Source organism: Schistocerca piceifrons, chromosome 5 (genome assembly GCF_021461385.2).
Source record: "Schistocerca piceifrons isolate TAMUIC-IGC-003096 chromosome 5, iqSchPice1.1, whole genome shotgun sequence".
NCBI lineage: Eukaryota > Metazoa > Arthropoda > Insecta > Orthoptera > Acrididae > Schistocerca > Schistocerca piceifrons.
The window spans coordinates 70843226-70915314 of NC_060142.1; positions in this window are offsets into that span (position 1 = coordinate 70843226).

The window sequence follows — 72089 nt, forward strand, 5'->3', positions numbered from 1 at the left end:
GGAATTGCACCATATGCCTCCGCGATGTTTTCAGATCGCAAGAAGGGACAGAGGGTAGTGAATAAGGAAGCAAGGAATATTATAAAATCATGTGATTAAGAATCAAGGCAGGAAAGTAAAGCAAGGTTATCTTCTTGCTGCCTAGTAAGCTAGCGTATCTGTACGATCTGTTACAAAAATTTAGAAAGGGATAATCTCCACAGGTGTGATCCCTTTGTGCATCTGGTAAAAAGCGTCCAAGATCTGAAGTATAGAAGTTTCACAGTGATTACTCTGATATGGATGTAATAATGTAATACGACACACTGTGCTACATGCATGTGAAGATCACATGTCCACTGCAAGCTAGAAACAGTCGGAAAGCAGTCACAAATAACAATTGGTTCGCCGTGATGAGAAAAAGCATTTCAATTGTTGCATGGACATTATCAGCATTAATAAACTAACTATACAACAACAGGCTACACAAATGAAGAAAATGGTCGGTATTATTACGAAAGTAGGAACATCCTAAAAGAGTGTTATGATTAGATATATTTAGTTTGTTGAAATGTGCTGCTGACAAAGGCAGATCTACTTTCATGACAATGTTTTTCGAACTCCATTTCACAAGGCACACATGGCTAGCTTGTGCATTCCTGTCGCGCGCATTATCCTTCGCTGCTGACAATACACTGACCATTGTGTAGTGCGACAGATCAATTGTTTATTTTTCTCAATAACAACTATTTTATTCGCGATCACGTATTGTCAGTTTGGCCAGCCCTAGGTGAGTAAACAGTACTTGCCATGTGCCTATCATTCCGCCTGAAGAAACGCTCGTCATTATTTTAATACTGCTCAGATCAAGAGAAGGAATAAAATCCTTTGGTAAGTTTCCATTCCAGTCACTCAGTGTTAAAAATACGATGGGTTATGGGGATTCCACCAAAATTCCTACAGAATTGCCAATCTGTTTTTGTGTGAGTTGGTAACCTTTTCTCATTCGAAGAAGCATCACCATTTATGAGTAAAGGCCAGATTTCTCTTGGTGACTGGTTTAATTGTACTTCCTTTGTCACAATGTAATTTGTCAAACTCATCTCACACCAGCTATTGAGACAGAATTCCGAAACGGAGGGCCTCATTAAACAAGTAATTGTCAATCACAGAGCTGAATAGCTTACGAAAAACCTCGTAGTATCGGTTTGCAGTAACATAAAAGAAGAAATTTCATGTTTATTTTCATACTAGAAGCTCTTGTTTCGCTAGCTGTCGATAACTCTTAAAAAATTACAGTCACTAGAGTGAGATAAATAAAAAAAGAAGTATAAGTAGTGATAAATCGCCATAGATAAGAAAGTTCTGTGTGTTTAATTATTGGAAAAACACTCTCCTCCTTGTGTGCTATCATTCGCCAAACTTTCGTTTTGATGTCTCAAGCGGTTTAGGAGATACGAGAAATGTTGCGAGTATTTCATTCTCGGAGGCGTGAGATCAGAAGTGAGCGCGCTACATGGGATCAATTTTCTCGAGATCGGTGGCAGATAGAGATCTCCTCCCACGTCTAAACAAAAATTCAGCATGTTAGCTGAATTTCATACGCAGCAACATATGGTGTAACACGCACCAAACGCAAAATCATAGCGACCCCTAATTTTCGTTGCAAACTTTTTGAGTTTTGCGTAGTGTCTCACTAAAATGTGTACATCACAATAAGAATGGTCATTAGTGAGGTGATGGGCACTTCGTCACGAAGCTGACATGTAACGCTACAAGTAAGGCAAAAATCATATATTTTCAGAGAATAGCTTCTGTAAAATCGTTTGAGAAAGATAAGAGGTTGTGCGCGCTTCGGTTCAGTCAGCGCACAGCGTCGCCAGTCGGCGCGTGCGAAGTATGGTGTACATCGCAATATGCGCTGCACCCGCGTGACCTGTGCGGCACGTGCGTGTCGCGCTGTAGTGTCGTGTCAAGTTACACGTGCTATACACTTCTCAATTTGCGCCTAACCTAGTGTGTGCCTTTTCAGAGGCACAGGTAAAAAAAGAGGAGGGCCATTATCCTCGCTATTGACATTTCTTTGTAGAAAGCATCGCAAATACGACACACTCAAACTTGAAAACATATGATTACACTGTGGAGCTCTTCATTTATGATATTTACTGAAATGCCTAATGAAATGATGAGAAACATTTTACATTTATTGTCTTTCTAGTTGAGAGATTGTTTTGCCTTTGGAGAGGCCATTTGCCTAGTGAATGACGTTTCATGCATTGCTCTATATAGGCTATATATATTTGCTCATTTCGTTTAACATCTAGTTCCTAGCTGCACTGCAGCATTGGTTATTATAAAATTTAATATATGTGCTAATATCACTATTTTCTGTCTACAGACCCAGGAAAGAATACATTTATGATGTACTTTCTTAGAAAAGAGAGCACAAATAGACATTTCCCTTCTCAGGAACTGCATAAATAATTTTTTGTTACAATTTGGTAGCTCAACTGCTAGAGTAAGTTCTCGTGATGCATCACCCTAGTGCTAAGATGTGGCATAGGTATTAAACATGGCCATTTTTGCTGTAATATATTTTCTGATTGAGCTTTGTCATGTTTAGATATAAGTTATTGCATTTGCTGTTGCTGTTTGCCAGGCATAGTGCTACTAAATTTCACTTTGTAATACTCTGTTAAGCTAGTTTTACTACTGATATATTTTTCTTGTTGCTGGCCATTGGCTCATATTAGTGGTAATGTTGCATTGCTTGGTAATTTAGATTTATTGCAGCTTGCTTCGACAGTTTCCATTTTTTTCATTGCTGTTTGTATTAATTGTTTTATGCTGCTGCATTGCCTCGTCTCTTAGTTTAGCATCTGAGTTCAGTAGATTTAAGTTAGCTTAAGAGGGGGTAGACTATATAAGAGAATGAGTTGCGATGAATTAGAAGAAATGCATTGAGAAGTTTTACGAAAAAAGTACAGAAAGCAGGTATAGATAGCACTTTTTGAAATAATGAAGAACAAAGGGAGCTCTCCAAGAAGTAAAGGAAATTTTGTTTGCAAGATACTGCAGTAAAACAAACCATGTCCTTTCCGTTTCTGTTATTCCGCTATGTGTTTGTGTACTCTTGTATATTTGTGTTCTTCCTGTCTTTATGTGTTTATCTGATGAGAGTTACATTGTAGAATTTTTCTGATAATATGTTATTTACTTTGAAAAGATGTTTAGACATTATTTCTTCTGTTTTGTTGCTCATATGTGAAGGTGATGTTTCAAAAGTTATTCTGATCTTTATGTATTTACTTATGTCATAATTCCTGTAACACTGATGTATATGTTTATTTCTATTCTTTTGTAAAGCCCCTATTACTACAAATGTTATCTGTATTATTATGTTCCTTAATGATGTATTTTGTACCTTTGTTATTGTATTTTTATGTTACAAAATTATAATTGACACCAGTTCATCAAATTAAGTAACTTGTAAGTTACATTTCACTGCACACGTTTCTGTTGGTCATAGTATATGGACAATATGTGAGAAGTAGGGACTGATAGTGTTTGCATGTGTGTTAATAATTCAGCAAGGGACTGGATAACAGCATTGTTGGTTCTAAGGACAATTCCAAAAACTTAGTGAGTGCATAAGAAGTGGTTTATGGACTTGCTATATTGTCCGCAAGACACTTCGATGGTGATTGTGCAACTGCACAGTTGCAACAGATGGCTGCTGGCTGTCTCTACAAGGACTACAGTGGGTCTGCATCTTTGATGGCCCACCAATACCATTATCTCTACAAGAACTATAGTGGATCTGCATCTTTGATGGCCCACCAATACCGTAATCTCTACCAGGACTACAGTGGGTCTACTCTGTGATGACCTACCTACCAATATTCTTCAAAACTTCGACTGACTCTGCGGTGGGTTTGCTCTGTTGTGGCCCATTACCTGTCTGCATGTCAAGAGTCAGCACTGTCTTTCCGTTGGAAGGACAACACCACTTCTTCAAGACTGCATGGAAATCCACTACTTCCATGTGCATTTTCTTTTACTGCTCAGACATTGAGAAAAACACTGCTATTTTACTGTGATGAATGATCAGGACTGTCTTTATGGACTGTGAGAAAACTTTAGCTTTTGACCAACATTGTATCAATAAGTGTGTGCATTTGATATCTTTGTTATTGTAATTATGAAAAATTTCTTCAAATCTGTATTGGCCACTGCCCAAAACAATTTGTAAAATTTTTTGTGGGGAGCATTGGGGCTATGTAAGTAGACTGTTTAGTTTTTTATTGGTAACGCCACGTAGCGCTCTTTATGAAAATCACTGGCTGTGCTGTGTGCAGTCTGTGTCTGGTTTGCATTGTTGTAATATTCGCCATTGTAGTGTTGGACAGAGGGATGTGAACAGCGCGTAGCGTTGAGCAGTTGGCGGTGAGCCGCCAGCAGTGGTGGATGTGGGGAGAGAGATGGCGGAGTTTTGAAATTTGTAAGACTGGATGTCATGAACTGCTATATATATTATGACTTTTGATGATATTAAGGAAAATACATTGTTTGTTCTCTATTAAAATCTTTCATTTGCTAACTATCCCTATCAGTAGTTAGTGCCTTCCGTAGTTTGAATCTTTTATTTAGCTGGCAGTAGTGGCGCTCGCTGTATTGCAGTAGTTCGAGTAACCAAGATTTTTGTGAGGTAAGTGATTTGTGAAACGTATAGGTTAATTTTAGTCAGGGCCATTCTTTTGTAGGGATTTATGAATGCCAGATTGCGTTGCGCTAAAAATATTGTGTGTCAGTTTAAGCACAGTCTTGTATAATTGTTCAAAGGGGGACGTTTCATAAGCTACGGGAGAAAACGGGTAAAATGCAGTACGTATAAGAACCAAGATGGAAGAATAACAGTGGAAGATCAACAATGAAGTCCTCAGATGAAAAAGGGTGTAAGATATGTAGTCTTTCGCCGCTACTGTTCAGTCTACATATCGAAGAAGGAATGACGGATATGAAAGAAATGTTCAAGAGCTGTACTAAAATTTAACGTGAAAGAATATGAATAATAAGATTGCCTCAGGACATTGGTACCCTCAATGAAAGTGAAGAATAATTACGGGATCTGTTGAATGGATTGAACAGTCTAATGAGTACAGAATATAGACTGAGAGTGCAACGAAGAAAGGCGAAATTAAGAAGATCAGAAATGAGAAGAGCCAGAAACATAACAGCAGGATTCGTGATGATGAAGTAGATGAAGTTTAGGAATTCTCATACCTAGGCAGTAAAATGACCCATGACAGACGAAGCAAGGAGGACAGAAAAAGCAGACTAGCACTGGCGAAAAGTGCATTCTTGTCCAAGAGATGTCTACTACACTCAAATATAGACCTTAATTTGAGGAAAAAATTTATGGCAATGTCTGGAGCACGGCATTGTATGGTAGTGGAACAAAGACTATGAGAAAACAGGAAAAGAAGAGAATCGACGTATTTTAGATGTGGCGCTAGAGGCGAATTTTGAAACATAGGTGGACTTATAAGGTGAGGATTGAGAAGGTTCTCATGAGTATCGCCAGCCGGAGTGGCCGTGCGGTTCTAGGCGCTACAGTCTGGAATCGAGCGGCCGCTACGTTCACAGGTTCGAATCCTGCCTCAGGCATGGATGTGTGTGATGTCCTTAGGTTAGTTAGGTTTAATTAGTTCTAAGTTGTAGGCCAATGAGGACCTCAGAAGTTAAGTTGCCTAGTGCTCAGAGCCATTTGAATCATTTGAACTCACGAGTATCGACACGAAAAGGAATATATGGAAATCGCTGACAAAAAGAAGGAACAGGATCGTAGGACATCACGGAATAATTTCCTTGGTACTAGAAGGAGCTTTAAAAACTGTAAAGGAACACAGAGATTGAAATGCATCCAGCAAATAATTAATAATAATTGTAAGTGCTACTCTGATATAAAGAGGTTAGCACAGGAGAGGAATTCGTTGCAGGCCGCATGATACCAGTCACAAGACTGATGACAAAAGGAAAAAGAAAAATATTCTGGAAGGTGTAGCTAAATGGTACAAATAGACCATTTTTCGCTATGGTTTCCATTTCGCGACCGAGACTGAAAAATCAAATAGCCCACGTCCGTTGGTAACATAACGGCGCAGAATCGTTAGTACATATGTTAAGACGAGAACCGTCATTAATTAAATGGCGAATTGCCTGCCAAGCAGTACTGATAAAAAGATACAGTGATACAGGTATTCAGGAGCTATAATTACCGCTACGGACGTTTGCAGGCAGCGGAATACATTTTAAGACAAAAAGCGACGCACCACGGGGGAACTGTCCAAATGGAACGGAAATCGGTAGATGTGTTGTACACGTACAGACAAACAAATTATTACAGTTTCTGAAAAAGTTGATGGTTTATTCAGGAGAAAGAGCTTCACGAATTGAGCAAATCAGTAAAACGTTGGTCCAGCTCTGTCACTTATGCAAGCAGTTGTTCAGCTTCGCACTGATAACAGTTGCTAGATGCCCTCCCAAGGGAAATCGTGACAAATTCTGTCCAACTGGCGCGCTGGATCGTCAAAATCTAGAAATGATGGGAGGGCCCTGCCGATAACCTCCAAAATTTCTCAACTAGGGAGAGATCTGGAGATCTTGCTTGTTAAGGCAGTGTTTGGCAATCTCGAAGGCAAGCAGTAGAAACTCTGGCTCTGTGCTGTAGGGCATTATGTTGCTCAAATGTATGCCCAAGACAGCTTGCATGAACGGCAACAAAAAGGGGCGTAGAATACCGTCGATGCCGCACTATGATCTAAGATATCGCGGGTGACAACCAAATGAGTTCTGCTATGAAACGAAAAAGAATGCCGGATTATTAATCTTGGTTGTCATGCCGTAAGGCTCCCAGGGGGGGGGGGGGGGGGGGGGGGGGGCTCCGGACAAGTCTTCGTTGGTCATCGGGCTCAATTCGAAACGGCACTCATCAGGGAAGACAATTCTACTGCACCCAGTGAGATTCCAAATGAGCCGCCTGTTAGCGGTCACTAAAGCACCAGTTGGACGTAGGTTCGGTGACAATGATGAAGCTGGGCTCTGAGTGCCCCTTGACGACTGCTCGGTCCTCTCCATCCGTCGCCTCCTTACGTCGAACACATCTTCCTTGACGCTGTGTTCGGTCATAGTTCGCCAATTTCTGCCAACATCGTCGACTATAATTGCAGCCACGAACGATGGCGGTCGAGTTCAGTCTTGAACTGCGCACCTTCGTCACGCGTTCTCAGACAGCCAATGAGTGTTCAGTAGTGTTCTGAGCGCTGTACTGTGAATGGCGTGTGCAATGCGAGCATTATGCACGATCTCAGGGAGTTATTTAGTCAACTTTTATTCCACGCCTTTCGAGTTGTGATGCCTGATGGCGGCAGTGAGCGACAAATTCGAAACAGGCAAGTGAGAGACATAATTTACAGGTTACACACCTTCATCAACAGCAAAGCTCATGTACTAGGGCTCTCGCTTTGTACCAGCAACAATGCAATCCCCTAATATGTTTCCTTCAATTTACGCCTATGGTCACAAACTTTTTGTTAACAGATTACCGGTTTCGGTCTTTGATTACCATCATCAGATCTGTTTCATAAAAACAAAGTCCTAATGTCCTGCAGGCATAGTTATGGCTGCAGTACATTAGCACTTTGTTTTTATGAGACAGATCTGATGATGGTCATTAATGACCGAAACCGGTAATCTGTTAACAAAAAGTTTGTGACCATAGGCGTAAATTAAAGGAAACTTATTACATATACGGGTCACTGTTTTTTCGCGACAACGTCGCAGCTTGTGAAATGCAATCCCCATTCTTGTCTCGAGATGCGCGAACTGCCATTGTTCGTCGAGCGGACTATAGCGGCATTGCTCCTATGCAAATGTTGAGCATTTCGCCGGTTACTCCGACCGGCGACTCCTTTGAGCACAATTACACGTCCTCTCGTAAATGGTGACATCTGCGTATATTGTTTATGTGCTTGTCTGCGAGGCATAGTTACTGTCTAACTAAGTAAATGGAATGAAATTGGCTAAGACCAGCTGCAAAATATGGCAGGACTGGAATACATACTGCTTCATGACCAGGAACCAATTCTGTATGTCATACACAAACAGCATCAACATACTCCCACTCAGGTGACACCGCTTGCTGATTATTACATTATTGCTGGCAGTGTTTACGGAGCCTCTGACTTACGCCTGTGATAAATCCAAAACTGATGTCAACAATACATCATCTAGAATCTACATTTGAAGAATCAAACTCACAGTCTCGATACCATGCTTCTAAACAATACTCATGGGATCTAAAAGAAGTCAAACCATCAGAAAGGTCTGTGTCAAAAAAGGAGACTCAAAGGGAAAAGCCGAGCTCATTGCTCCAGAGACAAAGAGTGCTGTTGATATGTGCTCTGCATACCTTCCTTGCCGTGCACATTGCGAAATTGCACTACAGCTGCACAGACTCATCCATCGGGTGCCGAAGTTCACTGTCTGACTTTATTTTTCTTATAGTGTACCTTTCTCTTGAAAAAGTATTAAAGGAGCATTCAACAGGTAAGGCGGAGTCATTTGTTGTACATAAAAGTAAGCTGCACAGTATAAGATAATCGTTCTCGTACTCTCTCACTGGCTCGTATATTGATTACAGATGCTGAGTACTTCAGCCTATGGTGGCATGCTAGTGTTTGGTGACTGAAGAGTTCTCACACAGAATTGAGCGCCAACTTGAGGAAAATCCTGTGTGCGTTGTGCAGACATCAAAGGGACCGCCGGCCTCCTTGGGAGGCGTGACGTGTCGCGGCTGCTTCAAAGCGAGCCGCTCCGCCGGGTTTTCAGCAGGCAGGCGTTGCGCGGTGTGCCCAGGTCGGGTCCCCGTCGGAGGTCGGCGCTACGGCACGGTTTTAATTTCGGCCCGGACAAATATTCTGCGACACCGGCGTCAAAGCGGCCGTCGCCCGAGCGGTGCGTCCCGTTATTCGCTTGTTTCGCGAAACCACTTTGTCGGCCGTTGTTTGGAAATAGCCCCGCCCTGCGCGCGCCGGCCTTTCATAGCTGGCACGGCGCGCTGTCCCTCTCTTTGTGGCGACAGAAAGGCCCGTCACGGACACACGCGCGCGGCCAGGGTTTCCCCGCAGGAGTAGCGCTGCGCTGCGTGGGGGCGGCGGCGGCGGCAGCGGCGGCTGCGTGGGGCGGACTCAATATCGCCGCGTCGCTGCGGCGCCTAGCGCGCGCTTTAATGAACTCGTACACTGGCCGGCAGCTCCACTGCGCGCTCAATTATGCGCGTACTGCCGCTCACGTGTACGAAAGTAGAAACGAAACGAACGTCTCGGGGCGTCATTAACCAGCAATCATCTACAGCACACACATATTAATGTAAACACAGGAATGAGAACGAGACGAGACAAAATTCACAGCCAAACTCTTGCTGGTAGAAATCTCGACTTGTTTTTGTACAGCTGTGTTGCGGACGAAGCTGCAAGCGGGTCTCTACAAGCAGCAGAGTCTCATGCAAGTCAGCCGTTGCCGCATTTCTTCTGCCGGAAGCTGTTTATGCACTTTCCAACACAGTTAAAGGGTCACAGTCCCGTAATTGCCTCCCATTGCGACGCAGAAGCCTGAATTTTGGGTCAAAGACGTTTACAACCTTCTTCAGTAGTCAAAGGAAAGAGACGGTAGGAGTGGACGAGCGGTTCTAGGCGCTACAGTCTGGAACCGCACGACCGCTACAGTCGCAGGTTCGAATCCTGCCTCGGGCTTGGATATGTGTGTTGTCCTTAGGTTAATTAGGTTTAAGTAGTTCTAAGTCCTAGGGGACTGATGACCTCAGAAGTTAAGTCCCATAGTGCTCAGAGCCATTTGAACCATTTGAAGGGAAAGCGTGGTGCCCTGTGACATACCCTCGGGCTCGACGTCGCTTCAAACAGCAAGATGATGACATATGCGTAATGAAGGACACAGCTCCGAATTTCGTGCGAGGTGTAGTGTGTCCCAATAACGTCCCACTGACACCAAATTTCACCACAGTAAAGTCCAACACCACCGTGTTCGTGTTAAACGATTGCAAAGGCGTCACAGATCCTCTTACCTACATTTCATCCCTTCCTTTGAAGCCTCTGCGAGGGAGAACGGAAACAGTGCAGACAGATCTATCGCTACTCTAGTCTAGCTGAGAGGTCAGGGCGCCTGACTGCCTTGCAGCGGGCCCAAGTTCGATTCCCCGCCGGGTCGGAGATCTACTCGGCTCGGGGAATGGGTGTTGGATTGCCCTCATCGTCGTCATCGACACCAAAGTCGCCCATTGTGGCGTCAACTGAACAGACTTGCAACTCGGCTGTCGACGTTCCTCTGGAGGAGATCAATGCAATACGATCATTTTATTTTCACAGCACAACTTACGTCTTCCGACGTGAACGACACCGCTAATATGGAAGATATTAAAGACCGTTTCTGGAAACTGTTCAAAGAACAACCATCAGATCCTAGGAAGAGAACAAGGTTACTACAAAACTGCACGACTTCTCTCACCAACGGACATATCACTATGCTGATAAGAGTCCTTATCGGAAGAAGAAATTGGAGACGTTATAAACTCTTACCACGAAACAGAATCCGGGCATTGACGTCATACCGTGTGAAGTTTACAAAGTCTTCTGGTCACTTATGTAAAGTGGAATCCACGGAGCTCAGGAAGCAGAAACAAAGAGCGGGTCAAATATATTCAGAAAATGAACCTTGCACTCAATACTTCGAATAACTGATTATAAGCCAATAACGTTTTTATATGTCGACTCAAAAATAATGGCGTGCATAATAGCCATAAGACTAATAGAGACTTTCAGATATAATGGGGACTGGCCAAACGTGTAGCGTTCCCAACTGGAAGATCATTGATGACCTTCGCCCTCTGAGAGATACTACATTTATCTCTTGGACGTACCAAACCGGAACAGTAGGACTGTGAAACCTTCCTGTCTCCTCTATATCTCTTTTGTTGCGCAACCTTTCCTTCTACAATAACCTATGAAACCTTCCCTTAGGATTTCTGTCTCTTGCTTAATAATAACAAATAAAATCTACCCTTTGAAATTAATTCTCTTTCTCAATAATATTAAGTGCAATCTTCGCATACTATAAATGCTGCTTATTAAAAGTGATTTGCTGATTATTTCGACGAAACATAGAATATGTCGTCGTCGTGGCCCTCAGTCGTTACCTGCAATAACCCAAAACTGTTCCTTACCTTTTTTACTGTTACTGGATCGCCATCTGACTGCTACATCGAACTGCGACATTAATATACTTACTCTGCTGGTGGGCTGTCATGATAAGTGGCTGTAATCATTACCAAAGCTGACGTTATTCTTTAATTAATTTAACTGAAGTTACTTAATTCATAGTTAAACTTTTTGTTGGCAACTAGTTTTACGTTGACGGTTTTTGGGATGTATTATAGTAATGCAATATTGCTGGCAAAAATTAATTGTATTCTGAAAACGATTCTTCAGATATTTACTGTTGGTAATGAAATGATTTTACAAACCTTCGGTAGTGTTGAGTTTCTCAAAAAAAAAAAAAAAAAAAAAAAAGATTCAATAATATTAGTTCCTCTTATGATAATAGCTGATGTCTCTGTACATTCGTTTATACTCTCTTGTAAATCATAGCTGGTGGCTGGCAGGCACACCGCTCCTCTCAACCTCTCGCTTCAGACCTGCTACCGACTCGCTTCACTTCTCGCTTACTACTGACTTCCTACGAACGCGAAAGTGCGGTCTCTCCCGCCAACAATGCTTTCTGGTGCAGACAGTCCCTGCTACCATTACAAAATGTATCAATGGGTGGTCTTTCCCGCTCTTTTCTTAAAATGTATCCGTACGCGGTCTCTCCCGCCCTTTGTAAAATTATAACAAAGTGTGGTCTCACGCGTCAACAATATTTTGGTGCAGACATTCCCTGCTACCACAATTATTGCCAAAATGACAAATATTAGTTATTCTTACTTAATCCTATTAGTTAATCCTATTAGTAAAATACACTCCTGGAAATTGAAATAAGAACACCGTGAATTCATTGTCCCAGGAAGGGGAAACTTTATTGACACATTCCTGGGGTCAGATACATCACATGATCACACTGACAGAACCACAGGCACATAGACACAGGCAACAGAGCATGCACAATGTCGGCACTAGTACAGTGTATATCCACCTTTCGCAGCAATGCAGGCTGCTATTCTCCCATGGAGACGATCGTAGAGATGCTGGATGTAGTCCTGTGGAACGGCTTGCCATGCCATTTCCACCTGGCGCCTCAGTTGGACCAGCGTTCGTGCTGGACGTGCAGACCGCGTGAGACGACGCTTCATCCAGTCCCAAACATGCTCAATGGGGGACAGATCCGGAGATCTTGCTGGCCAGGGTAGTTGACTTACACCTTCTAGAGCACGTTGGGTGGCACGGGATACATGCGGACGTGCATTGTCCTGTTGGAACAGCAAGTTCCCTTGCCGGTCTAGGAATGGTAGAACGATGGGTTCGATGACGGTTTGGATGTACCGTGCACTATTCAGTGTCCCCTCGACGATCACCAGTGGTGTACGGCCAGTGTAGGAGATCGCTCCCCACACCATGATGCCGGGTGTTGGCCCTGTGTGCCTCGGTCGTATGCAGTCCTGATTGTGGCGCTCACCTGCACGGCGCCAAACACGCATGCGACCATCATTGGCACCAAGGCAGAAGCGACTCTCATCGCTGAAGACGACACGTCTCCATTCGTCCCTCCATTCATGCCTGTCGCGACACCACTGGAGGCGGGCTGCACGATGTTGGGGCGTGAGCGGAAGACGGCCTAACGGTGTGCGGGACCGTAGCCCAGCTTCATGGAGACGGTTGCGAATGGTCCTCACCGATACCCCAGGAGCAACAGTGTCCCTAATTTGCTGGGAAGTGGCGGTGCGGTCCCCTACGGCACTGCGTAGGATCCTACGGTCTAGGCGTGCATCCGTGCGTCGCTGCGGTCCGGTCCCAGGTCGACGGGCACGTGCACCTTCCGCCGACCACTGGCGACAACATCGATGTACTGTGGAGACCTCACGCCCCACGTGTTGAACAATTCGGCGGTACGTCCACCCGGCCTCCCGCATGCTCACTATACGCCCTCGCTCAAAGTCCGTCAACTGCACATACGGTTCACGTCCACGCTGTCGCGGCATGCTACCAGTGTTAAAGACTGCGATGGAGCTCCGTATGCCACGGCAAACTGGCTGACACTGACGGCGGCGGTGCACAAATGCTGCGCAGCTAGCGCCATTCAACGGCCAACACCGCGGTTCCTGGTGTGTCCGCTGTGCCGTGCGTGTGATGATTGCTTGTACAGCCCTCTCGCAGTGTCCGGAGCAAGTATGGTGGGTCTGACACACCGGTGTCAATGTGTTCTTTTTTCCATTTCCAGGAGTGTATAAACATCTTTCATAAATTGTGGTTTGACAATTGACAATATAAATATACACGTCTCACAACTGTTGAACACTGGCCGAGAAAATGCCTTTGTCAAATTCACTCACCCATGTCTGCACCGCTGAAACTTCCCACAGGCCACAATAGATCTGCTGGTACCAAACCTGAATACACTGGTCTCCAAATACACTCCTGGAAATGGAAAAAAGAACACATTGATGCCGGTGTGTCAGACGCACCATACTTGCTCCGGACACTGCGAGAGGGCTGTACAAGCAATGATCACACGCACGGCACAGCGGACACACCAGAAACCGCGGTGTTGGCCGTCGAATGGCGCTAGCTGCGCAGCATTTGTGCACCGCCGCCGTCAGTATCAGCCAGTTTGCCGTGGCATACGGAGCTCCATCGCAGTCTTTAACACTGGTAGCATGCCGCGACAGCGTGGACGTGAACCGTATGTGCAGTTGACGGACTTTGAGCGAGGGCGTATAGTGGGCATGCGGGAGGCCGGGTGGACGTACCGCCGAATTGCTCAACACGTGGGGCGTGAGTTCTCCACAGTACATCGATGTTGTCGCCAGTGGTCGGCGGAAGGTGCACTTGCCCGTCGACCTGGGACCGGACCGCAGCGACGCACGGATCCACGCCAAGACCGTAGGATCCTACGCAGTGCCGTAGGGGACCGCACCGCCACTTCCCAGCAAATTAGGGACACTGTTGCTCCTGGGGTATCGGCGAGGACCATTCGCAACCGTCTCCATGAAGCTGGGCTACGGTCCCGCACACCGTTAGGACGTCTTCCGCTCACGCCCCAACATCGTGCAGCCCGCCTCCAGTGGTGTCGCGACAGGCGTGAATGGAGGGACGAATGGAGACGTGTCGTCTTCAGCGATGAGAGTCGCTTCTGCCTTGGTGCCAATGATGGTCGTATGCGTGTTTGGCGCCGTGCAGGTGAGCGCCACAATCAGGACTGCATACGACCGAGGCACACAGGGCCAACACCCGGCATCATGGTGTGGGGAGCGATCTCCTACACTGGCCGTACACCACTGGTGATCGTCGAGGGGACACTGAATAGTGCTCGGTACATCCAAACCGTCATCGAACCCATCGTTCTACCATTCCTAGACCGGCTAGGGAACTTGCTGTTCCAACAGGACAATGCACGTCCGCATGTATCCCGTGCCACCCAACGTGCTCTAGAAGGTGTAAGTCAACTACCCTGGCCAGCAAGATCTCCGGATATGTCTCCCATTGAGTATGTTTGGGACTGGATGAAGCGTCGTCTCACGCGGTCTGCACGTCCAGCACGAACGCTGGTCCAACGGAGGCGCCAGGTGGAAATGGCATGGCAAGCCGTTCCGCAGGACTACATCCAGCATCTCTACGATCGTCTCCATGGGAGAATAGCAGGCTGCATTGCTGCGAAAGGTGGATATACACTGTACTAGTGCTGACATTGTGCATGCTCTGTTGCCTGTGTCTATGTGCCTGTGGTTCTGTCAGTGTGATCATGTGATGTATCTGACCCCAGGAATGTGTCAATAAAGTTTCCCCTTCCACGGACAATGAATTCACGGTGTTCTTATTTCAATTTCCAGGAGTGTACAAACAAACGGTAGCTTCACTGGAGAATTCTCAATTCAGCGCTCATTCCGGCGGGGATGCCCGTTATGATTCATATTATTTATAATTTCTTTCGAACCAGTGAGCCGCTCGATGACCAACCAAATCTCTGGAATGAATGTTGGTGCAAAAAAATCGCCATTATCGCTTATACCGATGATATGATAGTTATACTCACACAGCATCTAGACATTGGGAAGATACTAGGTGTAATGGATTCTTATAATGAAGCAGCAGGAGCAACAATAATCAACAACAAAACCCGGCTGCTATACGAGCAAAACTCCACGACTCGCGTCACATCCTTTCACAGAATGCGACGAGCCGGCCGCGGTGGTCTAGCGGTTCAGGCGCTCAGTCCGGAACCGCGCGACTGCTACGGTCGCAGGTTCGAATCCTGCCTCGGGCATGGATGTGTGTGATGTCCTTAGGTTAGTTAGGTTTAAGTAGTTCTAAGTTCTAGGGGACTGATGACCACAGATGTTAAGTCCCATAGTGCTCAGAACCATTTGAACCATTTTTTTGAATGCGACGAAATGAATGTGCTCCAAGTTAAGACGAAGAAGAACATGAATGAATTGGTTGAAGATAATTCCAAATGAGTGTTCGAAAGAGTCAGAGGCACCTTAATAGAGAACAGCACTAGGACCTCAAATTTTATTCAGAGCACACGATATGTCAATCTACTGGCTCTTTCAACAATGTGGTCTACAGTTCAGATAATACCCAGAGAACTACAATATGTTGCTCAATTAAAAGACGTATATCGAGTGGTTAACCCGGAAAGGATGCTATTCCTCGTAGCCAGAGACCCAGAAACCCCTACTGTGAACAGTTTGGCCTGACTGGCACAGCGCTACACCGAACACTAGGCTGTTCACGAATCCTTGACTTGTGGACGTGGATTAAATTTCAATGTGCAATGCTATTAACGAAAACAACGGCTAAAATTAACGCGAGGAAGATAATGCTCAAGTATTTCAAAACGTTACCGACTTCAAAGAGGAGAACAATCAAGTGGCTTATGTATTCCTATGCAAACTACTCGTCAGCGATGGGGGTAAATCTGTAACTGAATTCAAACTTAGTTACACCAAGACAGGGATAAAATTGTCAGAAACAAGGATGTCTGAAAAGGAAAACAGCAAACAAATTCTTTTCAGAGGAAGTCTAGAGTTCATGTAGAGGTATACCTTAGTTCAATTATTTCAAATATAGTCAGAAGATAATTTCAACTCTTCTAAAACGCCACGAATTAAATAATAATATACTCATCAGATAAAGGAGGTTTTGGCTTCGAGAGGAAACTGAAGTTTTTAGGAAAAAATAAAAAGAAAAGAATATAAAAATAAATATGAAGCAATGTGGTAGAATGATCGTCTACAACGTGTTTGGCACTAGTTCAGTTACTACCCCCAGAAAAAGAAAATTTCAACAAAGGTGCATGTCCCATGGAGAATATTCTGAAATGTACAACACACAGGGATTATAAAGAAATTGGATTCTTATTTTTTTATTTAAACATTCATGCATAAAAGATCAATAATTGACAACTCGTATTTGCTATGGATACTGGATTTTTGGGTTTGACATGTAATTAAAAATAAGAAGACGTGAAATTAGATATCTGTTAATTACTAGAGATGTGATGAACTTTATATTTAAATAACCTAGGTATTCGAAGTGTATGAGGAAAAAACGAAAACAGTAGTGAGCAAACGATTTTCGACGCTTACCAGTGTAGAGCGCTACTGATGTTTCTCCTCCAAATGTACTCGTATTTGAAGCCTCACAGAATTGCAAGTAGAGCATCCACCTGCGATTAAAAATTTGCGTCAGCTGGTAAATGAACCTAGTACCCCACATGATAGGCGAGCCTTTTCGCACACAGTCGTTCAGTCTGTTGAGAACTGACCTTCCCTTATCATACAAACGACGGTCGGAAAACTTCAAAGCCGATTTTTTCGATAATTTTTGAGAATTTCATTAAGCTATTTTGGGGGATTAATGTTTGACTTCTGAACTTCACGCGCCGTAGAAAGAAAAAATTACAAGAATCCAATCGCTGTGTGGTCGTCTTGTCAGTGGGCAAAATGATTCAGTATTCTGCGTCCTTCCATCGCAGTATCCAGCCCTGTAAACGTTCCACAGTATGTCTAGCCCACACAAGCCCTAACGGAGAAGCATTCTTTATTTCAAAATGGCGCTGAGCACTATGGGACCTAACATCTGAGGTCATCAGTCCCCAATAACTTAGAATCACTTAAACCTAACTTACCTAAGGACATCACACACAGCCATGCCCGAGGCAGGATTCGAACCTGCGACCGTAGCGGTCGCGCGGTTCCAGTCTGAAGTGCCTAGAACCACTCGGCCACATCGGCCGGCTAACATTCTCTAGTACTCGAAGCTACAAGTCGGCAAGCCGATAACCGATGCCAATGTTTGCAGGTTTTGAACAGCATGCACTGGGGTGGTGCCGATCAGTGGTCTAGTTCGCCCGACGCACCGGCCTTTCTCTGGGGGGGGGGGGAGCTGGCCTGATAACTGAGACGCCAGCCACGCAGCAAGGACGTCTGCGCCACCATCTGCTGTCGCGCAGCCTCAGCATTCCGCGTCATGGTTGCCACACACGGGAGCATCTGGGACACCGGCCCCAACACAAAAGCAGACACTGAGCTGATGTCATCGGTCAATAAATATACAAACTGCCCTTGCATTCGTAACTGCGCACTCGAAGAAGTACTGAAAATCTCATCCCATACGCTGCTCTTAAGTCACAATTGGTCATACTGTAAATGTTCTAACTAACTGTGCACCTGAATCAAGATCCCAATCGAACTTGGCTTGCGAAGGAAGGCAACCTGCCTGTGTTTAAAAGTCGAGCTAACGTGCCCCCGCTCCATATCATACCCCAAAGAACTTCCCATACTTTGATATCAACTTAAAAAGTATAGATGTGCAGTCAATAGGATGAAACGTAAGACAGTACATTGCTGCGTTGGAAATTATAATTACTTTTGAAGGAAATGAAACAAGTAGTCCGTCTGCACATTAATTGAAGGCAATACGTCAGACACCGTAATGCAGAGGAGCATGAGGCAAACAAATCTGTCTCCGCCCTTTGTAGGGAACAGCTTATGGTGTCGTGTCAAGCAAGGGATGACGTAGGAGGCTCGACTTTGGCCTAGGGCGGAAACAGACGAGTGATACTGAGTGCTGAGTGTCTACTTGGTAGCTGTGTGCAGGACACAGTTTTAGAACGTAGGCGTCGGTGGACATCCAGTTTCCGGAAAATACAAGACGCAACACATCCTTCAGCCTAGGCGATCGTCCCGTCTAAGTGAATTAAGTAGAGATGAAAGCATAATAGTGTCACACACAGGGTTTTACGCGTGTAAGTGAAGATATTTTTGTATGTTGTACCCTATGTACACACACACAGTCTTTTGGCTGCCCTTTTGTCTGCGTCGAATAGTCTTCCCAAAAACACGTCACAGACTCTACAGCATGTTTTCAACGTCGTACAACACCACTAAGTGGATTACATTTTTTACAGAAAAAGAATGTAATAACTAATTCAGCGACAGCTTCTTACAGTTTAATGTCAAACATAGATGTGAGTAATGCCTTATTTGCTTCATTACAGCTTGTGTAATGACGAAAGATTCCACAAGAGGTAAGAAAAACGGTTAGCAAACTCTTGTATGGTGTGTCTCTGGATCAGGCTTGCGAATGGCAGAGATAGGGTACGGGAAACAGCCAACGCTACTACCTAGATTGCCAGCCAGTCGCTGAAAATTCCATGTGAGCACCCATTACGATTTAAATATCGTTCAGAAGGCTACTTATTTTTGAAAGCACTCTGATTTGCTAATGTAAAATGCCACGTTTCCTCAGTTCAAGTAAGTACGTGTGACCCGTACGCACTGTTAACGTCTTTCTCGTTCTTTTGTGAGTCCCGTAGCCCCAATGACCACATGGTTGCTTTACAATGCGACTTGTAAGTACTTAACATTTTTGTAACTTTGTAAAAGGAAGGTTGTTATGGTGCAATGTTTTCAACTGTTTATACTTTTCCGAACACAAACTTCAATTCACGACTTCAGCATACTTTCCCAGAGAGCCTCTGTAACACTGGCGATTTAAGAAGGGGAAGATACACTGAAAGCGTTAATTGAAGTTTGTGTTAGTGAGAGCATTGGTCAAGAGTAGTCGATGCAGCTGTGTTACCTACTCTGTTATGGTGATCGTAGCGGCTAACACAACTGTCTAGTAAATTTATACTGTTATTTAACCCAATGACATCCTATTTGCTGTGAAATTAGATTTAATATACAGGGTGTAAATTTTAAGTTCACAAACCAGAATAACTCGAAAAATAAGCTTCACACTAAAAAATGTGTAGATTCCAAAGTTGATTATTTTCGAGGAGGACATCTGCTAGTGCTAAAATTAGCCCTCCACCCCAGCCCCGTGGGGATGGGGCGGGGGGCAACTTTTTAATTTCAAATGGAAACCCCCATTTTTAGTGCAGAATCAGATTCTACATAAAACTACTAACATTTTGTCTTAAATATTTGTTTTGATTCTTGGTAGTTGGCGCTGTAATTCAAGAAAATCCATGTTCTCATTTTTGGGTGGAAAATGGTTACGGATAAATAAAAAATACTTATTTACTTTGTAAATTTTGAGTCGCTAAAACTAAAACTCTCTCTCTCCCTTCCCATAGGGTGGGGCTTGAGAGAGAGGAATTAGAGCTTTACAAGTGTTGAACCAAATATTAATTTTTTGCGCAGATTCGGGTAAGTTTTGTTTGTTTCGTGGTCATGAGGCCACACAACTTTTAATTATCAAACAAAACATCTTACTAGTTAACTAACTAACCAAACATCCTACTTACTAACGATTCAACTCATTACCTAACAGAATAAACAAAGTAAAAGACTAACTGAGGAAAAGACTAACCCACTCGCTAACTAAAGATGAACGTACTCCAGTTTAAGATTTGTTGGTCCTGAAAAGGAACGATTGGTTTCGTTTTATTGTTGATTATTTGCAAATACTTGGAAGTAAATGAATTTCGGGGTGCTTGTTTCCAGTGAGTCCCCTCGCTTCTCACTTTCGGCCTGCTTGTTATCCGTAAATCCCTTGCATCTCACCGTTTTATGAAACCAAATGTTCAAAGCGATGACCTCGACCTTCGATGCATTTATTGACTCATGCTGTAAATTACTGCACACATCTTGATAACAGGTCTGGTGTAATTGCAGAGCAAGCATCTCTTCTTCTTTGCATCATGTTTCCTGATAAACGGTATCTTCTAGGTAACCCCATAAGAAAAAATCTGGCGAGATAAGGTAAGGCGATCTGGCTGGCCAATTCACAGGACCTGCCCTGCCGATACAGCGACTATGGTAAAGTCGATCTAGTACATCGCGAGCTACTAATGAGTAATGCGCTGGACAACCGTCATGTTGAAACCACATGTTTTGTCGAAGTTCGATGCTCAGGTCTTCAAGTATATCTGGCAGTTCATTTTCAAATAGGTTTTGTAATTTGTTACCATTCAAATTACCGTCGATAAAATATGGACCGATCAGTTTATCGCCAGATATACCACAACGAACATTAACTGACCAAGGTCGGTGATGTTTGACTTCTCGAATCCAGTATGAGTCCTGTTCACTCCAATAATGCATGTTATGGTGATTAACTTTGCCGTGGTTTGTGAATGTTGCGTCATCGGAGAAAGTACTTTGCCAAAAAAATTTTGGTTTGCTTGCAACCGCTGAACTACCCAGTGACAAAACGTTAGACGGTTTTGGAAGCCATCGCCATGTAGTTCCTGATGCTTGGATACGTGGTATGGATGAAAATTGTGGAGCTTCAGGGTTTTCCAAACACTTATGTGTGAAATTCCTGACTGCCTTGATATTTCTCTTGTGCTCGCATTTGGATTATGAGCTACAGCAACGAGGACTGCCACTTGATACTTTTCTCCACAAACAGTAGCTGCGATGGTTCTTTTTTTCTGGTTCGCACTACCTTCCGCAGTAAATTGCTCAATAACTTGAACAAAAGAGGACCGTGATCGTACTTGGCCAGGAAAAGGCTGCCTCGTCAAAATTTCTCCTGCTTTCTCGATAAATGTTCACTGTCTCAATTTTTTCTTCCACAGAGAGATAATGCATAATGACATGTGCCACCTATCAATCTGAAGAGAGGAACGACAAGGGGCGCCGAGAAAGGGAGAATTTCTATGAGCGAGAAGCCGCCCGCACGGCGTAACTCCGCCTAGCAACACTAACTCCGCGTCAAACGCGACTGGTAGCGTGTAAAAGCCGCGAACGCAGTCACACAAGGTAAATGGAAATGAGCGTTTGGCGTCATTGGCCGGGAGGCCCCTTGCGGGGCAGGTCCGGCCACCTTGGTGCAGATCTTATTACGTTCGACGACACATTGGGCGACCCTCGTCCCAGATGGGAAATAAGTGATGATGAAGACAACACAACACCCAGTCCCTGAGCGGAGAAAATCCCCGACCCAGCCGGGAATCCGTCACGTTGACCACTCAGCTATCAGGGCGGACACACAAGGTAATCAAACGTAAGCCGCCCTAAAGACAATTGTTATAAACGATGTATTGCTGAATGCTCAGACTGGTAAAAGATACAGCGCTTTTATTACATGAACACTGTAATGTTGTTGCTTTAATTTGTTATGAAAGCGGTGCTGATAGACAATAAAAGCGGGTTAAAAGCTGTGAGCTGTCTGGGGAAGTTAACCTTGCATTACTGAGCAACTGTTTCACCAGGTATCCAGTCTAGCTTACCAAATTCCCAACCAGACTAACATTAATTATAATCTTTTAATCGTCATACAACAAGAGAATTTAAATAAAAAGAAATAAATCGGTTTATATTTGGAAATTTATTTTAACATTGATCATTGAAATTTCAGTATATTAAACTTGATTCATAACTAAACTGGTGCCTTATTTAGGATTGTGAAAATGTGATTTTTTTAATCTTATGGAACACATCAAATAGGGAGCCAAGATTGGCAGACTACATACAACACTGCATTCATAAAATAACACACGAAGAACGTTGAAACATATCCAAGAGGAAATTAACCGCAACCAACCGATTCAATTTTCACCCAACGAAGTTACGTTCGTAGCACAATCCTGTCCGTCATGAAATTGCCACACACTGGTATACTAAATGCATACTAACTCTCTGTGAAATGTTCCCGAAAAGAATAGCTGAGGGCTACTTTGATGCTGACACCACATGCTTCACGTGGTCAACTTGGTTTACACAAAGAGTGTAACTCCACAATAATTTTGATAATTAAAATAAATTACATCGAAACACAATTTACAAAAGAAAAACCTCGAACTGGTTACTATCGTCTTACTATTAACCTGATGGGTCAAACAATTGTATAAGCACATGGTACTGGTCTCACAAAGTACACCCCACGTGGGTTGAACATAAAGAAAAGTTGCTATATTGAAAAATATTGTCAAGACGAGACGTTACAATCTCACACACTTCGCATTTAAGATTGATGATCTTAGTTAAAGTTACTGATCAACACGTGGTTCCACTTTACTCACAAAGTAGTGACAAAGCAACTACTGGAAGATATTCTGAACTTCGCACTCGAAATACACTGCGTTGCAATTTAAGACAACATTAGATATTTTAGAGCTAAACCTGAGATAAAGGTGATTAAATTTTCAGTTAGGCTGAACTTAAGAAATCCATCGTCCTACGGACTTAGCAGAGACGCGCTTAGCTGGAGATCTTACCACTTCAGACGCTCGCCACAAACAGACTGACCTGGGCTCCTACCGTGGGTGCTTCACAAATACAAACGGATGTGACCAGAGAGGCAGCTCCCTATACCAACATGACAAGGGACGGACACGACCATACTAAGAATAGAAACCTCTCTGCTTTTAGAAAGCATAGCTACCTGTTCTGACATTGGTCCTACTGTTCTCTAGCAGACAGGCTTGTCTGCTACCATCCAGCATGCAACTAGAAATACATTTGCTCATTCATCCTCTCACACAGAAGGGAAGGGGGATGACAGTATCTTATCATATACAGTATATAAAAGAAAACGGATGTAGGTTCTGTATGAGACTGTGTGACATGAATTACATATAAACTGTGTTTTAAAGTGCAGTAGTGTGACAGATCGTTCTTGTTTATGTGTAAAAGTAACACGTTCCACTGCTCAGTCTCCTCCCAGATAGTCAGAAACACCACAGTAAATTTAGAAGAGGAATTTATGCCGTAAATGACAACATATTTAAGAAATTAACATGAAAGGAATCCAACAGAGACCTTTCATAACCCTAACGCTCCGGGGAAAGACTGCAGGGAATTTTCTGGCCATGCTAGAACATTCCTAAGCAGGCTTCTCACACCCAACTTAAACCAAAAATGTATAGAAAAGGCAAAGGTCACCAGCTACTTGCTAAAACACAATAATTTCAACACATCTTTAGAATCTACCTATTTCAAAGAGAAAAAAACAATTTGTGACACCTATTTAAAAGATAGTGTAGACCTAATTCGGTCAGCAAGTAAAAACAATGGTTCCTGTGTCATTAATATGAAAACAATTTCTGGTTGTTACCCTTATGGAGTTCACCAGTATTTGCTCATTGCAAGAGCCAACTGATCACAGGAATATTTATGACTATTTATTAACAAGTAAAATTTATGAAAATAGCAAAGGTGCCACAGCTATTTAAAAAAAACATGAAAATAACTTCAGTATTAGAAAGCGGGACATTACAATGCACAATCCGCAAAAGCAAAAAAATGATAAGATAAAAAAAACATTTTTTACAAAGTGGTTATCGCAGAAAAATTCTATATCTTATAAAACTAATAATTTGTAGAATTAAAATAACTTTGTGGCACTAATTTAATCACTCTACTATATTTCAGTTAGTTAGCAAACAATGAGCACTGTGTCATTATACTGAAACTACAATTAATTATGTGATTGTTACCCTTATGGGGTTCCTCACTATAAATATGCCCCATGCAAAGGCTAATCGATCAGAGTCTAATGAGAATGAATAGCTATCTGACTGATAAACGAAGCAGTGCCACAGGAATGAATTTACGAAACAAAATATCACAAATGTAATACATCACACAAGAAGAAACATTGATCAATAAAACAGCTCTGAAAGTACAATAGTCAACGTCTAAAAAAAAAAAACACCAATAAATAAAACACCTGCAAAATACAAGAGTCAAAGTCTAAAAAAAACAATAAATAGAACACCTGAAATATACAAGAGTCAGTTTAATAAACACCAATAAAACGAGCCCCTGCAAAACACACGAGTCAAAGTTTCTCTGACAGAAACACACGTATATGCATTGAACTAAGAACCGTATAACCACTGTTCACTGACACACTCAGTAGTTCCACTGTTCCGAGGCACAATATAAGCGGAGGGGGGGTGGCGGGTGGGAGGTGGGGGTTCGTCGCCACAGCTGTCACTAGGGATTTTTGTCCATCTGTTGCGTGCAATCCCGCCGTCTCTGCCCTCTCATGAAGTTTCTCTTGGTGGCCCGTGGCACGTACATCTTGATTTGGTTCCATGATTGTATTGTCAAATCCGTGCGGTATCCTCGTTTGACACGCCAGGTTGATATTCCTGGGGAAGGATGACACTTAATGGCTCTTCTTTGTGCCACCCTTAGCTACCAGAGAACATCGAACTATAATTTACTGTCGCTTGACAGTGGGCATCCGCCAGGAAATGTTGATAGGCGTCGTTGAAGTATGCCAGTTTCTCTGGACAGTGTGTGTCAAAAGGCTCCACGCCCCTTTATCCCCTGTCTTTTGTCGTTTCACCGCGGTCGTCTCGTCACGGTCGAGTGCGTGTGGTGCGTTGCCAGCAGATGGATTTCCGCGCGGTGGACCGCTCGGCCATCTCAGGTCATCGCCTCCACAGTGGGTCGCACTGGTGCGGCCGGCCATTAGCTCCGGGTGCAAGGGAAAGTGTTTGCCACGTACCCTTCTTTTGTGGTCGACCGAGCACCTGAAGTGGCACGGTTGACAGTGTGTCCTGCTGGGAAACCCGCCTGTTTACAACTAGTCCTCCTCCTCGCTGCTCCCGCTGTCTCGTAAGAGTTTAGCCGGTTCGCTTTCACGTTCTCAACTGCATTCAAAGAAATTGTTCATCATAGTTATGTGATTACAAAATGTCATACATAATACCACGTAGTATTGTCTTTCACAATTTTTAAGAACAAAAGTGAAAAAAAATGGTTCAAATGGCTCTAAGCACTATGGGACTCAACTGCTGAGGTCATTAGTCCCCTAGAACTTAGAACTAGTTAAACCTAACTAACCTAAGGACATCACAAACATCCATGCCCGAGGCAGGATTCGAACCTGCGACCGTAGCGGTCTTGCGGTTCCAGACTGTAGCGCTTTTAACCGCACGGCCACTTCGGCCGGCAACAAAAGTGAGACTTAATTTTTTTTTAATAAAAAAGTTAGATGAATCGACAATATAAAAATAAAAGTTAAATGACTTGACGATATAAAAAATAAAAGTGAAATGACTTGACAGTATAAAAATAAAAATTAAATGAACTGACAATATAATACCTAAATCCACATCACTAATGTGGTTCACTTGTGTTTTAAGAAATCAAATGCTACTTATTAATTCACTAAAATGAATAGGATTATGCCTTGTGGACGTATAGGTCAGGACAGCATAGGGTTCACATGTTATTTACACACACACACACACACACACACACACACACACACACACACACACATGCCCACCTGTTGTCTATACTACAAACTAACTACCCATAAACGTGTATTACTCAAAATTCTACTTCAATCCACTACTAGTTAATCCAACAAGCTACTTCAATGCTAGTTCAACACAGTGTTTATACCACTACAACAGTGTTCTAATTCGTCCTCTTCTTGACGCTCGCGGCATATGTCTTGTCACATGGCAAATATGGAGAAACTTTCCTTAAACACACACAGTAAAAAGAACAAAGGTTATTTACACGCCAAAACATTTATACCAGTTGACACACCTGATAAGAGACTCGCAATTATACATTTATCATACTCATATGTTTACACATAAAACAGTAAGACAATTTCATCTAAAATTACGTTATCACAAGAATTAATCACGCAGATGACTCTGAGAAGGGTAAAAATATTTTCATCCTACAAGTTATATTACATTTTCTTACCCATTTTACTCCAATTTCGCTCCTTCTTTAAGTTACTTTTCGCTTCCAAATCAGTTATTTCGCGTGTGGTTGTTATTCTGGATTCATTTCTCATGAATGGCAAAATTGTGATCTCCTCTATTCCGTAAAACAGTATCATCTTAATATATTGAACTTACAACAGACACAAAAGATCCGAATCCTCCTGTAGTTTAAATGACAAATGTTTTGCTTCATCCTTATTACATTAAACCAAGCTTTCCCTCGGTCCCATAATCAAAATTATTTAATCTTCTTCTACCTTCAAGAGGGAAATTTCTTCAGTTCAACTCATATAGGCTGCAGTGCATCCCGCACCAGCGAAAACAGTAAGCTGTAATGCTTACAGCATCAGCAAAACACATAAACGTCGCTTTTCTAGGGCAAGTATTAACGCAGAATAATTTTTCAGGCTCTGGCTCAACATCAGTCAAGACTACAGAAAGGATCCATATTTCTGTTCCATTCTCCATTTGCTGAAGAACTGCTCGTATTTGACTACCACAATAATATTTCAGGGCCACGTAAATTACACAAACCACAATTCTTCTTTCACCTTGAAGGGAATCAATATACTGACGAAATTCACAGACAGCACTTCACATACTCAGCTATTAAAAACAAAAAAGACATATATCATCAATATTAACATATCATCGCATATTGGGAAGCCAATGGTTAAACAATCGTATTATGGCATCCTGTTTTCAAGATTCTAAACTTACTCATTCGTTTCTCAGAGTCCTCCTATTTTAAAATATTCATACAGCACGTATACTATAGTAAGAGATCCTCATTTATACTGACGGATATAGAATAGTAATAAATAGATAGTAGCACTGAAAGCCGAAAATCGGAAACAAGGCTACTAACAGCTGGGGACCTGGGTTTGCCAGACCCATAATACCCACAGATCGGATGTTCCCCACAGTTTTGCATTAATTCAACACAGATCTTGTTTCTCTCAGAAGCGGCTCTTTTCAATTTACACCAAAAAACCATAAACAGCATTTCACTCATTCAGAAAGAAACTTTTTATCTTCACCTTTGAACCAACCTAATTACAAATTGCACAAGGAAAGAAAAAAAACTAAAAACATCGCTTCAATCAATCACACAGAAACATCTTTATCATTATTTTTACCAACATATTATTCAAAATGCATTTATCACAAATGTAGACTAATCAACTCTTCCTCTTCACCGTCCTCTCTACTCCTCACTGTCCTTTCTACTCAATGTATGGTTTTACGTTTGACACATGGTGTAGCCCTTTTGATTTCTTCGATCGAAGGGTTTCAGCTTCTATGGCGTTTTCATGGGGAATCTTCCTTATCTGATATGGGCCGTTAAAGAGATTAAAAAATTTCTTGCAGACACCTGACCGTTTCTTAGACAGCTTGTGTGATCTGATAAGAACTTTTTGTCCTACATGAAAGACTGTTTTTCTCACGTTTTTCTATTACGCCTTGACTCTGGCTTCTGCTGCACGCTTGATGTTGCGTAAAGCTAAGTCAACAATTTCGTTGCGGCGTAGTCTCGGCTCTAGTGGCCAAGGCACTACCTCTTTGATTTTGCTCGGGGGCTCCCTGTTTTTTAGCACAGTGATTGGCGGAAGCTTTGTTGACGTATTAGGCAACTCATTAATTATGTTCTGAAACCCTTTTAGGTCTATGTCCCACGATCGGTGATCACGACTGCAGTATAACCTACATAATTTTCCTAATTCACGCATAATCGCCCACTGGGGTTCGAGCTGGGGTGAAATAGAGATATACATATAGGTTTAATTCTTCTCCTTCGAAGCATCCGCTGCCAGTACTGCGATCTAAATTGTGGTCCATTATCCGAGATAACCCTTTTCACACGCCCAATTTCATGCAGAAACTGCTTTGCAAATGCAGTTGCCACTGCCCTTCCTGTGGCTCGCCTCAACGGAGTCAGACACACAAACTTGGAAGTTAGCTCCACCGCTACAAAACATATGCAAAACCTGCTTTAGATCGTATTAGTGGCCCAAATAGATCCACGGCCGCGAGGTCACAAAGTTTGCTTGGTATTATCGGGTGCAATGATGCAGCATACGTCACTGTGGCCGCCTTTGCTCGCTGACAAGGTCCGCACACTCTAAGAACACAACGAATACGCCGTAGCATGTTATTAAAATAGCATGTCTCCTTCAGTTTTTCACAATATTTCTGTGCTCCGAAGTGGCCATAACTCAAATGTATGTACCATATAATTTTGTTTATGAGTTCCTCCGGAATCACCAACACCAATCTGGAGTCGTCCGGGGCTCGTTTCTTGAATGGTATTCTATTGCGCACTAAGTAGCACTGGCGTATTCCTACATTCTCCTTGTCCTCCCACTTCTTCTTTATATCTTTCAATACTGCGTCCTTATCCTGTTCGTCCGCTATACTCCCTAAAGAGGTGGTAACAAAGTTCTCGAACGCTACATTCTGTAAGTATAGGATGCTAAAATTGTTTTCACCGAGTTCCCATTCTTCTGTGTGAACCAAACCTATAGGAATGCGCGATAAAGCGTCAGCAATTACATTTTTCTGTCCCGGAATGTATTCTACAGTGAAATTATATTCCTGTAGGTATAGTGCCGAGCGTCCTAGTCTCCCATGCGTGATTTTTGTGCTCATAAGAAACTGGAGTGCACGAAGGTCAGTGTACACCCTGGTGGTCCGCCCAAATAAGAAATACCTAAATTTAGAAAATGCCCAAACTATCGCGAGTGCTTCGAGTTCTGTCACGGAATAATTTTTTTCACATTGAGAGAGCACTCTGCTCCCAAACGAGATTGTTTTCCAAGTTGTAATATCATCATTTCCTCCCGTTTGAAACAGTACCGCACCTAATCCTGACAAGGAACTGTCCGTCATTACACAGAATTCTTGTGTCAGGTCGGGATGCACGAGGATGGGAGCCTCTACCAATGGCTTTTTCAATTTATAAAATTCATTCTGTGTCTCTTGATCCCAGACCCACAAAGCGTTCTTCCCTGTTAGTCCACATAGACGGGGTGTACCAAGTACACTAAAATTTATAAATCGCTTATAAAAATTACACAGGCCTAAGAATGCTCGCAACTGTTTTTTATTTGCCGGCATTGCACACTCCGCTATCGCCGCAATTTTCTCCGGGTCAGGTTCTATTCCATTTGCTGAGACAATATGGCCCAAGAATTTTATGTTCTCTCGTCCGAGCTGTGACTTATCTAAGTTGACTGTTATACCTGCCTTCTCAAAAGCATCCAGTAGTCTGTTCAGAACGTCATTATGATCCTCCCACGACTTTTCCGCAATTAATATGACATCCACGTAAATTGTCACTCGCTGTTTCAAATCATCAGGCAAAATGATATTTAATCCCCTTATAAAAGCAGCTGCTGAGACGTTTAGTCCGAACTGGAGACGCCGGAATTGGAAACAATTTCCACAACACAGGAACGCTGTATATAATCTGCAAGATGGGTGTAGCACGATTTGCCAAAAATTCGAATGGAGGTCGACAGATGATAGTACCTTCACCCCGTGGAAACGCTGTAAGAGTTCCTCAAGGCTCTCAGGCCTGTCCGTTTCCGACATAATAATTCTGTTTATCTGTCTCGAGTCTAGTACCAAACGAACCGAGTTGTCGCGTTTTGGTACGACAAGCAAGGGTGAGTTATACGAGCTTACTGCTCGCTCAATTATTCCTTGTTCTAACATCTTGTTTATTTCCTTCTCCACCTGGGCTTTATACGCCACGGGAATGGGGTATGGTCTAACAGAAAACTTCTGATGATCACGTACTCTGAATTGGTAAGTAAAACCCTTAATCGCCCCCGGAGTCTCAGAAAATACCCGTTCATGATTCCTAAGTAGGCAATACAATTTCTCCTTTTCCCTGTCCGTGGTTCTGACACCCGCGATGTTCTTTCTCAGTGCATCAGCAAAAACGACTCACTTACATAGTTCACGAGTAGCTCCAGTCTGGGTTGCGACTCGGTTTGAGCTTGAAATTTTAGGCAACTAATTTCTGACTCGGCACGTAATATGCATTCATCAAACACTAAATTAATTGGCTGATCTCCAACTTGAACTGTCATTACTCCTCCACCCATGTAATTAATGCATGGTGGGCGTTCATGAAGTCATTTCCTAAAATCATTGCCACATTTAGCATTGTGAGCACAAAGAAGTTAAACTCTCTTCCCTGGCAGGTAAAATTAAGCCGAGTCTGCCTTCGGATTTCTACGCTCTTACCGTAGATTGCGCCCTTCACCTTTATTCTTCGCACTTGAAAAACGGGCCAAGTCCCAGTCCCTTCGCATTTTTGAAATGCTGCCTCGCTCACTATGGAGAAAGGGCTTCCAGTGTCAATGACACACTTAAAACATATTTCGTTTAATGCAACTGTCACGACTGGATTTATTCCCGAAATTTTAGCACTCGTAGTTTTCTGCAACAAATCCTCTCTAATATCTTCCCTCTCTATATACCGTATGCACTCATTTGCCATGTCGCTCATTTGTTCCGATTAGGCGCCTTCTGCGCTGATCGTTTGTCATTGCCGGTTTTGTTCATTTCCATTTGCTGGATTATGTCTAGGGTTAGCCGGCCGAATTTCAACATCATGAGGTGCTCCGCCTACAGGCCTATTCCCACCGTGTTCACCGTAGTATCGATTCTGGTTGCCGTAACTGTTGCGTTCACGATCCAGTCCACGTCCTCGATCATTTCCGTTGTTCAACCTGTGTTCGCGACTGTCACCCCAGTTTCTACATGGCCGGTCCCGATTATTGTTACGTTCGCGTCGCGACGACCAGTCACGCCGTTGATTAGTACTACGGCCACGACTGCGATCGCGCTGCTGCACCCCGTATTAACTTTGTGCCTGATTAGGCGGGCATTCTGCTGTGTTGTATTCCAACTCTTGGAGAAGTGTCTTAAACATTTCCACGTCCTCTTTGCATTGTCCCGCAAGAATGACGTGGCGCAAGTGCATCGGCAATTTGGTGATGCATATCCTAATTAGTTCCGCAGGCCCGTATGGGTCGTATAGAAATTGATTTGCCTGCAGCATGTGGTCGAATAAGCGTGCTGGGCTGCCGAAACCAGACTGGTTCAAATTTGGCAGCATAATTATGCCATGCTTGACCCTATCTTGTGCCGCTTCCGAACAATAGGCGGACAGAAAGGCTTGTCGAAACTCCCGAGTGGAGTTGCAGTGACGCGCTGCCGACCTCATGCGAATCGCCGGTTCGCCTTCCAAATAGCCACACATATATTCTATCTTATGTGAACTTGCCCAGTCGGGGGGAAGACAGAACTCAAATTGCTCGAGCCATGCTCGTGGATGTATTCCTTTTTGCGAATTTCGAAATATCTCAAACTTTCTCACCGTAAGGAAATGTTTGAAATCAAATCCCCGCATTTCCTCCTGGCGAGGCCCTTGAATGTTTCTATTTTCCTCATGTCTGCCCCTCAAAATATATTCTTCCCTGTCGTCAAAATCTCCCTCGTGGCCGGAGTCCCTCTCTGCACTGTGCGTTCAGCTATTTTTAGTGCTATTGGCGAGTTCGGAATCACACCCAATGCGGCTTCCCAGAAGCGCCACGCGTTCTTGTAATTCGCCTGTTACAGTGAAAGGTGGCTACACTGTGCCACTGCGCCAGAGATTGCGCCAAAGAGTACTATTAAGCCGCCTCCACAGTGCGTGTTTAGAGTTCGTAGCAGTCAGTGGTTGTCGAGAGTTCATAGCAGTCAGTGCTACCAGAGAGCTCGTAGAGGACAGTGTGTGTTAAGAGTTCGTACTGAGATGTACTAGTGGGCACTGCTTGTCGTGAAGTCGGAGTAAGATGTTGTAGTAAAGAGTGTTGTTCCTTGTCTTATGCAGTGATTTGATGGGAGAGATAGCAGATGTTATTGTAATGAGTGCATTTCGTCAATATATGAAGGTAAAATTTATTATGTTCCTTTATTAGTTGTGTATCTGAAATAATGTGTCACTACAGGTTCAGTCAACAAAGCATCTGGCTTGTGTTCTTGGATTAGAGTGTAATTGTGATTTTTTTTGCGTAATTATAGTTTTCTAATTTTCTTTTGTCACGTCTGTATAGTTGGTATTTAAAAATTCTTGTCTTGTTGGAAAAGAACCGTGCCAGATGCATACGTTGAGTCACACTCCCACATACAGAACAGTTACATTTGTGCTTGGATTTTGTAGGTTTTTTAGTTGCTGGGGACTTAATTAATTAACTGTGTTTACTGAAATTTTCTTACATTGTTCTTTGCAGTCAGATAGCGTAACAATTCTAGTCAGGGCCAACCGATTACGAGACTTGCGTAATCGTACATACAAAAAAAAAAAAAAAAATCATTTTCAATCTTAAATATTTAATTAAGCCCCCATGCACGTGGCGACCGCTGCTTCGGATCGTCCCTTGGAATCTTCTGATTGTGAAAATTGTAGACTGTAGTATTGTTGTAGTAATTTGTAGTTTATTAATTGTAGTCTATTTTGCATGTGTAGATTTGGTAATTGGCATTCTTCTAATGGTATTTTTCAAAATTTAATTTTTATTGCCTTGTATACGCGTTTGACAAATTAGTGCAATTATTTCAATTGTTCGATTGATCGTGTCTGAAGGAAACATCTAGTGTGAATAGTATTGTTGGAGATAAGGAGTCATTGTGTGTGATTTTCGAACAGTGACGAATTTTTTGTGTATTTTGTAAATGATTACGCGATCTATGAGAAAGGCAAAAATGATGACTAGTGAGAATAACGAAATTGTTGATATGGCGAACTCGCCAACAGAGGAAAACAGTATGGTGGATAATGGAGTTGAAAACAATGTAATAAGTCGGGAAAATAGTCCGGAACCATTTCAAAATTTTTCTCAATCAGAAAATTTACAGAATCTGAGACTAACGACAGAAGATTCTGGAATAGCATCGAACACAGATAGCCTTACGGCTATGACGAAGGAAATGTTAGGGGCGAAAAGAATTCTGAACAATTTAATATGGAGCAGTTGATGGGTGCAATATTAAATCTGGGATCACAAATGGAAACAATTAAAACTGAGATGGGAACTTTACGGGCTGAATTAAAAACTGATATGGGAACAATGGAAACTCGGTTAGGATCTGAATTTAAAACAGAGATGGGAACTTTGGAAACGCGGATAGATTCACGAATAGGGACATGTTTCAAAAATATGAAAGATGAATTAAAGAAAGAAATCAGGGAAGAAGTACAACCGATTCTGAATTCTCACAATAATAGATTAATTGCAGTAGAAATCAGACAAAGGGAACAGGATAGAGAACAGGAAGAAAGAGATCGCGTGATAGTACAGAATTTTTCAGAGTTAAATTTACAACGTGCAAAGGATAAGGAAGAAATATTTGAAAGAATCGAGGAATCCGTACCAAATGACAGAATAAATAATCTAACGCGACAATATGAACAGTTAACTACCAAATGTGTCAATACTGAAACCCGAGTCGCGACACTTACGGAAGATGTAAACAAACAGAAAGAAAAAATAGGTGACTTATCGGAAAGAGTTGAGGAAATTTCAGATAAATTGACAAATCTTAGTTTACATGGGGACAGAGATTCGGATGATACAGCCCCATTACCATTTGCAGAAACCGAAGAGTATCAGAACATAAATAAGCATGTTGAGAATCAGGGAAAATTTAATGAACGCGTGAAAAGGGAATTTGAGGCATTACGGAAGCAAGTCAAGCAGATCGAAGGCGAAATTGTAGGAAAAGATAGCAGAAGAAATTTAGAATCACAGGTAGCAGAGGGGTTTGAAGAAAATAATTTGTTTCATTTACGGGATGCAACAAGAGAGCGCCAGGCGCGCGAACTTTACAATAATCGACATTCGGACCGGGACAGACGCGGTAGGTCTTTGTCGCCACGAGGCGAAAACTTTGATTATAAACACTTTTTGACTGTTCGGAAATTTAAGATCTTCCGTAATTCTAAGAATGACATACATCCATGTGCATGGCTAGATCAATTTATGTACGCACTTCCACCAAATTGGCCACTAAGTCACAAACTAGAATTCATGTGTGGATATTTAGAAAACGAACCGGCGACGCGGATGCGCGCACTCATTAGAGATTGTAATAATCTAAATGATTTTTATCATGCATTTCTATCGGCATATTGGTCCGAAAACACACAAGACAGAGTCAAACACAGTCTTATTATGCAGCGTAATTTCAAACAGTCTGAGTTCCGCACGCCGGCAGAGTACTTTGAAGATATGATTCGAAAGAATCAGTTCCTGTCCAACCCGTATAGCCCGACTGAATTAATTCGCATTTGTTTAACTAAGCTGCCACAATCAATAAGACAAATTGCTTTGGCCGGAAGATGTAAAGACGATATTGAGACTTTTAAGACTTTGTTGCAAGAACTTGAGTATGACAACGATGACGGGACCTCTTGTAACTTTTTCAGTAACAGTAATTACATTAGATTTTCAGAGAAAAGTGATAGTGGTCGGAACGGGCGTTATATGGGTAATTTTGAGAATGATAGACGTAACAGACAGGACAATAGATACCAGCCCTATGACAATAACAGACGTTCTAACAGAAATTACACAGACAACAACGGTAATTCGTATCGGAATGATCAATCATACGGAAACAGTAATCGGTATTATCAGGACAGAAATTATTCATACAGTAATAGAAATTCTTACTACAGAAATAACCAGGGTAGTAGGTACAACAATAATTTCAGAAATGACAGTCGAAATTACACAAGAAGTAGTTATGCAGACAGACAGGAAAACAGAAATCTTAATAACAGACACAGCCAAGAATTTGCATCTAACAGACAGGAAGGACCTAATTGGCATCCTTCACGTGACAGAACTTCTGAGAGACAAGTGCAAATCGTAGAAATGGATCCGCGAAATGACGCGAATACTCAAAGACGTGACGCAAACAATCGACAATGACTTGTAGCTTCGGCTTCTGGCAGCAATATAGACGGTTCAGAAAGTAATGACACTACGACTTTACACTACGTACGCCTGGAAGACATGAGAGACATTTTGTTAGATGAAAAGGAAAATAATGTAGACGCATTTTTACATCCTGTTATTGAAGTATGTGTGGGTAAGAATAAGTTCACTGCAGTTTTAGATTCTGGGAGCCCATTGAATGTCATTAGTGAATCAGTTTTTCGTATATGTGAAAGAACTATTGCCTGTCCTGTGTTACCTATTTCTAAAACTACAATTCGAGGTGCGATTTCTGGAAAAAGTGTGGAGGTCAGACAACAGACCAATTTAAATTTCGTTTGTCAAGGATACGAATTTTCTGCTAATTTTATTATTGTTCCATTACTCAGTACACAAATTATATTAGGTATGGAGTTTCTTAACGCACATAAGGCAATTTTGAACTTTAAAGAAGGAAGTGTAAATTTGACTGTTGCTGGAATGCCGAAATGTCTAAAATTCTTCGAGTGTTTAACAAGATCTGAGTCAGATACAAAATGTTTAAGGTTTCTTACTTCTGATGTTTTCGTTGAGCATTATGACGACAATGTGTTTATTCATGATAATGACAATAGATACAGAGACGCGATGGATGAGATAATTAATAGCGAAGAGTTAATTAATGAAAAGGTTAAGAAAGCTGAAGTGCCAGATGACGTTGCAAGAGAAGAGCTGCACCACATTTTGACTTCACATGCTACAGTGTTTAGTCATCACACAGGAACTATACAAGGCATACAATATTTATTTAAAGTAAAAGAACACACACCATTTCGCGGAAAAACGTACGCTATTCCTTTGGCTTACGGAGACAAGGTTAAGAATGAACTTCAGTACATGTTAGATCAGGGCATTATTGAGCCTGCAGTCAGTCCTTATACTAGCCCATTACACGTTGTTCTTAAAAAGGATGGGTCAATTCGTTTGGTTCTGGATTCCAGACAGATAAATAATATCATCATTCCTGAAACTGACCGCCCACAAAATTTAGATGAACTTCTTCAACATTTTCATGGAATTAAAGTTTTATCCACGATTGATATGCACGCAAGTTTTTGGCAAATAGAACTCCACCCTGATTGTAGAAAATATACTGCCTTTTTAGCCTTTGGTAACTGTTACCAATTTCGAAAATTACCGTTTGGACTTACTGTATCTTCAGCAGCATTCATTCGTAGCTTAAATGAAATTTTACCTGTTTATCTTCGTGACAACATTACTTCTTATGTTGACGACATTCTTATTGCTAAATGTTCTTGGAGTGAGCACAACAAAATTTTGGACTCACTATTACGTATCTTTGCACGAGTTGGCATGACAGTGAACTTGGAAAAATCTGAATTTGGTCGTTCTCAGGTGAAATTTCTCGGTCACATTATTTCTACAGAAGGTATTCTTCCTGATCCAGAAAAATTAGACGCTATTCGTAATTATGCTGTTCCTACCACAAAACGTGATGTTCGTAGTTTTCTTGGTGTCTGTAATTTTCTTCGACGCTTTGTTAGATTGGACGATTTGGCCACACCTCGTTTATGTGAACTATCCGGAAAGAAATCTAATTGGTGTTGGGATGAGGAAGCTCAGTCAGAATTTGAACAGCTACGTGATGCTTTAGTTGCTGCTCCACTTCTTTCACATCCGGATTTATCAAAAGAATTTTGTTTGGCGACGGACTCATCATACAAGGGCCTAGGTGCACATTTATTTCAAGAGATAGAAGAAAACGGCGTTGTAGTACAGAAGACTATTGCATTTGGAAGTCGTGTTCTTTCTAGATCCGAAAAGAATTATTCGATTACGGAACTTGAAGCTTTGGCTGTTGTTTGGGCTTTTACAAAATTTCGCACATTTTTGTTTGGCAGACATACTAAGGTTTACACCGATCATCGAGCTCTGGAATTTCTTATGTCAACAAAATTAACTAATGGCAGATTGTCACGATGGGCGTTGTACCTACAGGAATTTGACTTTAGTATTGTTTACATACAGGGTTCTTCTAATATTGTTGCCGATGCTTTATCACGTGCACCTATGGGTTTGAAACAAAGTGCTGAAGAGGACTGCAAGGAAAACAATTATTGTTTGATGTATATTCAAGGTGTTGCTTTTGAGAACTTTATTTCGTCTTCGCTCCAGGACATCGCTAAGGAGCAAAATAAGGATCCAATCTGGAAGGACATTAAGGAGAAGTGGAGGAGAAAGGAAAGCGTGGCGATTAGACAGCATTATTTAGTTCGCAATGACATTCTTTTTAAACGAAAATCGGTCGACAACTCCGTTTGGTTAGTTTGTATTCCTGATGAGTGGGTCAATAAATTGATTTGGTATACGCATCTCAGTTATGCACACTTTGGTCCCAGAAAATGCTTTCACAAATTACGAGAAAATTGTTACTTCAGTAATATGGAAAAACGCATTCGATCTGTTCTTGCCAAATGCAAATTATGTCAAATGGCTAAGCCTCCAACGATTTCTCACAGAGCACCGTTGTTTCCCATCATTCCAGCGAAATTAAAGGAGATGGCTGCAGTCGATTTGTTTGGTCCAGTGGATCGTTCTATTAATGGTTTTGCGTACATTTTCGTAGCAGTGGAGTTGACGTCAAAATATGTGTGTTTTACACCGTTACGCAAAGCAACAGCTCGTTCAGTATCTAACGCTTTTATCAAACATTTTCTTAAAGAAGTTGGTCACGTTGATAAGGTTATATCAGATAATGGATCACAGTTTCGTTCTAAAATTTGGCTTCGTACTCTACACCGTCGTAAAATTAAACCAATCTTCATTTCACTTTTTCACCCTCAATCTAACGCTTCAGAGAGATGGATGAAAGAAATCAATAAATTGTGCCGTCTTTATTGTCATCAGAATCACAGAACTTGGGATCAGTATCTTCATATTTTTCAAAATATTCTGAATGAACTCCCTAATGATTCAACTTCTTTACCGCCTCTATTGATATTAAAAAATAAAGCACCGACAAATCGCATATCTGAAATCATTCCTTTTCCGCCTTCACGGAAACTGCGGCATTCTGAAGTTGTTAACCTGGCTCTACGAAATATTGCATCTGCGGCTGCTAGAAGAGAGAAATCAGCTAGACGTCCTGGTCGTTCAAAATTCTTGTCGGTTGGTCAAAAGGTATTAATTAAGTCCCACCGTTTGTCTCACAAAGGAAAAGGCTTATGTCGCAAATTTTTTCTGCTTTATAACGGTCCATACAGAATTCGCAAAATTATACATGATAACACTGTTGAAGTAGAAACTCTTAAATCTCGACGCTCTAAGGGAATACATCACATATCAAACGTTAAAATTTTTGTGGAATGACATACTTTAGAGAACTAACAGCTACATGTAAACACGCGGAGAGTACAAGGATACCGCGCTGTGTTTTGGCGGCGGCACATACTCAAAGCAACAGTGAAGTCTGCGCGCCGCACAAGGCAGTCGTTGACCGCAAACAATTGCTTCCTACGTCACGCGCCTACAGCTGATCGAGCGCTCAGTGCGAATGCACTGACAGCCGTAAACAAACACACAGTTTAATTTCTCCGACTAAATTCAGTATAAAGCTATAGTGACTTGATGAATTCTGTTATTAACATTCAGTATTTTGCAGGATACGGTTCTATAAAATATTTAAGAACTTCAGGTAAACTCTGTGTGTCTCCGACGTTAAGACGACCTGCTATCGAGAAATTTTCAGGAAGAATGTAATTTCCAAGAAGAAACTAATAAACTAAAAAAGGTAACTATTAATTGAGTTTATTTTTCAGGTAACAAATTTCCACTTAGGTACGTACTTTAGACGTAATTTGCTGCTCGCGATTACGTGATTCATACTTTGTGCTAATTTCATGTTCTATGAATTTACTTGTGAAACGACATGCTTGCATACATTTACTGATTTTGACAATTATTGATTAATGAACTGGGTTGTAACTTGTGTATATTATGCATCGCTTGGCTGCACTGCTATTTCACTGATGTCATATTTTTTAATTATGTGCTGCTGTGCTTATTTATTTGAATTATAATTGTAACCTGATTTATTGTGCTGATGTGTTTAGGTATGTAGGTTATACTTTGTGATTTATCTGCTTGCGCCTTCATGTTTACTTATTAAGATGACGTATGAATATTTATTTGCTTATGCTGATATGATGCTAATGACCTGTTTATTACGTAAGATATATGTTTGCTGCTTTTTGTATGGATTGCATATTTACACATTTCTGTTTTGTTGTCATAACTACTCTTTAATTTGGTGTATAGCAATGCTGATGTACAGTGTACGAACATAGAGTTTAGGTTACAGTATGTATTAATTATAGATTGTTCGCTTGGCAGAGCCTCGTTGGAGGAATTGTGCTGCATCCACTTGTTGACTGGTATATTTACTCGCTATTGCATGTTTTGCTTACGCTCAGTGCCTTATATTTTTAAGATAAGAAAATGAACTGCTATAATTCGACGAACGACATTGGTACAAGAACTTCGTTGAAGTCACATGAGCTGAGGTTTTATGGAAGCTGTATAAATTTATGCTAATAGGAGGGAGGCTAACGACATGACAGACCAAAGCTAGGTTTGGACCATTAACAGTTATTACACTGCATTTTTCGTGAGCAATTGAAATAGGAAGTGACACTTGACACAAGAAATACTCCACATGTTTGCTTCTGTCTGCCATAATTCTTGAAGTGGTGTACACACTGTGAAATATTATGATCATTCACACTCCGTAATCGTACTTAATTACTGAGAGTTATTCGAACTAAGTCTGTTAGAGGTCAGGTATGCATTTCTTTTATTTAATGATGGACAAGGAACCAAAATGTATCTTATAATTTATAATGAGTAGAAAATTTGGGTCAGATGATTACACAGAGGTTGTGTGTGGACACTGTGTCTTCGGATTGTATGGGATGCTGAATTGAAGTTGCATTAGGATTTTATCTGTTCTTGTTCGAGGAGACTGACTAGAGGAAAGAGTTGTGTTGGAAGTGAAATGATATTGGTGCTGAGGTTTATATTTATCGACGTATTATTGAGGTATAGAAATTATATGAAGTTGAGTTGTTATGGAAGTGAAATGATATTGGTGCTGAGGTTTATATTTATCGACGTATTATTGAGGTATGATTATTGGAGTTTTGGTGTATAAGAGGTAAAGTAAGTGAGGAGCATATTTTTTTTGTTGGTCTTATGGAACAAGGAGGATGAAGAGAGCAGACTAAAACACTAAAATAGAAGGAAGATAGTCTATACACACACTTTGTTATATCACTAAGCAGTATATACTTTTTTTTGAAGAGAGGAAGTAATTGCATATCGTGGCTCACTGACAGTTGTTCAACAACAGTACATTTTGATCTGGCTTGGCAAACATTCGTCTTGACATGATGACTATGACGTTGACTAACTATTATTGACTATTATACATTGCTGCCAGTACTACTTGATACACATGATGAACATCAGATTTAGACAGAATTTCATTTACACAATTAACACTATTCAGTTACACAGTAGTACTTAATGTGGATGAGAGATGAGTGAGTGTGTTCTGTGTGTTTTCCTTTACTAATCCTAACCACCTATCTCCTAAATATTATTTTATTTGTTTGTAGTGGCTTGCACTGACACCCATAAATATTATAGGTTTACTGGTATTTGTGTATTGTAATAGTTAATAGGACAATTATCTGATATCATTTGTGTGTTTGTTATGATTTGTATGTTACTGTAAAAGCATTTGTATGTGCATTCAAACTATTGTTCATGCCTGAACTGTCTGATTAGTGAAGATAAATAATCTGAACTGTTACCTGCACTTTTCAACATGATGTGTGACATTAGGTCGTGTTTAATTTCTGCTGATGAACTGTGTGATCAGTGCTAGTGAGTTTGATGGAACTGCTTCTGCTGAGAGATGTGACTTTTTGCTGTCTGCACCTACTCAATATTGCTGGGCGCCACTGATAGACTGCGTCTACTGAAGAGATGTCCCCTGTTGCTGTGTGCACCTGATCAACATTGCTGGGTGCCTCTGATGAACTGTTTCTACTGAAGAGATGTCCCCTATTGCTGTGTGCACCTGATCAACATTGCTGATGCCACTAATGGACTGCTTCTACTGAAATGGTATCACTTGTTGGTGTCTGCACCTGCGCTCAACATTGCTGGGTGCAACTGATGAACTGCTTCTGCTGAAATTATGTCACTTGTTGCTGTCTGCACCTGCTCAACATTGCTGGGTGCAACTGATGGACTGCTTCTACTGAAATGGTGTCACTTGTTGGTGTCTGCACCTGCTCTCAACATTGCTGGGTGCAACTGATGAACTGTTTTACTGAAAAGATGTCCCTTGTTGCTGTCTGCACCTGCTCAACATTGCTGGGTGCAACTGATTGACTGCTTCTACTGAAACGAAGTCACTTGTTGGTGTCTGCACCTGCTCTCAACATTGCTGGGTGCAACTGATGAACTGTTTTTACTGAAATGATGTCACTTGTTGGTGTCTGCACCTACTCAACATTGCTGGGTGCAACTGATGAACTGCTTCTACTGAAATGATGTCACTTGTTGGTGTCTGCACCTGCTCAACATTGCTGGGTGCAACTGATGAACTGTTTTTACTGAAATGAAGTCACTTGTTGCTGCTTGCACTTACTCAACATTGCTGGGTGCAACTGATCGACTGCTTCTACTGAACTAATGTGACTTGTGCTGGGTGTACCTGCTAAACTTTACTGGGTGCAACTGATGGACTGCTTTTACTGAAAAGATGTTACCTGTTGGTGTTCTTTTTTTTGTATAAACTAATTATTGAAAGCATTTTATGTGAACATTTGTATAAACTGATTTTTTTGTATATTGTGTAAACTATTATGTAAAGTCACATGTATGAAAAGAAGTTGTATTGCTTACTGTATTTCATACATTAGGTTAGTGAAAGGTCAGTGCAAAGCCAAAATTTTTAACTAATTATGTGATGTTTAGGTATTAATATTATCTTTTATTTTTGTCTGTATTTTTGTGGACGAATTTGGTGGTATTTTCACCACCAATGCTGGCAAAAATACCATCAAATTCTGGCCTGTGGAGGAGGGGCATATGAAAGGTGGCTACACTGTGCCACTGCGCCAGAGATTGCGCCAAAGAGTACTATTAAGCCGCCTCCACAGTGCGTGTTTAGAGTTCGTAGCAGTCAGTGGTTGTCGAGAGTTCATAGCAGTCAGTGCTACCAGAGAGCTCGTAGAGGACAGTGTGTGTTAAGAGTTCGTACTGAGATGTACTAGTGGGCACTGCTTGTCGTGAAGTCGGAGTAAGATGTTGTAGTAAAGAGTGTTGTTCCTTGTCTTATGCAGTGATTTGATGGGAGAGATAGCAGATGTTATTGTAATGAGTGCATTTCGTCAATATATGAAGGTAAAATTTATTATGTTCCTTTATTAGTTGTGTATCTGAAATAATGTGTCACTACAGGTTCAGTCAACAAAGCATCTGGCTTGTGTTCTTGGATTAGAGTGTAATTGTGATTTTTTTTGCGTAATTATAGTTTTCTAATTTTCTTTTGTCACGTCTGTATAGTTGGTATTTAAAAATTCTTGTCTTGTTGGAAAAGAACCGTGCCAGATGCATACGTTGAGTCACACTCCCACATACAGAACAGTTACATTTGTGCTTGGATTTTGTAGGTTTTTTAGTTGCTGGGGACTTAATTAATTAACTGTGTTTACTGAAATTTTCTTACATTGTTCTTTGCAGTCAGATAGCGTAACAATTCTAGTCAGGGCCAACCGATTACGAGACTTGCGTAATCGTACATACAAAAAAAAAAAAAAAAAAAAAATCATTTTCAATCTTAAATATTTAATTAAGCCCCCATGCAACAGCTTTGGGCCGCCTGTTCACTTCGAACTGTCCCTTTTGAAATCTAAGAAGCGAACGCACTTCTTCGGTCTCTACGACCGCTACCGGTGTAGTATTGTTATCACTCTCTGTCACCTTCATCGTGCCTTCGATGTCCGCTAATGCCGCAATCTTATCATGTATTTGTCTGTTGTCCTCTGCCCCAGTCTGCTTCAATTGTTCTACTTGCTGTTCGAGTGCATGAATCGCTTGACTGTTGTCCGCTACTGTGTTGCTAACGGACGCGGGACAATGCGTTTCCGCCTCCTGGACCCTCAAGAGTACCTGCTGGTGTTCCCTTTGGCATTCTTCTCTCAGCGCTTGGAAATTCCTAAGTAGCTGTTCTTCGCTCTCTTTCGATTCCGCATCGCGACTCCGCTTGCCCTGCTCTTAGGCTTGCAGACGGTCATCGATTTGTTCAAATGTACGGCCTAATTCTTTCATAATATCACTTTGTGACACGAATTACATATAAACTGTGTTTTAAAGTGTAGTAGTGCGACAGATCGTTCTTGTTTATGTGTAAAAGTAACACGTTCCACTGCTCAGTCTCCTCCCAGATAGTCAGAAACACCACAGTAAATTTAGAAGAGGAATTTATGCCGTAAATGACAACATATTTAAGAAATTAACATGAAGGGAATCCAACAGAGACCTTTCAATGCTTATAATTTCTAAAGGCCAGTCTTTTTACGAGAGAGGGCGAATTTCTCGTCACTACGCCACCTATCGGCGGCACTCCGAAACGTGGCTCATCAGCAAGGGCTGCAGAAGAGCGTCGATTATCGATCATGGCTGAGATATCGATTATCGTACATAATTCTAAAAATGTAAACGACGTAGCAGCCGCAATATTCAGAAATAAAATAAAGGTGTGAACAATGTGATTTAAGTCAATAAATTTAAGAATGTCGTTTTCTACGATTTTCCACCCGAAACTAAAAGACTCAAATTAAGCAAGCACCCCAGTTGTGAGACTTATCGACACAAGAGTGATTACTCCGAATCTAGTAAAAAAAATAGGTTCATGAGTCAGTTAGCTTTTTAATTAATGAGTTCACTCATTAGTAAGTAGGATGTTTGGTTAGTTAGTTAGCTAGTCAGATGATTTGTTTGATAATTAAATGTTATGTCGCCTCATGACCACGAAACAAACAAAACTTATCCGAATCTGCGGAAAAAAATTGTATTTGGGTCAACATTTATAAAACTCTAATTCCTCTATCTCAAACCCCACCCTATGGGGAGAGAGGGAGAGTTTTAGTTTTAGCGAATCAAAATTTGCAAAGTAAATAAGTATTTTTTATTTATCCATAACTATTTTCCACGCACAAATGAGAACATGGATCTTCTTGAATTACAGCACCAACTACCAAGAATCAATACAAATGTTTAAGAAAAAATGAACGTAGTCTTTATATAGAATCTGATTCTGCACTAAAGAATGGGGGTTTCCATTTGAAATTAAAAAGTTGCCTCCCGCTCCACCCCCCCACGGGTCTGGGGTCGCCGAGTTATTCCGGTTTGTCAACTTAAAATGGAGACCCTGTATATGAACAACTATGATTGTGTTACTTATCAGTTATTTTTCAGTATGATGGACCTCTAAACAGTGTTCTGAATTTTTTTACACTGTGATATATGACGACTTATTCCTGACCGACACATATCGTGTGTTACCGTCACAATGTACTTTAATTCATTTGGTTTGATTTCAGTGGAGACTAGACGATGTATGCGTAAGTTTGTAAAAAACGACATCTAGTAACTGCTGAGATTAGGAGGCCAATAAACATATTTCTGTATATCTGTATAGGATGATACATCTGCGCCTTACTGTGCCTTTTTGTGCATCGTGCACTACGTCTGTATCAGGAACGATATCCAAACAGCTAGACAGACGACAGCCACGTAATCGTAATAAGTTCCCTTCCACAGTTTTGGGCCACTGCTAGCGTTTGAATCAGGCTTTAAAAAGGGCAACTGAGGATTGGCCGTGAGTTACTCGGTATTTTTAGACTAAGATGTACCGTACTTCTACCATACTTAGCCAAGCGTCTCCTGTCTTACTTTTGTAATCAGTGGTGTAGACATACACGTAAGTACATCTCGTTTGTAGCACTTTATCTTTCGTAAATGGTTCAGGGACGTAGCCTCATGAAATGGGCTTCATCACGGGAAACAATGAAGTTAACAGGCGACATCAAAATGAAAAGTATGGAAGTAGCAATTTTCCAGTGTATAACCCAATGAAAAAACTAATTTATTATTTCCGCAGTAGGGTGCCAAAGTAGTTTCGTAAACAAAATTTGTCCAATAGATCTAAGGTGTCACGCTTTACTAGTTATTCTGTAACATTTTGATTGTTGGCGTGGGTCAGCAGCGACACAAACAAGGAAAGAGAGAAGCTGTGATGACCGGTGGCAGGAATGCAGAATCATCTGTATCAAACACTTTCAAATTCATAGAAACTTTATTTCTATTAAGCGAAGAAACAATACTTAACTCCATGTGCTCTCTTTGTATGCTAGTGCAGTTTCATTGACAATCTATTACTCAGTACTGATGCTCTTGAACTCTGCGACCAAACTGGGCGACCAGCCATGGGTGGCTGGTCAAATTAACGTTGACAGGGGTCATTATACTCTGTCTTCCTGGACGTGTGGCACTGTCAGCTCTTTCCATTGTGGCGCAGTCAGCGCCTTCTTGACGTCGTTTCGTGGAGCTGCGCTGTTCGTGTGCAGTTGATGCATTAGGACTGCACATTGACGATGTGCTCCACATCTCCAGAGCGAATTGGCCAACTTTTTTGTTTTGTCGTGTGGGGTCGCTCAAAATGATATCGGTAGGGGCAACTGAATCGCCTTTTATATTTATCTTTTCATTGGGCTATATACTGGAATGCAGTTACTTCCATGCTTCCCATGTTGATATCTCCTGTTACTTTCCTCGTTTGTGATGGTGAAACATACTGTGCTAGGCAACATTTCTGGATCATTTACGAAAGATTAAGTACTATAATTGATGTAAACTTACAGACACATCCAAAACCTCTATGACTAATCGCTAATCGCACAAAGAAAGATTGGAGATAGTTGAATATCTATAGCAAAAGTAAGGTATATCTTGGTCCAAAAATCCTGTGTAACTTGCAGCCTATCCTCACTTGTGTTTTTTACACCACAAATCATTTAGTGTGAGAGGGAACTTACTTGCATGTCAATTAAGTGGCTATCGCCTCTCTCCATACCATTCCTGACAGAGCCGTGGAGTGGGTTTGATATAAAAGTGTATCGTTAGGGACAGCTGAATCACTCTGTGTACTGATGGCGGCCTACAAAACTTTCTGTAATTTTCGTGATTAGAGAATCCCAGCCTGGGGCACCGCCTGAGAATCTTGTTTCCCACAATGATGCGAAGTCCCGTTTAGCACTCAGGAGCGACCACCCTTTGCGACTTAGGGGCGAGGTACTGAGAGGTCCGGAGCGGCAAAGTGTGTAAGCTGCTGGCCCTGACTCTGTCTGAGTGTTGCACTTTGCCTACTGTGGAATTCGGAGCAATCACCGTACCATAATTTGCACTTCCCAGAAAATCAGATAATGTAGCGGCAGATCACTTGAGTTCGAACGACTCGCCGAACTTAACGAGCCAGCGCAACCAGTCGCAACTGCTAGAAAACGAAGTTTGTGCCCAAGTTGGAATGACCTTCCCAGATTCGAGTGGTGTGAGGCGAAAAACACGTTACAGAACTTACATATCAGTCAAGGCAGTCAGTTGAAAAATATGACTGAGGCGTCCTACTGGTTAACAGCAATAATTTAGTAGAGGGTTAGAGCCGACTGCCGGCTTCCCGAAAGTCCAAAATGCGGAACCAGTGGATTGTCTGACGACACAACACGACAGCAGTATGGAGACGTCAAAAAGACTTGTTCAGAACTATGTCCTTCTGTCAGTTGCTGACGTATGTGCTGGTCACTGATAGAATTTTGCGTTATTACATGGGGCTACTATCTGCGAAAAGTGTTACAAATAGAGTTTGTAGCAAAGAAGCAACAAAGTAAAACGTCACACACGCTGGTACAGTTTCTCAAGCATCTCAGTATTTGATGTCATACCTCCAGAACTATGAATCTATATGGTGTTATATTTTATGCCAGGTGGTCAGTGGAGAGATTACTGGGTGACAAAAGGCAGACTGATATTTTCAAACATTTAATAGAACTAAATATTAATTACACTCTTCTAAGTATTTACATCCAAATGTATGAATTAAAAAAAAACATGAAATTAAAGTCGTTTACAAGAATCATTACTTCCAACAGTCTAATTTAGAAACATAAAATTAAAAATAAGACATTTATGGTACAATAATTCGTAGTAAAATTTCTAAATTCTGACAATACTCTCGTAAAATTACCAAATCATTTAAAGAAACTCCAAGACTATGCCGTAAGTTTTAAACAGGCTAATAGACAATTTATACACCTTGAAAGCAAATAAATATTCAAAATAAATCATAAAATCAAATGCAATGACAATGTTTAAACTATTATACTCGTAAAGTTATTGTAAAATATGTCCAAGTAAGGCAATTTTCTGCGACCAAACCTCGGTCAACACCATAAAGTGACCTCATCCACTATGGGCCCTGTGTTGCTAAAAGCTGTGGCTCCCCAGTTGATGCCAATTGTCATTGGATCTTTACAAAGCCAATCATTTACTGGATCTCCAAGGCCCATCCAGCACCTCATAGGTCAGACATTTCCTTATATAGTCTAAAAAGGATTTCTTTATTCTAGATTTCACTCGTCACAGTAGCCATGGTCAGTTAAACACTCATACAATGTTAGCACATTTAGGTAATCCCAGACATACATAACATAGAGACCTAAATCGAACTCATCAGGTGCTGACAGCCATCACAAATTTATGTGTATTTATGCCAACAAGTAACATGTTTTCTAACTCACAATACCTTTTCACACACACATACGCCGAAACTATGGCGAGATGAGAACAATATTAGGTGGCACAGAATGACATCACACAGTGAATTACTCAATATCACCATTCGCATCAGCATTAAAATTCATGGAGTGAGTAATACACTAGTAACCTAAGCCATGTAACACTGGACATATACAAACACGTCAGAAGTGCTGGATGTAAAACACTTGAAGCTAACATACCAAATCAATCCTTTGCTGTCATCGAATATAGATCGTATTATTACTGTAAAGAAAGTCAATAATCTTCAGTCTTTTGCGCTGGCCGGAGTTGCCGTGCGGTTCTAGGCGCTACAGTCTGGAACCGAGCAGCCGCTACGGTCGCAGGTTCGAATCCTGCCTCGGGAATGGATGTGTGTGATGTCCTTAGGTTAGTTAGGTTTAATTAGTTCTAAGTTCTAGGCAACTGATGACCTCAGGATTTAAGTCGCATAGTGCTCAGACCCATTTCAGTCTTTTCCGTCTCAACACACAATTATAAGACATCTTCATAGGTAGATTCACCCACTGACTCAGCTAAGCACTGACATAATCCAAGAACAGTGCTATTCATCAGGCAACTAATTTAACAAGGCCACACTGCTCGTATACCAGGACATCACTGTGTTGCCACAGTGGCCTCCACCACTCGGCTCGGCACTGCTGTGCACTCCTTCCCTGTACGAGTCCTGATGGCGCCAACAGCGTGGGTCAAGGAGGGGATACTTCTCACACATGCCACTCGACAGCACAGTTTCTGTAGGTCCATTCAGCGCCCGATGTGGACATTGTCACTGAAATGTGTTGTGAATGAAGTTACTAGCATTGAAGTAATAAATTTAAACGTCTTGCATGATGCAGCAGCTTTTCGCGCATCTCTGTGTTTATGATGTCGTATCTCGTGGACTAAATGTCGTACAACGGTGTAATTTTCTGGTGCATTCAATGGTATATGTGAATGCTGTCTACAAAATGTGGAACATAGAAACATATACATGCGCTCATGAATACACACATAGAAACATACATCCACATTTCATAATTGTTATAGATACGGATGCTGAGCAACCAAGAATGAAGTAATTAAATCTGTTAGATTAGTGTTCTTCTTTGGTTTTCTAATGCGGCCACTAATGCCTCATTACTGTTAAAACTCAGGAAGTGTATGTTCCAGGAGAGTCGGACAACGTGCAACTGTTGAGTAATGTAGGGTGTTTGGTCACCACATTTACATGTACGAGGCTTGTTTTTCAAGTAAGGGCCGTTTTTATTTTTAAAAAAAGATACAAATACTTTTGTAAAAAAACTTTTATTTTCTGATTCTACACAATTTACCTATTATTCTACATAGTTGCCCTGTTTATTTAAGCACTTGTCACACCGTAAACTAAGTTTTTAATTCCCTCTTCAAAGAATTCGGCCGCCTGCTCCGACAGCCAAGAGTTCGCGGCCGCTTTCACTTCATCGTCGTCATTGAAGCGCTGCCCGCCAAGATGGTGTTTCAGGTACCGGAAAAGGTGAAAATCGCTAGGAGCAAGGTCGGGGCTGTATGGTGCATGGTCCAAAACTTCCCAGCCAAAAGAATCAATCAAATCCCGAGTCTTTTGAGAGGTGTGAGGCCTAGCGTTATCCTGCAGGAGCAAAACTCCTTTTGTCAGCATGCCGCGCATTTTGTTTTGAATTGCTCTGCGGAGCTTCTTTAGAGCTGCACAGTAGGCATCTGAGTTGATGTCGTTCCTCGTGGCATAAAGTCCACTAGCAAAACACCGCGCCGGTCCCAGAACACAGTTGCCATAATCTTGCGCTTTGACAGCGTCTGTTTCGCTTTGACCTTGACGGGTGAGGTTGTGTGTCGCCATTCCATCGATTGTCGCTTGCTTTCGGGAGTGATATGGGATACCCATGTTTCATCTCCAGTGACAATTTGACTCAACATGTCATCCCCTTCTTCCTCGTAACGAATCAAAAAGTCCAATGAAGTGGCAAATCTCTTCCGTTTGTGGTCCTCTGTGAGGAATCTGGGTACCCACCGCGAACACAGTTTAAGTTTAGGTTTTCAGATACAATTTTGTACAAAACCGATCTTGAAAGTTGTGGAAATTCCAAAGAAAGAGTGGAAATTGTGAATCTTCTGTCCTCACGAATCTTTGTTTCGACTGCAGCCACCAAATCATCAGTGATCACAGAGGGCCGGCCTGAGCCTTCTTCGTCATGGACGTTTTGACGACCATTTTTAAACTCTCTAACCCATTGACGCACTTTACCTTCACTCATTGCATTCAAGCCATAAACTTCTGTTAACTGACGGTGAATTTCTGCAGCTGATAGGCTTCTCGCGGTCAAAAAACGTATCACTGACCGTATCTCACACGCGGCGGGCGATTCAGTAATCGTAAACATTATAAAGTAGCACAGCGATGCGTACACGTCAGCTACAGAGCTGCAACTTGCATCAGTGTGAACGGGAAGGATGCCGGCAAGTGGCGCGGTGGCTTGTTGCGGCGTCCGCGCGAACTACGGGACTATACGCGCGAACGGCCCTTACTTAAAAAACAACCCTCGTATGTTTCGCAGGCTAGGTCCGCCCGCTGCCTAAGCTAGAAGGTTATTTGTAAACAGAAGAGGCAGCTCACTGTGTACAGCAAAGCTCACGCATGTGCCCGTCCGCAGGCGTGTACTTAATGCCAGCGCCTCGCCCACGCCCACGGAGAGCCAGTTGCCACCCGAGCTACCGACAGCCACCACGTGTCTTCGGCATGGACAACGGTTGTTGATAAAATGTCGATGTATGTATAATTTTTCCAAAGAAAAATCGTTAAATGTCTGCACTATTTTTCATCGATATATCACTTTCGAAATGGTAATATCGAGTGCCGATATTTTTATTTTATATTATGTTTCTTTGCAAATTTCGATAATTGTTCGAAACTGTTCTTTCGAAATCGCAGTAGAAGTTAATTTTAGTTTCACTGCGCGAAGTCTTACTGCTTTTTTGAGATTTCATCATGTCCAGTCGTTATCTTCGACAGTGTGAAGCAATTGCATATGGCATAAAGAAGAAGTCCTGGTCCTGGGGAGCGGGGTGGGGGTGGGGGAGAAGGGGTGGGCGGGACGATGTGATGGAATAACAAGCTGTCAGATGTGGACGAATAACGTAATTAGTATGCTATATCATCACATCGGAACTCTTCAAAAACAGTTGCTGAAGCTGATGAACAAAAATTTAAATGACGAGACTGATCTTTGCGATGGGCCGCTACGAACAGAAACTGCAACGTTTAACTTCAACACTGGCGTTTGCAGGGAAAGTACATCACCAAGTAGCAAGGGTGTTGGTTAATCAGGCTTTTACCAATATAAAAAAAGCCGGGGAAATTTTTAACAAACATGATAACTTATCATATCATAAGAAATATGTATCGATTGCTGAAAACACAAAAGCTATAGTTAAGGAAAGAGCTGAAAGTGTTGTCAAGTAAATGTCCAAAGAAGACTGGACACTGAGAACAACAGAAAATTGCTAATCCCTACAGTATAAACATTTCAATTTTTCGGGAGGCAGCAAATTGCTCTAACGGTTCATCGTGACTCTGGATGAATAAACCTTGAAGAACCGGACGAAAATGATGGGAATTTTCGGTCGTCGTTAAGGTACAGAGCCAACAGTAGAGATAATATTCTTAAATACCAATTAACGACCATTGGTGGGAAGACGATGAATGCCCCTATACCAGTTCTTTCATTCAAACCGAACAGAAGAAACCAATGACATCTGTCAAATAGGACTATTTTGTCTCTGTGTGGGTTACATACAGGAGCAAACTTTCAAAATCAGGGAAAATTTGCAAAATAGAAGAGGAATTAAGTAACAGGCATCTAAGGCGTACACTCCAAGTAGTGCTTTTAGTCAGTTTGCATTTCTTCTTAATCTTTTTTTATTTGAGCTGGATGCTATCAACCACCCATAACGTATCTGAGGAACATCAAAATAAAATATTGATCTTCTACAGGCCTTGGCTAATGCTATGAGTATCTTACACCTTCTGTCAAAGGAGAGGGGAAATGCAGATGACTCATTGAAAGCCTTGTATAATGAAGATATTCGCTGCCAAACATGACTTTAAGGAATAGATTCCCATTAGCGAGGAGCAACGTCCCTTAAACCATAGAAAAAGATTACCATCGACGAGCTGTTTACATGACATACCTGGACGATTTTTGTAACTCACTTGAAGGACGCTTTGAATCTCACAAGAAAACAGTTGCATTCTTACAAAACATCCTTCCACAGTTGTGTATCACAACAGATTTCAGTTCATTCGGCACTGCTTTTAATTTCTAAAAAGAAGATTTGTCACATAAAGAGACTGTGCAAAGTGAGTTTATGTTGTGGAAAGAAAAGTGGAATTTGGAAAATTCTTCAACTCTTCCAAAAACAGCTATGAGTTCTCTTGAAAAATGTGACAAGACATACTTCCCAAACATTCATAACATTTATACCCTTCTTAAATTACTCACAGTTCTTCCCGTTTCTGTCGCAACCGTTGAGCGAACTTTCTCCAGCCTGAGAAGACTGAAGACTTACCTAAGGAACAGTGTATTTGAAAGTAGGCTTAATGGGCTTGCTGTACTTTCTATCCACAGAGATATTATAGTTAGTGACCATAAAGTCTTGATACGTTTTCAAGTGTACCAAGAAACTTGGACTTGGTTTTGTAAACATTGTTCCATATAAAAAGTGAAGTTCCTTTTTAATTTTATATATTCTTTTTACTGTCTGTTTGATAAAAGATTAATAAAACAAATTTTGTTGCATTGTCATTTGTTAAACAGTCAATTTAATAAACATCTCTGTAAGGTCTCTCCAAAACAATACCTACTCAAAACAGCCTTTTGAATTATAGTTAGTAAAACACATATGCGTGTATACACAAAAAGAAAAGAAACAGGGGTGCTGGCAATTTATACACACATGGCAGAACAAACCAATATTTATAGCTAGAATCACTCCAAACAAGATAACCACAGTTCCGTTTCCACTTTTTAATTTGTATAAGTGTTTGTTGGGACATTCTTAAAATCTTGACTAACGTTTGAAATATAGTGTCATTGCCTCGCTATGTTGGTTTTCCAGTGACTCGCTTTGTTTCCTCCACACTGTTACAGTTACAAGATGCAGACTACCGAGACAATATACGGTACATTACTGAATTGGACATTGTCACGTTAGTCGGCATCTTGTAACTATATACGCAGAGAGGAAACAAAGAGAGGCACTGGACAACCATCATAGAGAGGCATGATAAATGAGATTTTTTCATCATTTGTGTTTTTAGAATAAGCTATATTTTTTGTGATTTAATGTCAACAATAGAAAAGTTTTATCTCGGCAAAGTAAAAGGAGCTACATCGCAAATTACCCTCTGAATATGAGCAGCAAAACTGATACAAAATATGATGGGGTGTCTACCTAAAATTACTTAACTTTCTTTACATTAATCTTGTCCCCCCTCCCCCCAAAAGAATGCTATATTCGCCACTGCCGCAGTTCAAGGTAATCCTTTATTGACAAGAAATAATACAAAAAAAAGGAATTTTGGCTTGTGACAATAAAAGTAGTTTACTCGAACTTCTGCAGAAAGCGCCTTTCTGTGCCACAGCGCTAGACGAATCATGTGACGTTGTTGATGAACATATATACATTTTCATACGATTTTTGGATATTGAAAGTAAAGAATTTAGGGAAGAATTGCTGAAATTATTGGCATTGTAAGACAAGGCTCGCAGAGAAGATTTATTCAAGTCTTTTGATGACTTGATGACAAATGGTAAATGATAAAATGATATCTCTTTCAAGTAACGGGGCTCCGGCCGTAATCGGCAAAGAAAATGGGCTAGCGAAGAGAATCAGATAAAAAGTAGAACTACGGTATTATCACTGCATAATTCACCAGACAGCCCTTTATGCAAAACTTATTGCGACTATGAAAGAAGTAATGGATAGGTCGATCAGGTTGAGAAATTTGGTAAGGTCTCGTTCTGTTCTACAGCACAGACAGTTCAAAGAGTTCCTTTCTGAGTGTGATTCGGCGCATTCTGACATACTCCTGTAAAAAATGTTCTTTGGCTTAGTAAAGGTCAAGTGATTGAACGTTTTGGCAAATAAAACAAGAAGTAACATCCTCCTTAATTTTGGACTCTCAAGGAACAAGAGACCATTTGGAGTTCTTAGCAAACGAAAGCAGTACGCTAGCTCTAGCTTTCTTGCAAGATCTTATGAAATATTTAGAAGCGCTCAATACAGTGCTACAAGAAAATGGAAATTTATACGTGATCTGATATGATGTATGTCTTCTTTTCAGTCGCAAGGTGGACATCTTTGAAAAAGACACTACAAGTCAAGAATTCTTTTCAGTTTTCAGCAATTTTTTATATAAAAATAATTCTGAAAATGACACTTAAGTGGGCATGGGTGTGTGTGATGTCCTTAGGTTAGTTAGGCTTAAGTAGTTCTAAGTTCTAGGGGACTGATGACCTCAGATGTTAAGTCCCATAGTGTTGAGAGCCATTTTTTGACACTTAAGTATTCTCAAATTTCAGGTCACATCTTAAGGTGGAATCTGCAGCAAGATTCCAAGACTTTTTAGAGAAAGAGAAGCTGTCGATATTCTTGAAATCGCTTTTTGAAGTTTCTCCGCCGTTCTAAGCCTTTATTCTAAATGGAAGTAACAGACTTGGAGGAAGACATATCCTTGCAAACATATAAAACTGAAGAATATTGGAGAAAACAAGTCCAAGAAAAATATAACAAATGCCAAAAATTTGTGTATACTTGGTTGATGTGTTTGGTTGCACATATATTTCTGAAGTTTCATTTTCAAAAATGAATTTTTTAAAGAACAAGTGGCGCTCATAATTAACAGCCTCCTACCTTGAAGACACCATTCGCATACGCTGCTCCCCACAGGCACCTAAGTTTGACACACTGGCTCAAGACCGCAAATGTAATTTCTCCCATTGATTTTTAGTACAAATATGCCTATCAGTTGCATTTCATATTTTATGAGTGAGAATTGAAGTGAAAAATTTTTGCTGGATTTTTCAGTAGTGATATACCTGTCAGTCTTATTTCACATCTTTTGTCAGTGAAATTAAAAATGGTTGAGAATATAATTTTTTCCTGCTTTTGGAATACAATAATACCCATCTACCTATAAATTAGTTTGAGAGTGAAAACTGAAATGAAAAGTTAGTAAGGATTAAGAGGTTTTTCTTCTAGCACTGAATAAAAATGTTCGGGTCTGGACCCCATCTAAAATTTCTTGCCGACATATATTTGACTTTCTTTACTCTGCGCCCTGTTTTATTAGACGGACTCGTAGCTGGCTGATACTGACTAGCGGTGAGAAACAAAAGACCCACATCCCGACTGCCACTTTCAGAAAAAGCTCAGGGGTCAAGCACGTGGAACATTTACCATGAGTGTTTCCCTATTCATCAAATTGGAGAGCGCACGTCACCTGTTGAAGTATGGAAAGCATATGCACTGCACTGATGATCCGCTCGCTTTGGCGTTGGCCTCAGTGCAGATAACATAGTGGTATAAATGAATTTCTCCGCCTACACAGTGGACGTAATATACCATCTACAAACTCCTAGGGCTTGAATTACCTCCGTACAAGACAAAACACGAGACAAGACTTCTGTTTGCTGTCTAGCCAGGAACAGAAATTCGAGTAAAGTGTTCTTCTATAAAAAAGCATCCCAGTGTGTGTCAGACTCCACAGAGGGGTGAAGGATCGTCACTCGAGTACACACTACAGTAACTCTGTTCACGGAGGCTAATCCACACGCTCCCTGTGGGGAAACCAACACTTCTCAACATCTAAATACGAGATTGTCCACTGTGGCTCTCGCCAGTGTAGACTCCAGGTCGATCCATGGAGGGAATTGTCGTCAATCAATTTCCGCAGGGAAGTGCCTTTCCACGCCATACACCCGCTGCCTCCTGGACACGGGGCGTCTATGTTTACACTCAGGCGACGACTACGTGGCTCACGAATCTGCCAGCCAACCTGGAACTCATACTCCCTTCAGAAGATTTCTGGAAGTTTCCATTTCCCCTCCTACATCCTTAGCATAAACATCTCTATTTTTTGGTGAGACGTGTGCTCTGGTTATTCCCATGAGAAGATTCCTCGGAGGTTAGCTCGCGACCATTGATTGTGACCCCACACATTCCTTCACGCTAAAATGGATGTCTTCTCGCCTTCTTCCACCCAAAATACTCTTTACCTACGTATACTATTGTGAAAAATTATTTTTGTGAAATATTTTCTCCAAGTTGTCATTTTTGCAATCGATAGCAAGAAACGTCCACTGGTAAGTAAATAACCTTCACACAGTACCAATGCAGATCGACTGTGCGTCAACCGCCAAAATCTCCGACTCCTTTGCTCCTTTGATTATGTCTCGTCAGTCTATTTGTTCTTAAGCCGTTTATAGAAAGCAACAATACTTTGAATTTTATTGCTCTCTGTTTAAACACATGGGTTTAGAAGAGTGGTTCACAGAATATAGAACAGTAGAATGACATAAACAATTAACTTTCACACGTATTAGAAGTGCTTAAACTATTGTTTACATCCGGGCACATTTCATATTCGACATCAGGTAATTCTTATGCAAGAGCAAATCATGCTAACAAAGTCGTGCATTTGATAACTCTCATACCATAGTAAAGAACGCTTACAACGCTGCTGTGCAATTGCTAGCACTACTCATAAACGAAGTTGCGTCGCTAATTACCTAGATAGTTCTCGTGTAACAACTCCGCCTCATGCAGGAAACGAACGTTAATTGTAGTTTGCCAGTACAGAAGGTACTGACACTCACTTAATAATACTCCAATATTTTTATCTTACGATAGCAAAAAATTAAATGTGACTCCGAGATATATCAATAGTTGACAGCCGAATGCTCGCAACACAGATAAAATGACGAGCTATTTACACAGATACTATTTGCATTGAAGATACGAAAGATAGAAACATGATGACATGTACAGTTTTTAGATAGGAAAGCATTAAATTTTTTATGTCATGACACGAAGTAGATACATCTAATGAAAAATAACGTTTCATTTACAATTGTAATATAATACTTGTGCAACTGAAACTTAAATAAATTTGGTAATTTGGAACCACAGGGATTGGACAAAAAGTTGGAAACATCGCGACAATGCACGACTGAACACAAATGCAGATGTTAGCGAAACCTACATCTGCCTTGTTGTATCTCACCATGAAAGCACCTCCGCAATGTCCTCAGTACATTGCAAGTATCAGTCGTAATCAGAACAGCGTCCTGTGTAGTTGTCAGCGCACCGTGTCAGGGCTAAGTGTATTCGGACGTGGGCAAATTGCTGGTGCTTGTATGGTGCAGACGTCCATAACCAAGGATGCCAAAGTGTTTGGTACTTCAAGAGGCACCATATCGAAGATTTACAGCGCACGCAGGGAAAGCGTAAATCACCATTCCCTAAGTCATAACGAGGGCGAAAGTCTCGCTCGAATGGTCATGACGGACTGTCATTGAAGAGGACTGTGACGAAAAATAAGAGGACGACAGCCGCAGAATTCTCTGCAGAACCGAATGTTGCACTCGTGAACACTGTCGGGACAAAAACAACACGAATAACGGTCCATAAAAAAGGGCACTGCAGGCCGAGTTGGATTTCCAAAATCAATGGTCAGTGACGCAAATGTTCATTACACGAAAACGTGGTCCCGAAGCCATAAAACAGGACTACTCAAGCAACGGAAAATGCCTTTGGTCCGTATGAGATCTGTTTCACACTGCTTCCAGGTTTTGCACAAATTTGCGCCCCAGAAAGAATCAAACATGACAGTGTTTCAGAGATGATTTGGAAAGCCATATTGTAGCATTCCAAGGTACTCGCGGTTACTCTAGAACCATCATTACTGCGAGGGATTATGTGTCAAATACTCGCGATTACTCTCGAACCATCATTACTCCCAGGGGTTATGTGTCAAATTTGGATGATACGGTCCATCGCATGGTACAACGTTTGTTCCTCAATGGTAATGCAGTGCGCCAAGAGAACCTATTCACACAGTTTGTATTGTCTGTTACTGGTTTTGTGAGTCCGAGGATGAACTGTTGCGTCTCCCCTGGTCACCATAGTCACCAAAACTTAATATTATTGAAGATTTGTGGTCTACTTTGGAGAGAAAGGTGCTTAATCGCTACCTAAGTCCATAATCGTTATTTAAACTTGAAACAGTTTTGCAAGAAGAATGGTACAAGATTATCTTGAAAATCCTATAAGACGTGTACTTATTCATTCCGAAACAAATGGAAGCTGTTTCGAATGCCAACTGGCTTACTAGAGCCTTTTAGGTACGCCAGTGTGTTGTGACTGTGTGAGAGGCTTTCTCTCAAGAAATGATCGGCAAAGGATGAATCTTTATTACTTTATCTGCAGCTTCTCTTATGTTCAAATTATCTGTCATCAGTTGTTAAATATATCTCCAAATAGAAAATGTTTCCTTTTAATTAATCAAACTATTTCCTCATCACACAAAAATGTCATTCCTTTGCATCTATTCTATCTGTATAAATAATATCTATGTAAATAGCACACCAGTTTCGACGTTCAGTTGTCACCCGCCGATAGGCTAAGGAGCCGAGAATGGGTTTGTTACCAAATAAATACAGTTTTACAGAACAAGAGGAAATGTTTACCATTTAACATATTAAAAAGTTTTATTAGATAACCAAGACATCAGTTACATGCACTGGTTTGGCAGTGATGCATCCTGAATACAACTGTGTCGGACGTTTTAAGAATGGAAAACATTGATAACTTTTTATACAGTTCGCAGAAATAACGGGAAAATGTTTATGCTACACCCTCAGTAGCATATTTATTTAAACATCTTACGGGATATATGAGGTAAGTGTGGAAATGGGTGGTTCGGCAAAACTAGTGAAAAGTGATGCGTTGCAGTAAAAAGGATGACGGCAACGACTCCAACAACAATAGTTGGTAATTGTAGGAAAAACGGCTCGTGCAAATAAAAGGGGAAGCAGATTAAATGGCGCAGTGCGCCGGACTCGACAGTGGTGAACAGACAAAAGAGCGACGTGCGCGGGTGCGAAAGCGTTCGCTGGATTTCGTGTAAAAGTGCGGCCGGGGCGTCGAGTGTCAACAGCGCCAATTGGCAGGCCGGTCCGGGGGAAACAAATGGAAGGAAAACAACGGGAGGGTTCTCCAGGGAGCGGCGCTGTTAATTAATCCTCTAACGCCGCGCGAGTGGGCACCCCTGACCCGTGCTAGTGGACACCGCTGGCCCACGTGCAGCTTCAAGGCGGCGCGGAGCACTCTCTCAGTCTGTTTGGTCAGCCAGCTTATCCGCTTGCCACCGTAGCGCTACTCATAATTACTGGCCATCAAAAATAAAAAAAAAAGATCTTGCTTTAAAGAAAATACTTTTCCGTCTACATTCACTGCTTAATATAAAACACGCTGACTATCAACTTAGTAGCGTTTTGGTCCCTCTTAGAAGGCAATATAGCAGTGATTCTTCGTGGGATGTATGTATACAGTGCTTGGTAGGTTTCCACAGGTATGTGGCCCCACCACTAGACATACGGAAATTGTGCTGCAGTCAACCATTGGCGCTAAGCTGGACGTTGATACTGTCCCATATTTGTTTCATCGGATTCAGGTAAGGCGAATCTGCTGACCAAGACGTCAACACGAGTTCAGTATCCTGCTTCTCAGGCCTCTGCACCAAGATTCCAGCCTTGTGAAAAGGACAGCTGTGCTGCTGGAAGATACCACTGCCGTTGGCGAAAGACATTGTGAAGGGGCCCTCGTGGTCCACCAAATTTTTCACGTAGTCTACAGCTGTCATGGTGCCTTCTATTAGCACTACATATCCCATTTACGTCCAGGTGAACATCGTCTTCTCCGTAATCGACATGTGTCTGTGGCACACACTACTTTTCATCTGGGCCCCATCATCGATTTGATGTAACAAGAAATTTTATTCATTGACAAGTACCAACTGACCCACAAAAAATATCGATGACTCCATGCCCACTGCAATCGTAGATGATGTTGTCGTTGACACATTGTGGGAACACATAAGTAATCCTACAGCTGCAAAACCATATGCGCTGGATGCTGCGCAGTGAAACACTTTACCAGTACCGGCATTGTGCCCTTTCATCAGACGTGATGTGTATTGCCACCTATCCTACTTCACAGAGTGGGCAAGCGTTCGACCACGTTCTATGGTAAGTGGTGGATATCCAGAACCTTGTCACCTACAGTAGCGTGCCAACAGAAAACTATCAATGCCGTTTCTGATATCCTGCCTCCCAGGAACTGGGCCTTCGTATAAGGTACCATGAAAAAGTTTCTGTTCGAAGACTGCACATTTCAGAATCGGCACCTTAATCAGGCAAAATGGCCGTGAACTCTTGAGGCACTAGGCTGAAAATACCCATTTGGTAGAACACAGACATGCTGCGTGAAGAAGTCCGTAAGTGCCTGCAAAGCATCTTCGTACAACAGGAATTGTCGACATTTCAGGCGCTTTTTTGAGGGTCCGAAGGCGAAATGATCGCGTAGGTAGAGATCAGGACTATAGGACAGTCGCTCAAGTGTCTCCCATTTGGATGAGAACCTTCTCATAGATCATTTGGCGCCTTGTATCGAACAGCAACCACTACGAACTTGGCACACCATTTGACAGTGATGGATTTCGACAGACATGCAGACCCATACACGTTCTTCATTCTCCAGTGGAGGTCTACTAGTGATTGTCCTTCCGCAGCCACAAAAAGAATAACAGCACACTGATCCTCTTTGGAGGCATTTGGTGATAACGTCATCGTAGTTCACTTTTCCGAATTGGCCACAGGCACGTGGGAAACACACGAACGCTAGGCTAATCGCTTGTCTATGTGTCAGTGCCCTTACACCTGCAATTGTGTGACCCTTAACTCATATGGAAGTTAGGGTGGCAAAATCACAATGTTATGCAAATCACATCCATGTGGATTTAAACTGAGTCTGCACAAGGTGCGCATTGATTCATTAAATTAACCGATCATAGTTCTGCCCCCCCTCCTCCCCCAAAAAAAATGATAATGGAAAAAAATTTTGCTGAGTGCGACTTTTTAACAGATAAATGCCACCCTCAAAGGTAATATTACATTTACTTTCTTGAAATGGAAGACAAAATTTATCACGGAGTTGTGCAAGGGACGAGCATGTATATTAACAGAAATGTAGCATGTAAATGGTCCTCACTAGATAGATGTGTTGGCAAGAACATAGTACAAAAGACACTGCATGGAATCTAGTGCGCTTCTGAATTACGAGAAGGGTAGCAAAGACCCTGTTGATTACGGTTGCTACTCAGCATCAGCTGTTGTATGATGATGGGCTCTGCCTTGGTGACCGATCAAAGTGCAAGTGCGAAAAGCTAAGTGTTGGTCTGGGTGGTTGGACTGTGAATGAAATTACTTTGCACCATGGATGGCAAAGTACATGACCAACTCCAGTGGCAGACAGCAAGCAACTCTTAAAATTTTCTTCCAACCCACAGCCAGAGAACGACTGATCTGTTGTGCCAGATCTCAGCCAAATGTCGTCAATTAACAAATCTTTCGCCAAGTATGGCCAAACAACAAATTCTTCTAGATTCTCCGATTTTTTGTCTTAAAAAAAAGATCTTACTTTTCAAAAATTTAGCCTGTAATTACAATTTCCTCCTACTATTCCATATTTTCATTTTTGGCTCACTTTTTCCATATAAAAATTATAGAAAAATGTAAATTTTATTGTAAAATACGTATAAAATTACGAGAAAAGAAATGAGGCATAAGGTTTTCTTTACATTCCCTTTTTCACAAAAAATATCGAATTTAAGAAAATAAGGAAAGTGGATTTCATTTATTTTATTTTTACATATTCCTCACCTTCCATAATTCTTTGCTGTTTATTGGGCATAAGAGTATTATCAAATGTTGTTTTTACATGTAACTTTAATTTTATGGTAGAAAGATAGATATTCATTATATATATATATTATGAAATACATTTTTCATATTCTTGCATATTTTTGTTAGTTAAAAAATTCAATGTTCTGACATTATCTATGTAAAAAGAACTATCCATAACAATAACAATGATTAAAATCGGATATACAAAATTTTCAGTTTCAAAATTTTCTTTACGTTTCTTATGTTGTGTATCACGTATGAAAACCTTCTTATCAAACATTACTAGATATGCTAGAGAATCTACAGGTACTTTTTCATTAAAAGTTGCGAATTATTTCACTGTTGTATTTTGAATTTAGCAATACTGTTTGACAAGTCATATTAATCATGTAAATTGAATAATTTGTTATGAAATTATATGAATTAACGTCTATATCTCCTTTCAGCAGTGTAATACTTTTAAAATTGAGAAACCCATACTGTGTTTGCAGAAGATTATTTTATATATTAATATTCCATATCTCCTGAGGGAAAACTTCACTTCTTTCCTTTTTATGGTGTATGTTCCATAGCTTAATGTGACAGAATAATGAAGACTCGAATGACTGATTATTTTTAAAATTTGTCTGAAAAGTTACAAACACAAAATTTGGGATATGAATCTCTATTGAATTGTAGTAATTTGTGATACTTTGCTCTGTATTTTTCTTCCCATGTAATCCTGCCACCTCAACTCGGGATTTTTCAGACATTTTCCAGTTATTCAGGCTCATAAGTCCGTTCATATTTAAAAGTAGGCACATACATTTTGTATATTCTACTAAACTTTTGACTTCTAACGGCAAAATAGCTTTAATTTCAGTTGCAGTATCATTGTAATCAGCCCATCTAAGAATCTCAGCACTTGAATTCCAAGGAAGAATTACAGTAAGATCTGCCTCCCACATAAATCTGTTGTAAATTTTGAAAAATCTACCAAGCATTCCACGTGGACAAAACACCTCGTTTTTATTACACTTTATTTTTCCATCATTAAGTAGTATACCTATTTTGTCAGCAAGAGATGAAGTTAAATGTAACAAAACTCATGATGAAATAAAAGTATGTTCAATTGTAGATAGAATATTATATGCTTTCTTTATAGTTATAAAATCAAATGGCTTTGCCACAGAACTATCAAATAATTTTTTATTGAATTTCACAACATATGTCATGTAATTGATCCATCAGCCTTAACAGTCATAAAGCTCATGTATAATTGAGCATGATTAGGATGAAGCCATCCATCCCCTATTTCTTCCTATCTTGCGGTCTTTGTCCCACTGCAATACGGGATCTGCCAGGTTACTATTGATTTGGCAGTGTAACCTACAGAGGGTGGCCAGATGCCATTCCTGCCACCACCCCAAACCCCCTGGGACAGAATCTGTGTACCCCATCTGTCTGCACCTAGTGTAAGCCATGGAATATTGCAAACATTTTCAAATGTCTGTAAGTCGTGTAACTGCGGCAGAATGTGGGGACCAGCCTGGTATTCACCTATCAGAATGTGGAAAACCGCCTAAAAATCACATCCAGAATGGCCAGTATACCGGCCCATCCACTGTGCGGATTCGATCCAGGGCCGACGCGCCTACCTGAGTCCAGGAAGCAACGCATCAGCACTCTTGGCTACCCTGTCAGGTGAAGCCATCCATCCCATATATTTATGTTAATTTCACTATCCTTGGTACGAACATTTAAATTATATTTACCTTTCTCATTCACAGGAAATGAGTAAAAGTGTTAGCTCTCGATCTTGTTCATTATTCACTATGGATAAAATTTTATTAAGACATTTCTAAAGTAACTGTTACAGTAGTACCACTGAAATCAATTATACTATCATTTCTTCAGTTATCGCAATTTTAAAATCCTCTATAGTGTCATAAATAGAAATATAAACAAGATAATATGGTTCGTGAATTAGCAGTCCACCAAATTCAGCATTAGGTTTGAATGGAGCAATAATATTTGTTTCTCAATGACAATCATCAGCATACTTCACAAACATTCTATCAGCTAAAGCAAAATTAATATTAATTAACTCAAATGGAACACTTTTAGGAATATCAAGAGCGACAGGTTTTTATTAGGTTCAATATTTTGACTACTGTTGTATTCTTGTTGCCACTGTAGAGTCTTGTACTCTAGGAATCAAGGAAGAGCATGTTGTGTAGTGGCTGGTATCCTCTTTCTACAACATGGCTACACACATGTATTAACAAGGTTCTTTATTTATCTGAACAGATCGCTGCTACTTAAACTTAAGGGTCCATGTGGTGTGGTACAAGATCTTCAATAATAGTCCATGTTAGCCTCACTACTGTTCAAGTACAGATCCTGCTATAAACACTATTCCAGTCACTATACACCCTCGAAGCTCGTGATGTGAATGGACAGACGCCATCTAGGATAGTGACTGAACTAGTGACTGAGCTGGTGAATGTCTGAGACTGAGCCCTCCAGTCCACGACGGCTATCTAACTACTTGCAGTCGAGAGAGCGTTGGCTGAGGATTATTTGCGAGTCTGTCCTCTGCCCCTTCTCCTGATAGGCGCACTTGATCCAGTGCATACTATCAATCTTCTTACTACATTTTTGCCAACCGGTGTGCTGACAACAGTGTGTGCCAGCATGTTTATCTCCCCCCACCCCCCAAAATGCACAGTTGTCGTGTAGGGAGTATGTGAACAACAACAGGGAGGGAGGCAGGACGCTGGATTGAAAGGGTACAGTACCGCCTGACATTGAAAATAGGTACAACATACTTTATTATTTTTGTCAGAACAACACATTTTTTTTGTAAAATAACTCAATTTCAATTAATGCAGCGAAGCCGGATACCAGTGTGGGAAAGAATGACAATTTATTTATTTAATTGATCACATGTGCACTCCCACAAAGTAAATCCCTACATCCAGTTTGGTGAGATCTGTGAAATGAATGAATGTATGGTCGTCTGCTAACCACAGATAGTGAATGTGAATATATGATCATCTTTGAGACGATCCTTTGGCCACCTTTGGTGGGACCAAAGAGATGAAATTTACCTGAGCTTGGAGCACCTGAAATGTGGCTAACTAATACGGTAGCATGGTCTTCCCCCACCTCGACAGAGGTGCGAGAGGACCTCGAGAACGGCCATATTTCAGCTCTCTGCCACTGGATCTTGTGCTGTTAAGACCTGTTTTAGTTGTGCTCCATAAACACAAAAGAGTGGAGACATGGTATGCATGTGGAATATTTAAGAGTAGTTTGATATAATAATTTCTCTATTTCAGGAACTTTTGTGGAGAGATTTAAATGTCAGGCAGGTAATATTAATGGGATTGTAGTAATCTTCGGAAGTGACCAACGGTCACAATGAAACCACATGTAGCAATAAGTTGAAATACTTCCGTGTGCTTAAGTTAAGCTGAATTACTAGCGTGTGTACAATAAGTTGAAATATTTAAGAAATAGCGTGTGTACCATAAGTTTAAATATTTAAGAAATGGCGTGTGCAGGACTTGAAATTAGAGACGAGTACTTCCACGTGGTGAGTACTGTGCGAGTCTCAATCTGTGTATGAGACAAAGGATAAAGAGAAGTACTCGTCCATGGTATCAGTTGAGGACTCGCGTGTGTGATGAATACGTTCTTAATATTACTTTGCGTGATATGATTCCATGTGACGCTAGATTCAAACTCTGAGAGAGAAGCAAGGTGAGTCGGTCGTCTATCCAGCAACGCCACTTGGCTTGCATTGCACAGGAAGACGTGCATATATCTCCAGAGTTCATAGTAGGAAAGTAGAATTACGAAGTGGGGCAGTGTCGTGTGAAACTGGGATAAATATTAATTGAAGTGGGAAAGCTGAAAGTGATAATGTTGTGACTATTCCCTGTCTTGTATTTCATGTTGCAGTGTGGTGTATGTCATGTAATTTAAGTATGTGTGGTTTGCATGGGAGAGTAGCAAGGTAGTTTCAGAGGTAGTGGGTATGCATGTTCCTTTTGTACTGCTCGGTCTGGAGGAAAGTTTCGTGATGATGATTGTGAGAGTCGAAGTGTGAGAAATAATAAAAGATCCACCATCCTATCCAAAAAGTGCACTGTAGCGTTAAATAATTACGAGACCGTAATATACAGATTCACCATTGTAAAGCCATGCCCACTGGGCGGAATTTCTCATGTGTTATTGTTGTAGGTTATAGAATTTGTGTGTTTAGGTTATAGAATTTATCGGAATAAATAAGATAGTGAAAAGAAAAAGATTGGTGGACTTTTCCTTCGAATTGTATGTTGTCATGATGTCCTGAATTTATAATGTGTGCGCCATTCATATTCAGTGCGGTGGCCACGTGTTGATAAAAGCCGTTAAATAAAAGACAAAAAAGAAAATGTGGTATTGCCAGTGCGTAGTGAACAGTCAGAGTTCTGTAAATCACTGATAGTCAGATGTGCGTTTCCGTTGCGTATTAGTCATATAGGAGGATAATTGGTAACTTAATTGTGAGTACGAGAGTTTATGTTACTCGATAAATAAGAATGAATCCACTCGCTTGGCAGACCACTCATCTTGCAGGCCTGACTGCTTGAAGCCACAGTATGAGCAAGGCATGTGGGTGCCTCTCAGGATGTAGACGTGAGCCGGGATCTGTGACTGTAGAGGACGGCGTACCCCAGCCGTGCCCGGCCATCTGGCTTGCGAGGCAACAGGAACATCTTAAGCAAAACTGCTGCCAGGGCACACGTCCAGGCCTGAGGGCATGTCCTGGGGTGTTGGCGGCGACGGCGACGGCGACGGCGACGGCAATGGCGTGTCCGGTCCATCGGGTCGGTAAGCAGGGAGAGCATGGGCCAGGACGCTTCGTCCACCCACACCCTTGGGGTGCCCTGGGGCCACCAACGGGCGGCTGCGAAAGCCGCGCGGTCCCGTGAGGCTGCGAATCTGATGGAAGAAATGCAGCAGAGTCACGAGGCAAATGACACGCACGAATCTCTTACTGGTGGCGGCACTGCAAGCCATCGGGACTTGCAATCAAGTACATAGAACGGCCAGTGCGTTCCTGGATCACGTCTCTTTCCCAACGATCACGGTTGCCATAAACGCTGAAAGAATAAGATCACGTGGCGCGAAGCGATACTTGTGGAGCATTGCCGGCACCGGATGCTGCGATGGGTGTAGCAAGTGTAGCAGCGTCCAGTTTCTGCGGCCATGTTTAATTCCGCCGGTGATGGTACGTCTCGTGGGTGAGAAAGATAGGAGGCGAGAAAGAGTTGCATCGCCTGTTCTCGTACGTGGGTGGTGCGAAGCTTGGCTATATCTTGTTTAAAAGTGTGTACGAAGCGTTCTGCTTCTCCGTTGGACCGTGCGTGAAACGGAGCACTTGTTAGATGACGAATTCCATTTCGTTCACAAAACTGTTCAAAGTTACGTGAAGTGAACTGTGGTCCGTTGTCCGATACAAGTACTTCTGGCAAACCTTCTACGCAAAGTATGAAGGAAAACACTCGAATGACGCTACGTGATGTGGTAGAGTACACAGGCACCGCTAATGCATACTTGCTAAAAGATTCTACCATTACGAGCCAACGAATGTTCCAAAACGGTCCTCCGAAATCAATGTGCACTCCTTGCCATGGTGATTGACTCTTAGTCCAATCTGAGAAGGTCTGTGGCAGAGCGGATTGGTTTCCTGCGCATGCGCGACACTGTGACGTCATCTGTTCAATCTGGGTGTCCATGCCTGGCCAAGTACTGTGCAGGCGCGCAGTTTAGTGTGAACAATTCCCCAATGTCCTTGGTGGAGCAACGGCTACACATCCTTTTTCTACACTTTGGGAATAAGCACATGGTACTGTCCACTGTCCTTTTGAACTAGAATTACACCTTGTTGAACTGAAAGGTTATGTCGGCATGCGTAACATCGGGTCACATCTGAATTCTGGATACTGCTCAGTGTGCGACGCAAAGACTTACGATTGTAATACAACAAAATCTTGAGATCGAGGTCTGCTTCCGTGGCCTCTGCAACTTTTCTCTACTGCAAAGGACAAGATTCCAGCAAATCAGAATCTTGCGCATCGATTTGTCAACGAGATGCGGCAGAGACATCAAAATCAGAGCCTGCGCCAATCGGAAGGTGAGATAGGGCGTCTGCATTGCCATGCTTTGCCGTAGGTCTGTGCACAGTTTCATACTGATTCTGCGAAAGTAACGAAGCCCAACGCTGCAATTTTTGAGCAGTGCGTGTAGGAACCGCCTTGGACGGATGAAAGAAGGACTGAAGGTCACTAAATCGAACTTGCGGCCATTGATGGAATTTAATCACTGCATACACAATATCAGGAGCTTCTTTTTATATTTGTCAACAGTGGTTCAAATGCCTCTGAGCACTATGGGACTTAACTTCTAAGCCCATCAGTCCCCTACAACATAGTACTACTTAAACCTAACTAACATAAAGGCATCACACACATCCGTGCCCGAGGCAGGATTCGAACCTGCGACCGTGGCGGTCGCGTGGTTCCAGACTGTAGCGTCTAGAACCGCTCGGCCACCATGGCCGGCTTTGTCAACAATTGCACTCAGACTGAGATAACATCTGTGACGGAAAAGCAATTGCGTGCGAAAGCACAGCGCCGGTTCTCTGGAAAGAATCGTCGACTTGGAAAACTGCTGGTTTGGAATGGTCAAAATGTACTAAACATCTGTCACTAAGCAAAGCAATTTTTGAGTTCCTGAAATGCGTTTTGATACCCTGTAGTCCACACAAAAGGTACTTCCCTGCGACGCAAGCGATGTACCGAATGCAGTATCTCATCATGCCTAGTACTGACTGCAGCTCAGACACGTTGCGAGGAAGACGCAGGTTACGGACTGCAAGCAAATGAGATTGGAAGGGGTGCACACGCTGACTGTTTTATCACATGACCTAAGTACTTGTGATCCTTTGGTGTACGACCTGATGGCGGGTGTGGAAGCACTGCCGAAGGGCAAACATAAATACTTGAACAGCCCTAAGTGTGTATTTACAACAAACACTTTCTGTGATTCTTCATCCAAAGGAATTTTCAAGTAGGCATCACACAAATCTATCTTAGAAAATTAACGTTCTGTACCAGGCCTGTCCATGAGTTCCAGAGGGCGAGGTGACGGATATGTGTCAACTACTGCCTGTGGGTTGACTGTAGACTTGAAATTAACACAAATGTCCATGTGATCAGAAGGGTTAGGCAACAACACGACATGACTTGCCCATTGACTAGCTTCAATAAGAGGAATTACACCGTTATCTTGCAATTCTTTCAGTTCACTGGCTACTTTGTCTCTTAAAGCAAATGGAATAGGGCAGGTCTGGAAAAACTTGGGCTGTGCATTGTCTTTCACTGTAACATGGGCTACAAAGTTACTAGCTTTTCTCATTCCTTCTGAACATAGTTCAGGGAATTCTTTAAGCGAGCTATCTACATTGTCTTTTGAGCGAAAATCCGATACCGAAAGGACGTTGTCTTGGATGCTAAGGCCAAACAGATTAAAGGCTTCTAAATCAAGTATGTTCTCACTGTCTCTTGATTTCATCACTGGAATTCCCTGTCCGTTGTAAACAGTGAGGTCTTTGCTAGATTTAGAAAGGCCTGGTGAGCCTAACTGTTTGTACGTGGCGCGATTAAGCGAAGTTAATGAGGCACCTGTGTCTAACTGAAAGTTCATACGACGACCAGCAATTCGTAATGAGATGAATATCTTGTTAGAAAGTCGTTGCACAGCACTAGGGCGCCGGCAACGGTGACCGAGCGGTTCTAGGCGCTTCAGTCTGGAATCGCACGACAGCTACAGTCGCAGGTTCGAATCCTGTCTCGGGCATGGATGTGTGTGATGTCCTTAGGTTAGTTAGGTTTAAGTAGTTCTAAGTTCTAGGGGTCATGACCTCAGATGTTAAGTCCCATAGTGCTCATAGCCAATTCACAGCACTAGGGCGAGAAGGAGGCACAACTTTAACCTTACTTTTGTCAGAACATGTTGTAGGCTTGGAAAGCATAACGTTCACTGCACATGGACGAGCCTGTTTTCTTCTGGGAGCGGACAAAACTGGCGTTTTTGTGCCGTTGCAAATAAACTGCTTGGACATGGCATTTTTTTTTCCACACGTGTAACATGTTGCTTTACGTGATGGGCAGTCATATCTTTTATGGCGAGCAAAACATCTAGGGAAGACTTCACTAAATTCACAGGACTGTTTACATGCTTACGTGGGTGTCCGTACGGCTGTGTGCGCGCTCGTTGTAGTGACCGTTTGGGACGATCGCGAGGAAAGGGCGACTAGGCCGACAAATCAGGATCTGATCAAACTGATCGGTCGCTATGGTACCCGAATCATATTGCTCTAATATTTGCAGTGCTTGGGTAAGGGATGGATCAGAGTACTTTAAGATCTATTACCCGTATTCTGCAATCGGGGACATCGAATGTTATTGCGTCTCTTATCTTTAATTCACAGTAAAAGTTGTCAAAACTAACTTTAATTTACACTTCTTAGTCAGGCCCGTTAGTCCTGTGTACCACTGACGGTACGTCTGTTCAGATTTTTCTGCAATCGAAAAAACTGATATCTAGCTGCAGCTACTTCAACTTGGGTGGTCATACTACTGAGTTAATGCAGCGATTACCTTCTCATAACTGAGTTCGTCGGGAGACGGTGTTGGAAATAGTTTTTGTATTAACCTGAACGCTCGGGACCCCGTAACAGAAAGGAAGTATTGTAACTGTACAATATCTTGAACACGATTAACTTGCGTCGTCAGAAAAGCAGAATTTTTTGGTTCTGAAACTAAAAACCTTGTGTTAGATACAACACCTTGGTCCTCTGCGGCTGGGGCGCGGAGGCAGGTCGTAGAGGGGGTGGGTAGCAATGGTTTACAAAAATACATTATAACAAAAAGACGAGAAAAGCCTCTGAAAATTGGATTAGTTCTGGAAGCTCACCTCCTGGAATAAATGCAAGAACGTAACAGTAACTGAGAAAATAGATATGAGCACCCGTGCAAGTTAAAACACAAGAGAAGGAAACAAAATCTTTGGACAAGTTGATTATCTTGGATCGTAACTGAATTTTCTGAGTAGCCATTGTTGTACCCTCATTGCCACTGTAGAGTATTGTACCTTAGGAATCAAAGAAGATGCTGTTGTTTGGTGGTCAATATCCTCTTTCTAGAACACAGTTGCACACTTGTATTAACATGGTTCTTTATTTATCTGAACTGATAGCTGCTACTTAAATTTAAGAGTCTATGTGTTGTGGTGCAAGCTCTTCAGTAAGAGCCCACGTTAGCCACACTACTGGTGAAGTCCAAGACGCACTGCAAACATTACTCCGGTCGCTATACACTATCATAGCCAGTGATGTGGCCTGACAGATGCCAACTAGGATGGTGACTGAATTAGTGATTGAGCTAATGACTGAGGCTGAGCCCTCCGGTCCACGATGACGATCTAAATACATGTAGTCGAGAGGTCATTGGTGGCATGTTGCTTAGGAGTCTGCCTTTGGCCTCTCTCCTGATAGGTCCACTTCATCCAGCTCCTACTATCGATCTTTTGTTACATCTTCGCCGACCAGTGTACTGGCGACATCTTACGCAAGCACAACTAC